Below are 72089 nucleotides of genomic sequence, written 5' to 3' on the forward strand. Positions count from 1 at the left end.
TTTGTGGCTTCACGAAATACTTATTTTATCTGTGGAAATAAAGGTTATCAGCGTCTCCCTATAGGATGGTTAGGAACATGCTCTATATCCTTTGTATTACCTCCTGTGTTTATCGCCCCGCCAATGTACCATAATGATTTTGTGCTGTATCATGATTTTATATTGAATAGAGTGAAGAGAACATTAGCCCTCAACGACATTGACCAGAATGATACCTCTTTGCAGCAGTATGTTGATTTTAATTTAGGTCTTTTCTCATTTGTTGGTGCTGCCCTAAATAGTAGAAAAATTAGACGACTGGCACGTGTTGTAGAAGCTGTTGCTAATGAGACAGTTTTTGCTTTAGGGAACTTGACTGAGGAGCTTCAAATTACTAGAATTGTAACGCTCCAGAATCTAATGGTTTTAGATGTAGTGTTAGCTGATCGTGGGGGTGCATGCCGCATTATCGGAAGTAGTTGCTGCGTGTACGTACCAGATAATTCACCCTCTGTATATGATGCTATTTCTAAATTACACAAAATAGCTGCTGAGATACATCCTGATAATGGTACTTGGACACTTTCGGGGTGGTTTTGGACACTGCTTAGCACTTGGGGCTGGAAACTGTTAACTATCCTATGTGTAATTATCGGAATACTATTCTTCCTATGTTTGTGTATTCAGTGTGGCCCTATGTTATGTTCCATGTGCCTTTCTGCTTGTATTCCCTCCAAACAAGCTATTGTTAAGAATGAACAAATGATTCATAGAGAAGTAGCAAACATTATGTCGATAAATATTGATGATGAATATCCTGATTATGTCCACTATGAGGTAGCTTCAGCTAAAAGGGTCGTCTGTCGTAATTTGACAGTGATCGGGTTAGCGTTAAGCTTTGCTACACAAATTTCCCCTTATCTTGACTATAGTGTTCGGAGGCCAGTTTGAGAACACTGGCGTCCATTTTAAATGAATGTGTTGCCTCGTGGTCAGCATGCCCTTTTGTCCTTTCTCTGTACCACTGACCACCTAACTTGCCCAGCAACAGGGTATTTTTAGTACTGGTCAAGCTCGCACATGCGCAGTCAAACCCTCTGTACTAGTGGACAGTCATCACTTAGGAATGTTCTTTCAAAACTGACCAGTGGTGTTGTAACTCCTCCCATGAGTTGGGTATGTTCCAAAAATGACCTTATATGTACCTAAACTGAGTAAATGTGTACCGCCTACTCTTTTTATTACTGTAAAACTGTATAAAAGAGGTCTCACATCGATGTTCAGTGTGATACTTCTTGCATTGCCGAAGGGTGCTGTAGGAATGTACCACCACCCCATGGGGTCTTAATAAACTTGTCTTTTGAATTTTCCAGTTTCCGTGCCAACGTCTGTTTTATGGTGTAGCGGGTTTTTGCGGAATATGTAGGCCTGGAGAACCCAATACCACAACTCGGATACTGTTCAGTCTGGCTCTTTCTTCCTGGTCCTCTAGTAGTGCGGTGATGTCTACAATTTTTCGTTAAGGTTTGCACTTGTTCCTCCGGGCGCTTAGTTGTGGTATGCAGTCCATTGATTTGTGTCTCTGCCACTGAGACCTACTCCGAGATTTTCTTGAAATCAGCCCGTAGTAGGTTGGCATCTACCATGACGGTAATTAGTTTGGCCTCAATAGTTGTTTTGAGCTCCTGGATTGTGGCCATATCTCACTCAGCAAAGTGTCTCCCGTTGGGCATGGCCTGCATTCAGAATGTTTCCCTACACTTCTGGCGACGGAACACCACTCGTCGTCATTTTTAAAGCCCGTCTGTCAAGTTTAAGTTGTGTAGTATTAGCCCACAACACCGGACCATGTCCCCGAACCATACAACTCAATTCACTGACCTTTGGTTAGTGAAGATGCAATGTCCGCTCCTGTGCAGTGGGCATAGGGGGCTGGCCCGTCACTGTAATGTGGGGCCACCAGACTCCATCCCAGGGCAGTCTAATATTCCAAGTTAAGATATCACAGGCATGATTGGCAATGCAGTGCCAAAGCCAAGGAGCCTCAGCAAAGGAAATGGACCCCAAGGCCTCCTCATCCAAATCCATTCGCTATTCCCCCCTGTGGTCTTAACTAGCGTCTGTCCACAACTTCACGGTGGAGGCCAAGGATCACTGGATTAGAAGAGCACACAACCAGAGATAATGGGAGAGGTGGGGAAAAAAAGGGGGGCAGGTGTGAAAGTTACTCTCCCAACCCTAGAGTTTCTCTGAGACAGAGACATTAAAGGGAAGCTTGGGAAGGTGGATGACCTCTACTTCAAGGAAAATCCAGGGGAAGGTGTCCTCAGCAGTGGTACTTTGGGAAGTAATTAAAACTGTTTAGAGGGGGCAGGCCTAGGTCCTGATTGCGGGTGGAAAAAGAAGGAAACCAAGATTGAACGAGAGGCTATAGAAAGGGATATTGCAACCCTAGAGACAAGTGCACTGACTAAAAGCACAGCAGAACTCCACCGCAGACTACACCTCCAACAACAGGATCTGTATGCTTTGGCTTAGAGCAAGGTGCAGAGCCATGCACTGTCGACCCAGCATAGATTTTCTGACAGGTACTAAAGCCACTGAACTGCTGGCTTGGTTGGACATGAGACAAAGAATGGTCCTGGGTTCTTGAGTTTGCAGACGAGACAGGGGTTATCCAAATTACCAATGCAGACAGAGAACACCTTTGCATCTTACTAGGAGGACCTGTATACTCCCACGACAACCATGACTGATGCAGACTTCCGAAAAGATATTTACTTACCATAGACAATTTTAACATGTACTTACAAATTTTATGTAGAAACTCTGGAATCTAGAGCGATCATTCAGCTCATTTACCACTTGTTTTCACTTGTGCAGTTTCTTCAAAACTCGGTTGATGTGTTAAAAAATTCCACAGCACCTTTATTAAATAAGTCACTTGTACATTTCACTAATGCAGTGCAATGTTGCGCCTGATTAAACGCCGTTCCACATGCTCGGTTTGTCTACAGATTTCCCTGCATTTGAGAGAGTTTTGAAGATTGAATACAATAACAAGAGGCTGGTAGGTTTCTACATAAAGTGTGAGAACATGTTAAAATGAACAGTTAGCAATTAAAGGTTAGAGATCTGAAAAGGTTTGGCGCGTCATTTTGAGGAAATATAAATTTTTGGTCATGTTATGTTCCCTAGCGCGTACCCCACCGACTCCATGTACCAGCTTAAAGTGCATGTAACTTCCCTCCTGTGCTAGCTATGAAGACGCAAATACATTTGCGTCCAACGTTAACTTGTCCTCTTTCAGATCCACCCTGAATGGATTATATAGTCCGTTCCTAAGTATGCTATGCCACCGTCTTTTTGTAGTACACTTTACATGTTTTTCCTGCTCTGACAGAGTAGGCCCTGAATTTCTGCCATCAAAGCCTCTTTCCTGGCTCCTGACGCCGACAGCCTCTGCTCAGGCTACCTCTGTACCCGTGAACTCTGACTTACTTTCAGCGCGGCCCCTCGCGCTCAGCTCAGCCTGCTTTCTGCCAAGACTGACTATAACCTTCGAGTTATCTGTTCCGCTCCTCGAGAATGCATTCCTGCCTACTAGCTCCAGTAAACATCCTCTCCAGCTGCAGAGCCAAAGGGCCGACCTGTCTCAATGCAAGTAATTCATAGCCTCTGTTACCATGCTTCCATGGAAGGCCCCGTGCCCCCCACGCTTCTCATGCAGACACTTAAGCGCTTATACACGCATCCACAGTTAGCATAGAATAGCTTCTGCCCTAGAGACCTTTCCGCCCAGATAGTATGGTTCCTAAACATCAGATATCAGATACGATAAAAGTACAAGTTGATCTGACATGCCAGACTTCTGTCTCTTTCCGTCAGTGTAAATGTCAAGTCCCCTGCACCCCGTCAATCACACGTCATGCAGCTGCGCGCGCATCCAAGCTTCCGATTTCTGCTGACATTGCAACAATTCTGGTAGCACCACCCCTTGGTGACACCCACTTGCGTCACCTATCAGTGACGTTTCTAGTACACACCTCTGGTTCACGCCTAGTTCACGCCTCTTGATTACGTACTAGTACCACGTGTATGCTGTTATCTTGTCTTCTCTCAGCTGTTACGCCTCTTACACCATTACTTATGATGTGAATTAAGTATATAAGCTATGTAATGTCAATAAAGTTTGCTCTATCCCTTCTGACACCCCTGTGGTGGTCAGAACATGATATCCTGGTCACGACCATTCCTTTATGAGGAATAAAACCCTTAGAAACTCTAACACCACGGACTCTGTCTTTTTTCATTCCGATTGAGTTATTATTGATTAAGTACTTACCTGCATAGAAATTAAGAGAGTAAATTAATTATTTACGTCATTTTGGCGCCCGAACAGGGACCCCTCCCCCACCTCACGCGCCGGTTGGCGCATTGCAAGCTCTGTCCCCTGCCATCAGTTAGAAGGAACCTACGCGTACTGGCAGGATTTCCTGCATCTCCCTCTGACCCACGGAGGTGACGAAGACTGCGATCAGTGCCCAGACGAGGCGGTGAGGAGTGCGGAGGATCCCGACCAGAGCCTAGTCGAAAGAAGCAAGGTCCGAGGTGTCAAGAGGCCCACCAGGTTTAAGTTTTCCGAGGTTTTCCGAAGTTCTCCGAAGTTTTCCGAAGTACCGAGTCCAGTCGAGTTTTCCGAGGCCTTCTGTTTCCGTGCTTCCCGGTGAGTACCATTGCTGGGTCGTATCTAGACGGGTTTGGGTACGCAAGTCCGGTCTGCACTGTTTTTAGGCAGTGTATCTGTACTGTTTAGCAGTACATCCAGTATAGGGGGGTAGTCATCTATGTTTTAAATGTCTTCTTATGTGATTAATGTCGTGGTATGAATGTGACCGTTTAATGTGCATTTTTGTGTTTCTCGTATAAACTAGCTGTCAGCAGTATTAAGGAATAAGGATTGAGCATTCAGTAATAAATAAGCAAAATGCCGTTTTTCAACAAGTTAAAGCAGATAGGAACTAGGAAAGGGATACTGGAGGAAGAAATTCCTATTCCCCCTAGGGACACTCCAGGTAACTTTATGTACCACAAGCATGGCATAGACGCCATATTATATCTAGATTTATGGGCCGATTACACCAAGCACCTAGACGAAAGACACAGATGGCCTGTTACCGGAACATGGGATGCCGAGTGCATCATGAAGGTAGAAGAAGCATTATGGAAAAAGAAAGCTAGACAATCCCAGAAAGACGCCATAGAATTCTGGCGTAAAGAATCACATAAGCGTGCTGAGAAAGCACTCCGTAGAGAGGACAGACTTAAAGAATCAGAAAAAGCCCAAGAAAATGAATTAGTTACTGAAGGAATCCGAGTAAAAACAGAACAAATAGACCGTGCCCGAAACAATCTTGTAAACGGAATGTATCTCGCGGCCGAGGGCACATCTGAAGGCCTATCAGAAATACCGAAAAACTTACCGCCACCATTAGTTCCAACTAAAGTAATGCATAAGACTACTAAAGACATATTCTTAAATTCTTATCTAGAGGATGTAGCACCAGCTTACACCAATCTGCCTGTTCGTGCCCTGCCTACTGACAGGGATGGGGGTGGCACCACGCCCCCAGATCATGTTCCGCCAGTACCACGACAGACCTCCCCTGTTCCGCCACTTCCCGCACCCAAGATTGACCTACCGAAACAAGTCCTACCTGATCCTACTAAACGACAAATTCAAGTTCAGATCCAGACTCCGCCGAGAGATAATGCCCAAGCATCCGCTTCAGGAGGTGCGACTGCGGGTCCTCGGACCCCGCCATTAACACACAGATTCAATTTAAGGGACACGCAGAATCCTTTCACGTTCCAGTCTCCCCGCCTTGACGCATTAAAGGAAAACATGTCAGTTTGCAGATATGACCCAGTACCCGGAAAAAACGATCTAATGATATTGGCATCACTACGGTTAAGATCTGCCACCGATATCTTGCTATGCTATGTAGGAATGAAGGAGCGTCTCGATAGAATATATGAGTTTATACAGACAGGGAAAGACCCTGACAGTATCAAGGATGCCATGGATAAACAGAAAGTTGACATTCAAGCACAGATATTACGATTTTTCATAAATTGTCTAATAAGAGAACGAGACAGGCCCGAGACAGATCAAAGTGAATTAGATGCACTAACAAAGTGGGGTCAAAATATAGCCGAAGGAAAACATGACAGGGGGGCTTGCATAGCCAGTATGTACCAGAAAATTAGAAGGGCAGTGATAACGGCACACCAGAAAGAGAATGAAAAAGCTTCCTCCGAAGAGGAAGAAGAACTTGCAGAATCAGGAAGGACTACAGATACTATAGCGTATGTAGGTAAGGGAAACTACCTTAGGAAAGGCATCCGTCCGGAAAACAAGAGAGTTTTTCTCTCTGCTTTAACAAACCCGAATTCTTCTGAACATCAGTTCCAGGAAACTGATAAAAGGCTTCGAGACCGAATGGGGTACCATGTACTCAATTCCATGGATGAACAGGAACTAGCCCGGTCAGCCGTGTTATGGGCCGAAAACCCAGACATATATAATGATGATACGTTAGCACAGACATTCTTGAACCTTTCCCCAGAGGAACAGAAATTAGCAGGCGTATACATGATTCAGCACCTCCTCATCAAGTTCAGAAACAACCATTCTGATCCAGGTCCCTTACACGAAACATTAGAAGCACTACTCATGGATAGATGGAGAGGTTTCAGTACCAAGTTAATACAAATAATTCTAGAACAACGACATAAATACAACACCTTCATAAGCTCTGAATATGTTCCCCCCCCGCCTCCAGAAAGAAAAACGTACCACATGCAATGCCTGAGTGGCATTGAAAGTCAGAACCCCTTACGAGAAGTACACCCAGTTATGGGTGCGGATCAAGTCTTGAAGCGTGTGTATGTTCACACACCACTGACTAAGTTAGAACTGTTAGAAATGAAGAAACTAGTTCCGTGTCACGATAAAGACCCTGCAGGTTTTCACAGAGAGCTCAAAGACATGTTACTCATGGGGGATTACACGTATGATGATATTATGAAAATGTTAAAAGTACTGTTGCCCACGGGCATTTACGAGAAATTAAAGGAAAAAGAATGGGAGGTGGGGGAGGCAAAGATAGCATGGGCAGAAATAGAAGACGAGGAAAGCAAACGAATCCCAGGGTTAGGCCTTGGGGACAGGACTAAAGCATTACCCGGATTAATAGTACAGGTTTTGCCAAGATTATTGACAACTAGAAAGGAAGATTGGGACGCAATTTCGTCCTGTAAACAGAAACAAGATGAAGATACTAGTGACTTCTATTCAAGATTCGAGAAATGTTTCATTATAAATAGTGGCCTACAACCAAGCAGCGAGTCATATCCACACCTTTTTGTATCAAAACTAGTCGAGAATTCCCTACCATTAGTTAAAAATAGAGTGTATAAAGTTGAAAGTACTTGGCAGGCAAATACGCCATCCCAGATGTTACAAATGTTACAATATCATCAAAACAGAATTAGGGAAGAACAAGATCAGGAACAGAAGCGTATGAAAGACACAAAGATGAAAATGTTAGTAGCTCAGACGGTCCCGGCCGACGGTCAGAGAAAGGGTGGGGCCCAGACAAATCACACTACAGCTCCCGTTAAAGGGACATGTAATTATTGTAAACAGCCAGGTCACTATGTACATGAATGTCCAGTCCTGAAACATAACATCTCGACAGGTAAAACTAAAGAAAGACCGCATCCGCCTAGACAAGATCAGGTTCAGCAACAGACCTCACAAAATGTACAGCCGATGCAGAATACACAGCCTATGCATGCTCCATCCCACACAGCACAGACAGTAGCAGTACCACAGCCACAGCCCATTGCCGCGACTCAGCAAGTTTCACAACAGATGTACCAGTATGCCCAATCTGCATATCCAGATTACCCCCGATATACATGAAACAGCCTAGAGAGGGAAGGTGGTTTGCCTCTTATTGAAATTCCTGTAGATCAAGAAGGTCCTTATGTACACAGTCACGTATTGGGAAAAGACAGAAAGTTTTTAATTGACACAGGGGCAAGTCGCACTACAATCAGTCACAATGAAGTCCCAGGGGCACCCCTCTCAGGCTCACAGAATGTTTCCCTTGGTTTTTCAGGACAGCCTATTGTAAATGAAGTATCGGAACCAGTACCATTGGCTGTGGGTCCATTATCACGAGTTACAGATTTGTTACTTACGAAATCATGTCCAGAAAATCTGTTAGGAATTAAAACACTGAAGGCTCTAGGAGCTATAATATGCTGTTCCCCGGAGGGAGTTAGACTCTTTCTACGGGACTTCAAGGGTCATTATGTTTTACGTGATTTTGATGTCAGATTGAAAAATGTACCAGATCACTTATGGGCAAAAGGCCCAGCTGATGTAGGTTGTATGCATATCACTCCATACCGTGTTACTCAAGACAGGAGTTGTCCTACCCAGAATCAGACAATACAAGTTACCACCTGATGCTGTAGTGGCTTTACTGAAAATCATTGAAGAGCTTATTGCCCAGGGAGTGGTCGTAGAGACCGACTCCATATCTGTAATTCACCCATCATTCCAATTCTTAAACGTACAGACCCCAATGCACCGCCAGTATATCGGCTGGTGATTGATCTTCGAGAGTTGAACAAATGCATTGTACCGCAGTACCCTGTGGTCCCCGATATCTCTTCCCTATTGACTGCTATTGATTCAGAAGCAACGTTCTTTACCGTAATTGACCTCAAGAACGCTTTCTTCAGTGTACCTATTGATCCGGAGAGCCAATATCTCTTCGGATTCAGTTTAAATGGACGAAGTTTCAAATTTTCCCGCGCACCTCAAGGATTCACAGAAAGCCCCAGCATCTATAGTCAAGCACTGAAAAGACAACTAGATTGTGTTCAAATGCCAGTTAACACCGCTTTACTGCAATACGTCGATGATCTACTGATCACCGCACGAAGTGAGCCCGAATGTGAACAAGCATCATTGACAGTTTTACATTTCCTGGCCGACAAGGGACACAAGGTGTCTCCTTCGAAGCTACAATTCTGTGTTCAGCAAGTTGTATACTTGGGTCACTTGCTGTCCAAAGTGGGGAGACAGCTCACTCCCGATCGCATTCAGTTAATTGTAAATATGCCACGACCCCAGACACAAAAGGAAGTGCGGGCCTTTATAGGCCTCACCTCGTACTGCAGACAATGGATTCCTCAATATGCATTTCTAGCTAAACCACTCATCCAGTTAACGACGCAGGAGGCAGCAACTTCGATTGCCCTCCCTTGGACTCAGGAACATACACAAGCCTTTGAGGAATTAAAGAAAGCATTATGCCAAGCACCAGTTTTAGCGACACCATGTTACAGCAAACCGTTTACACTTTTTGTTACAGAACGTGACGGTACAGCATTGTCTGTCCTCACTCAAGATCAAGCAGGTTCACATAAGCCTTGCGCTTATTTTTCAAGTACATTGGATTCAGTAGCCCAGGCACTCCCTGCGTGCTTAAAGTCAGTAGCAGCAACAGCGTTAGCAATCAGACAGAGCGATTCAATTGTTTTAGGTCATCAGTTAACAGTACAAGTTCCACATTCTGTAGAGGTTCTGTTAAACAGAACTCAAACTCAACACTTGACTATAGCACGACTGACAGGTTACGAATTGACACTATTCCAGCCACACATAGAAATCAGACGTTGCAGTATCTTGAACCCAGCAACACTGTTACCTACAGTTATGACAGATCCAGCTCCGCATGATTGCATAGAGATCATTAATGCAGTAACAAAGCCCCGACGAGATTTAACAGATGTTCCATTGACAAATGCAGACCTGACACTTTATGTGGATGGTTCATGTATGAGAACAAGTACAGGAGAATTAGTGGCCGCGTATGCCGTGACCACTGAAACTGAAGTTAAAGAAACACATCGTATTGATACACTGTCTGCTCAAGCGGCAGAGCTCATCGCTCTGACCCGAGCCTGTATTCTAGCCAAGAACAGAAATGTCAACATATACACTGATTCCCGTTATGCGTTCGGAGTCGTACACGACTTCGGCATGCTGTGGTCCTGTCCCATGGAGCCTGAACCCCAGCATCATCCACCCACCACACCGATAAAAAGTCATATCAAGGACAAACCTGCAGGACTGAACACGACACTCCTCATGTGAAGAGTTGTAATGATTACGATAAATGTAAATTTTCCTACACAATCATCTTACATAGCATGCAAAGATAATATTGGAAAAAGCAATAAAGTAATAAAATAAGAAAAGGATTAGGAGCAGCCATAGGTCACAATGGCACAAAAGACTGCAGTGACTGTTCTCACCACCTGTGCATCCCTGTCTACGCACCCAATAAGCAGCGTCAGAACAACGTTGAAAAATAACTTTCAGGGGCAGGAGGAGACAAATATGTTCCTAAACGGACACTGACCTTTGACAAAGTAAGTGGGATGAAAAGGAACATTTACCAATGGAAACCAGGAAGATTGAACTTTTACATGCTATTTTCAATCGCTCCACCCTTCAGTGGACGACAATAAGGTCTGCCCGCCTCCTTACGCCCATGAAGCATGAGAAAATGCGGATCTAAGTAAGAATACCATAACAGTCTGAGGATAAACAATACATGCTGTGTGCAAGCACTTTTTACTGGTTAATGAATTTACTGTGTTTATTTTAAGGTTCAATCAAATGAAGGTGCACAACCTTTAAACACGGAATAGTCCTGTTTGGTGTGCAGTGATCATGGTGTGACTGACCATAGTGAATTCCAGCTGCTCGTTCTGCTAATCAGGTCTCTCTTGTACCAACAGATATCCTATTAGGAATGAAAACAGCAGGTCAGTGTGTAGGACATGCTAGAAGGACTGTGTGGCAGTTACTAGAAGTATACCCACAAATAGTGGAAGAGTTTATAAAAACAAAGAAATTGTGGGATCGTCAAGAGGCCCCGATGAAAGCAAACTGAGGTTACATCTAATACAAAACTAGTATCATAGTTTGACTTAACAAGCTTAAAAACATTTTAGTAACACATTAGAAGTCGTCCAACAACGAGAGCCCTGAATGGCACCTCTTTTGTGCTGGGGTATCAAAGGGATACAAATTTGTAATATCACTAGAAACATCACCACGGACTGTCATAGTGTCTCCACCATCTTCCAAGTTTTACTCTCCACCCTCAATCACGGTTGTATACACTCCCAGGTCCTCTACCTTCCCTCATACCTGCATCTCATCTTCCTTTCCACCCACCCAACATCTATTTCCAGTTCTACTCCAGCTTCTACATTTGGTCCCGATCCCTCCTTCTGCTTTCAGTTCCAATGCTCATCCCAACATGTCCCTTGTCCAGCTATGTAGTTGTGGCGTTCTTGGTCAAACTCCGGCATTGCAGCACGGTTTCACCAGTACTGCTCCCCGCATAGTAAATCTACACCTAATTTTCCCACATGAAGCTTTTGAGACTATGGCTAGGAGCCCTGCATTTAACTGTGCCCCGTTGCCAGCGTTTCCACCCTGTGAAATCCCCTAAAGCTGCTATCTACAATTCATGTATTAGACACCATGGCCGCGTCATGAGTAAGAATGCAGCATTACAGCCCGCTCTCAGGACAGCTTAGGGGAGGCGATGGTCAGGGTAGATCTTAAATTCTACAGTGTCAGGCATGTTCTGTGGAGGTAACTGATTTGAGTTGGATTAAAACTTGCATTGCTATTTTCTAGAGATTCTATTTGTTGACAGGCCTTATCCCCATACGGACCTGAGATAGGGTGGAGCATGCTCAGTAACAATTCAATGGGAAGGGGGAATGCCTTGAACCTATTACCTCACCGCAAAGCTGCATATAGATAGGCACCCGTTCATCTTTATGCTAGCAGTTAGTAAAACGGTCTGTTTAAAACTTCTTAGATGCATCTGGGAATCCGAACCTTCTATGTGAAGGTTTGGGCAGTTTATCGTTCAGTACACATTAACTCTGGCTAATACCAAAGACTGACTGAGTTTTCTCAAATACTAAAAATTTCCTTTTTTTTATACAAATCATTTAAGAACAAGCCTGACAAACCTATACAACACTCCTCTCCCCCAAGGTTTTGGAGTACAGAATACTAGTCTTAAGTATGAAGTGTCAGGTTACATAGTATCAGAGAAATCGTGTCCCTTCAACTATGAGTTTCAGTCTGCAAAGTGAAGTCATACAGTTGGGTCTCAAACATCCCACTTCACTCTTTCGTACATTGCTATAATTGGACCCATCTTTTTACATTCTTTTGGGGGCATCCCCATGGCCAGTAGATGGGTTACTACACCACTCCATATTGGAGATCCATTACTGTACTATCAGATGTTCTTCCTTTCCACAGGGCTGCACAATGTCTCGCTACCACTAGGGCTGTGTTGCAGAGGGCTGATATATATATATATATATATATCCTGTTGAGGATCAGCTCTGCCCAGGGATATCAATTGGGGAGTTAGGGTGTCCCCACTACTGGGGGGGGGATATGGGGTCATCGTATCTGTATGCGTGACCAGAATCTGTGCAGTCTCGGGCATTCCCAGATTGTGTGCAAGAGGGTGCCCCTTAGTCCACACTCCACTTGGAAATTATCTGTCAGTTGCACTCATTGCATACAATAGTGTTTGCATGTGTTGGCCCTGCGTAGCAGCTTCAGCTGGAACAGTCAGAAGCCAGCCCGAACAGCTACTTTCCTGAGGTATTGACATGAAGCTCCCCATTAGTCGTCTTCTATTCTGCCCAGGTCCATTTCTGTCTCAACGTCTGCAGGGAGGGTCGACATTGTACCATGAGTGTAGAGGGGGCACCCCGTACCTTGTATTCCAATGGGGTTGCCTCCTACAATTCCTGGGCACTGTCAATTCGGCAGAGCAGGATCGCCCTTACCTGCATATTGCATAGGAACTGGCCCCTTGATAGGTCATATTGTCTTGAATTTCTCAAAAGTCAGCCTCCCCGCTCCTCTTTAGGGTAACCAGAGCTTTGAGTGCCCAGTATTCTGCTACCCCATGTAATGCCTCCAGGGCATCAAACTCCCACAATGGTGTCTCCAGGATCAACTTGTCTACCCAACCCATGCTACGTAGCACCAGTTTCCAGGTCCAGATCACCACATCGTTGGGCTATGGGACGTGCATCACCCTGTTGGCCCTCATAGCCTTATGGGCCCATTGCCCATCGGTCTGCCAAAAGGGAGGGCTTTACTGGTCCGCAAAGGACCAGTCATTAACCTCTAGCAGCTGCCCCACATAGTAGTAGAGGCGCAGGTTGGAAAGTGCAATTCCCATGTCAATCCGCCGCAGGTCAAGGTAGAGTGTCATAACGTGGGATGCCCCCACTCTAGAGCAGGTTTCTGATCTTGGCGGTCATCAACCTGAAGAAGTGGTTAGGGACCTCAAATGGCTCGTTTTGTAAGACAGAGGAACTTGGGGAGGTAGATCATTTTAAATGGTGATGCTCTGCCCAATAGTGAGAGGGGAAGGCAATGCCAATGCCTCACGTCCCTGTGGAAACCTGTCAGGATTCGGCCCAGGTTTCTCTCGGGGAATGAATTCTGGTCAGTGGTCACGTAGATACCCAGGTAAGTAAACCCTGTCATATCAGTGGACCAGACCACTCAATCCATGGCTGCCAGGGTGCGAGAAAGTATAATGACAGATAGGAGGGTCCAAACTCCACCTTCTCCAGGAGGTTGGTGTTGAGCATGGTGATCACTGTCGGCTCCCTCCCTGTCTGCGGGTCAGGCAGCCAAATTGGCGTTAAGAGATTGTGTTTTGTGGACCTATAGGAATAAAGCTGGACTGGTCAGGGGCCACTGTGTGGCTGATTATCTGCCTTAGGTGGTTTGCAAGAACTTTAGCCAGTATTTTGGTTTCCAGGTTTAAAAGGGATATTGGCTAGTAGGAACCCAAATTCTCCAGTTACTTTTAACAGATTAAAAAATTCAGAGGGAAAAATAGTTTGGTCCCAATGATTTCCTACTTTTTAGTTGAGACAGGCCACTACCTGCCCTTCTAGAATATTCTCTAGGGACCAGACCTCTTTAGATGCAGGACCGGTATTGTCTGTCACAAATATATGCATGTACTCCTTGGCCTTCGGGGAGAGGAGCAGAGTGTATAGGTCCAGGAAAATTGAGCAAAGGTATGTGCTATACCCTCATCTAGTCTGTCAATGTGCTGTACGATGTACGGATCTTAGAGCTCCATCTGCGGACCTCCTCCTTTTTGGCTAACCAAGCTAGTGGTTTTCCTACCTTGTACCCCTGCTCGTGAGTCCTATTCGGTTTTAGGCTGTAGAGCATTCTGGCTTCCATGGGCAGCATCTGTCTGTAGTTTTAAGTTGGGACAGACAATCTGCCAGGACTGGATAAGGTGTCCTCACATACGTTGCAGCTCTCCTATCTCCTCTTCCAATTCTAGTACTTTCGCAAGCCTACTGCGTTTCTTCCCCGTAACATGGGAGATCATGTGAATTCCTTAGCACAGAATTCTAGGTATCCCAGATTACCATATATGTTGCACCTGATCCCATTTATCTAAAAGTTACTAGCCCTTGCGTCTTGTACATATCTCCGGGTGACCCGGTCAGTCAGCTCTCAGGGGTCCAGGCGCCAGTCAGCATGCCTGGGTGCAAAATTCGGTATACAACGGGAAGTGGCCCGAAATACACCCCTCCCCCAGGATATTAGTGGGGGTTAAAAATCTGCACTGATGTGGTACTGGTACTAAGAGGTAGTCTAGTCATGTCAAAGATCGGGCATCGTTAGATTAGTGGGAGTACTGCTTAATGCCCGGGTGGGCTGTCCGCCATTGTCAGGGCTATTATGAACCTAGGCAGTTGTGCGACGTCTCTGGGTGTCCTTCCTGAGTGAAGTATCCTGTCCAGAAACCCCTGGAGGGAGGGGTTGAGATTTCCCGTTCTATGTACCCTCCACTGCCGCCCACCACAGTGGTGAGTGAGACCGGGGTCCACCTATGTTTTGATCACTAGGAACAGCAAGGACCTCCTAACTAGGATCCCCATTCCTCTAGACAATGTTGAATAGCCTTCATGGACCAGGGTCTTGTTAAGACTTCTGCCCAGGAACCCACAATTATTCTTAGCAAGGTGTGCCTCTTACAGCAGTACAAGGTCCGGGGAGTATTGTGTATCTGTCCCTTTTCAGCTCATTACCTAGACTGTTACCTCCCATGGAATTTTGTATGGAAATGTTATCGCCTCTCAGAGCTGGAAGCTCAGTCTGCGACTTCTCTGGAATTGATGAAAATGCCCTCTAGCAAACAGCCCGCGTCTCGTCAACTAGTCATAAATATTATACATTTGTAATCCAGATGTCTGGCAGTTTCCGTCCATTGTAAAGACATATCATAAGCAAAGGTAGCTTTCTTTATGATCTTTTGACCCATTCTTTGCCACATCTTGCCTACCTGTTTCAGGACTTAAGGATATTACCTGGGTATAAAACTGCCCATCGTAATCAATTCTCTGAAGTCAAGTACCCATGGGTGCCCCTGGAGCAGTCGCTTGTCTCAATTTAGGGTAATTTGCCACCCACCAAGTGAAGAGACCAAGTAACGTAACTTGAGATCTAGCAGGCCCTTATAAAGGCAGCATCAATGTTTCCAACTTAACTCTGCCCCATTTTAAAGATTGATGTTCAATCGATCTTTTTATTTTAATCTAATCATTCTTAAGTGCTCCGGTAGTGCTGGGGCTAGGGCTACACTATACAAGTCTTAAAAAGAAATAAAATACAGTACTCTCAATCACTACCCAACCAAGGGGTCAGGGACACACTCACAAGCCAAAGGGGAGGCTCGAGCTCAAACCCACAGCCTTTTTAAAAAAAGTTGATCAACAACCAAATTAAGTTCCAAAACACTGGTTAACTAACGCACCAAGGTAAGAAGTCGTTTTCTTTTGAAATTGAGCTCAATATTGCCTATAACTCGAAAATGATAATTTCAATAAAAGACAACACTTATCTTGAATTAAGAATTTATTTAACTTGACATATATTATGGTTAGCACAGAAATAGTTTACAATTCAGTTTCCGGTCGTCTTCAGACAAGCAACCTAAAAAATAAAAAGCAAGCGTTGAGAAATATTCTCTTTAACATTTTACATGCAATCATTTAAATCTTGCAACATGTTCATATATCACTATACGAAACCTGTATCATATTTCAAATATAGTTTGAGAACAATAACTTCTGTGCTGCAACAAATACAATGGTACTTTTAGCAAAGTGTCTATTTGCCTCCGAGTGCAAATGCATACCAATGCAGATCAAAATATCACCATTTACTACAATCTAAATATTCCGATTGTTAAACATTACATGTTGCAAAACGAGCCTTATTGAGGAGTAAATCTGGATAAACATCTCATTTATATTAAGTGACTCTTCCTCTACAGTCCATTATTCTGTGAGTAATCACCTTGTGTGCTTCGTAATCCCCTATTTTGGTAGGCCACTAGTGAGCGTAATGAGACTAAGCCATGCAAGAGGCCGATGACAGTCTTGAACCTGCACTTGCAATTCTATTTTTGAACCAGAAAACCTATTCCTGGTGGTAGAAATGCTCCCAATAGCGCCCTCTTTACAGGAAACCAGGATTAACATAAGCCTTTCTCCAGCTAGTTTTTAAATCGTAAACAAAGCTAGCAGCTGAGAAACAATTCCTACCTTTAGAAACTGAACGCTGATAATAGCAAAGTAATTTCAAGTGTTACATTTCCATCCCTTACAAAGGTTGTAGAGGGGCAGGTGCTACTAGGACATGATAAAGTCAAGCATAAAAAAAATGCCAAGGGGACAACTACAGGCTGTTTGTGAAGCCAGTAAGTAGATTTATGCTTCTAACCACCACAAAGAGCAGTGCAGCTGCAATTGTTAAGGGCATCCGGTGGCCCCCAAACTCCTCTTCACTTACTTGGGTTCGGGGAGCCGAAGAGGCAGACTGGTGCGCTCGACGACCCTCATTGCACAATTTGGTACATTAGACGTTCCTACTGCCATTATTATTTGACCAGACAGTCTGAGTTAAGTATTGGTTTGAGCACCCCGTTTTTCAGGTATGTTGGTAAAGAAAATGCACCTGTTAACACCTGATCTGGTTGCACTTGGGGTCATCGTAGCATCAAACTGGAAGCCACGATGTCATCCGGCTGGTGACAGAAAATGGCAGGAGAAAATCCAGAAGCCAAACCTGCTCAATCTTTGTAAATTTCCATCAGTCCAAACTCCTCTGCAATTCAACACGGATGGCCATCCCTGTGGAGAACACTGCATCTCACCATGTTAGCACTCAACACCCACTAAAACATGGTCGCATAGTAAAAGATTCTGAACAGGATCTCTTAGCGCCTGCCCCAATGCTCCATTGCTCACCAAGTTGGTTCACCGACATGGATCCAGCTCGTTCCACCCTCAGAGGATCACTTAGTTATGGATAACATCCAAAGACCGGATGTCTCCAAGTATAATCACTTCCCCCCAGTCTACTACATTCAGTATCTACGATTGCTTCCTTCAGGAGGTTATCCTGACCAGAGCTGTTGTGGGTACAGGTTTCAAACTTTTACACTGTATTGCTATTACTTGAGTTAGTGATTGGCCGTTCATCACTATCTGTATTATCTCACCTCTGAAGCTTTGTGCAATAAGAATTGCTACTCACCCCGTCTTAGTCAATCTAGAAGCAGAGAACGGTCTCTGGAACCACTTCGATATAAGCCAAATCCAATATTTTTAAAGATGTATTTCCCGTGTCAGGCATATGTCTCTGCAAGTCTCCTTAAGCATATTTAGCACTGGCAATCATTGGACCAGTACACTTACACCTTTATCGTTAAAACGAATGATCTTCAACATCATTCAGTATCAATCAGTTGCTATTAAGTGCAAGAGGCAAAGCATGAATTTGTTCTAGAACTATTTGCACAGCTAATGATTGTCAAGGACAGTAGCTTCCTCCCTGGCCACTGTATATTTGCTACCATCTTAACTGACAACAGTAACATACAATATATAAAACCAAAAACCCTAAGGACGGAGTGCCCACTGGGAAAAATCAAAAAGGGATGTTTAACCACTTGGAAAGAGCAAACAAATACAAGGTGCCTGATGCAAAAAGAACAATTAATAAATGGAACGCTGAACAATATCAAACATTCACCCCCAGTACAGAGATCTAGGCTTAAATCCATAGCTTTTTTGCTCACCACGCCATTCAAGTTTGAACCCAGCCATATTGAAATCAGTCTTGACCCTGCTCCCCATGGGAAGTCCAGCCCGAACTACCAGGCCAGGCCCTCTGCAGACCAGAAATAAGCATCCTTGAACTGTTTTTTGGAGCACCACCCCTCATCAGGCATGGCAAGCAAGGGACCAGTGTCTGGGCATATCTGTCCTACTTAGGGCTTTGTTCAGCATTCCATCCATCATCTGTTCTATTTGCTTTTGTCATCGTAAGTGGTAAAGGTATACCCAGATGTGGGTTACTATGCATACGAGGTGCCAGCCCTCCGATCCTTCCTTTCCAAAGCTCAATAGCCACCCAAAGTATATCAGCATCTGAATGACTGTTCTGTCGTTCATAGTCACTGAAGGTTTATCAACCTTTATCTGGGTTCTCCCAGGCCACTTATGGCCTCACAATCTTTAGAGTTCCCACTGATGGTCTTGGTGATCCCAGATTTGCTTTTTGGAACAAGTCACCATGCCCCATGTGTGGAAATCACTTCCAAGGCCTTCAGTGCAGCTTGTTTTTTTTTTGTTCAGTCCCATACTAGATTCTAATACACTCTCCTCCTCTGATGAATACTCAGAACTGCCTGGGTGAGAGGGGTTTAAGATGCCTCCTTCTCAAAGGTCCTCTGCTCAATTGTCTTACGGGCAATTTTACTCTTGTATAGACCTTGTGTTCCTGGGTTTAAGGAGCGAAGAGCACGCAACTGGCAATTCGAGGGTTACATTCACACCGTTGATCTTCTGCCTTCTTACTAGTCATGTATTGGTCCGTCTGGGCACAGTCCCAGATCGACATTAGGGCCTATTGGCTAACAAAATGTTAGTGTGCCACCTTTTAACTGTTAACTATACTGTCAGGCTTGAAATAGTCTTGCCATTTTGACCCTAGTTTTATATAAGCATTTGTTTTCATGGCAACCTCATTTCACATTGTGATTACTGGAGCACCAGTAGCTTAAAACATTTTGTTGATTCATTCTCCTTCAATCTTACATAAACTTGTATTTATTTTGAATGCATGGCAAGAAGTGCTTTTGAGTCATTTTTTAGTTGATTTCACATTTTGAACTAATTTGTTTCTTAAAATTATACCACTCTTGGCTTTGTGTTATGTATATCATCAGTCAGCCTCACAACAGCATCACAATTCTGAAATGCTCTTCTAATTTTTATATAATAAACATCTTCCCTGATCTTGTAAATAGCTGAAAACGGTTCTTTGAGTGATGTTCTTAATTAGTATGGCCTTGTTTCGTTTATATTTTCTTCTTTATAAGCCCTTAGATTTACGGATTATCGGGCGTTGCTTAATTAGGCATTTGCTAGGATGATCTTTTACTTATTTTTCCCCACGTGATGTGTGTACCAGTTAGGAAATAGGATTCAAAACATGTAATTAACCCCTTCCACGCTGATGACGAGCTGGGCTCGTCATGGCGTAGCCTCCTCGCACGCTGATGACGAGCCCAGCTCGTCACGTAACATGCGTTTTTTAAAATCTCAGCGTGCGAGCGGAATTCCGCTAGCGCGCATGAGGTTAATGAAAAATTTATTTTTCTGTATTTTACTACTGTGTACCATTAAAATAGCCATTTATTGAATAGGTGTGTGCAACATTAAATACTTTAATACATTGCACTTTTGCTTCCTCTACCCCAACATAAGTAGAACTTTCAATTGATTTTTTCAAGGCATTACCCAATAAAGCAGGAAAATAGGGGGTATTGGCTTCCCATAGAAAGAACACCAAACTACCCAAGTTACTTAACAGATACCCCCATCTCTGTTTTACAAAATACTTTTGTCAATATCACTAAACTGCAGGCTACAATACTAAACTTTGCAATGTTGTGTTGATGGTATGGAACTTTTTTTATTTCAGTAAACGGTTTTCCCATGCATCATATCAACCAGCTATACCTGGATCTTGGTCGTATATTGCTCGTTTAGACACATTCTAGGTTACTCTACTAATTTTAGTGACTTAGGAACGTTTTCGATTTTTCCAGACTTAGATTTAGATATATGCAGAAAATCTTAAATGCAGAGGGGAGCAAGCGTACCCAATATAAGGATATTGAGAGAGTTACTTGCCAAACATTTAAATTACTAGCGCCACTTTAAATATCTTTGTATAAAGTCTACCAAATATTTTGCCTTACGAAGTGCAATCACATTTTTGGCATTTTATGTCTGCAACCACATGGGACATTCTCTCAAGTCAGAGATAAGCCAGACCACAAATTTTGGCTCTGTGTACATTTTCTTTTTTTTTTCACATGTAGATTTAAATCCATGTAATGTGTCCCTTGTTGACAGCAGAGTTTGACTTTCTACGCAAGTCTCTCAAAAATGCAGCTGAGTCGCTCCAGAAATATCATTTCTATTCTTTCTATCTGGCAGGACAATTGGAAGGAAACTTCCAAATGTGGGGTTCCTCAGTACTTTCCTTGGGTGGTTCCTTGTGTCCCCAGCTCTTCTGAGTCTCCTGGTCCAAGTCCCAACTTCGGTCGTAGTGTGCATTTAACTTTTAATATATGGTTTTGTCTACCCCGCAGACCACTGTGTATTGTGCTTACTTACCTCTTGCTATTTAAGTATTATTGTGTATTTGTGTGGATATCTCCTAGGAGATATACCAATGTGTTAGTGAGTGTCGTGTAATAAAACATTTTTATAACTACGCTGAGTGGTTCTTTTTGATTTAATCTACATTTCATTATTAGATCTGGTAAAACAAGCTGCTTAACACTCCTTCTGAACTAAGCCTGAATGCTGTACTCCAAAGCTACCACTTAGAGAGCTTTCTATGGTTGTCTTAAGACCACTAAAATGACCATATGGGTTGTCTTGATTCGTGCAAGGTGCTTCACTTAAATAAGTGTGCACCATATACTATGCCAGCCTCCTACAATAATTTTTTTTCTTGTCTTCTTGAGGTGCCCTTTGGAAATTCACAGCCATTGTGATTGCTCTAATATTGTAAATTCCAAAAATGTGTTCACAGACAAGCGCTTCCTGCCATTACAGGAGGAGATCAAACCGGTCTCCTGCCGGCGTTTATGGCCCTCATACCCAGTTCTGGCTAGAAAGGCAGCCTGTCATAAAACTGCAGTCAGCCTTCATCTCTGGAGATGGGGGTGAAGGGGGTGTAAAGCTATCAGCTGATTCATCTGACTGTACCAGAAACAAGGGCAGAAGTGAACAATTTCATTTATGGCCAGGGTGCAGCCAGCCCCAAATCAAAAAGAAACCGCAGACATATTTCAGAGCAGTTGAACAGTATTTCCATGCAACAACTTCAAGTCGCACAAACCAAAACATGCCTGGGGTTAGCACCATAAAAATGAGAAACATATTGTATTCTCTAAATTAGTGGCTAGTTATATTTCTTGGTTAGTGGATTTGGAACTTTATTGAAGTTAAAAAACAAAACAAAAAAAAAGTTAAGTACCGATTCTGAGCAAAAGCAATAAAAGAACAAGTGCAAAGGTAAAATCGCTTGTCCGAAAAAAAAAAAAACCGTAATGCCTCAAACACCCGTGTTTAAGCTTTTTCTGTTGAGCAAAGAGAAAATAAAATGTGACTCTGAACCCACAGCATGGTCACATTGAGGGATGATTGGCTTCTACGCTTCAGGGACTGAGCTCCAAGCAAGATACGTTATTTGTACAATCAAGTAAACTCCGTGGAGAAAAGGCAATTCACAGAAAACACTGGTGGTTTGGTGTTTTTAAACTACTGTTGTGCTCGGAAGCTGTCTACTTGGATTATAGTTTAGCCTTTCAGAGCCCCTGTCCATTTTAGTCATCTACACTAATGCAGTAAAGACACATCGATACCAATTTTTTGGCTGATTTGTACAAAGAGTAATCAAATCACAACTGAATGCAGGTACCCTGAGAAGCACGTGGCTTTGAGAATAGTAGCACTCACTCACCCAAAAGTGACATGCTTCATCGTTGGGGTGTACTCCTTGCCGGGTCAACAATGCCTGGCGGGCCCCACGAGACTTTACTGGAGATCTTTTAACCTCATCGATGCTGCAGATATTCTTCTCCGGTGCAGGCCATAATAGAACTGGGTGTGGTTATGACGAGCACCGTGCCTCATGACGAGCTGAGCTCATCAAGAGCATCGAAGGGGTTAATAAATTCGCCGGATGAGCACAGTAGGACAGAGAATGTTGTGTTCAACAACTTGAGAAGATGGGTGAAAGCATGGAAATAAAAATCAACTGTCAACAAGATGTTACAAAATATTTTAATGTGATCTTTCTGGTTGGTGTTGAGCTTAAAAAGGTGGCAGAGAAACTGGGGAAATAATGGCCCCCGTCTGTAACAGAGTGTGTCGGTGACCTACAGGGCCTGCCTTAGGTAGTTGCAGTGCGATCTTGTGACATTTTGTAAGGACCAAAAAAATTGGGAAAACGGGTATATGCAACATACTCATCCCAGCAAATTTTTAAAACGTTCTCCGGTAAAGTGCCCTCTCGTGGGGCCAGCCAGGCTTCAGGCTTTGTGTCGCCGGCTTGATAAGGAGCACAACCCAATGATGAAGAATGGCACCTTCATGGGGGGGGGCAACTATTTTTTAAGGCAAATGCTTCTCAGGGCACCTGCATTCAGTTAGGGATAATATCTCAGCAGCGGAATCTTTTCGGAGTATACTGTGATTCGATTTTGGTTCATTTGGGGGAGGTGTACACTGGACCGCCAATCTCCTCCTTTGTGACATGTATATTTTGTACAAAGTGCAATCAGAAAACCTGAACAAATTGTAGCTTCCTTGCTTAAATTGTGTTATCAAGCAAAATATTTCACTAAAACTTTTTTCTTCATTATTGCGTATGAAAGCACTTTCCAGATATAGGAGCTCAGACTACAGTTTTACATAAATAACACTGGAAATAAGTACTAATCAATGCAGTGCTATAATGTACCTATTAAAGACCAAGCTTGCACGTTAAAGAACAGAAGATTTAGCACCCAGGATAATGTGCTGTAATTAGGCCCTAAAGGCGAGACCTATTGGCTATGACAATGTTTGTTCCACTTTGTGGAGCAAGAATCCTCTATCGTAGCTGTGCAGTTTAAAGGTTGCTTTTCATACTGGACCTCACCTGCAAAGACAAACTCTTCCCATGAGGGCCCCTCTATACACCTACATTCTAACAACCAACCACAACTAAAAAGTAGCATTTTACTGGACCACCTAATAACAATTAAGAGTTTCGTCAAGGGTATCACATACTATATAAGTACTACAATTCACTATAGACCAAAATGTGAAATGGTTCTCAAATAGGGCTGTGCTAACTCATACACTATGCAAAGGGTTTCTCTAATCTGGACATCAGTTTTGAGTTGGCTATAAAACAAATTTTATTATTGAAGTCAGGCAATACATGCGGCCCTAAAGAACATACAAACACCACTTATAAAAGTGCAGATACATTGTGTGTTACCTGTTAATCTATTCGCCCTTTGGTCGCGCACTTTGAAACACGCCAGCTTCCCTCATGAGTTCGAATTCTTTCATTGCATCAAAATTCTTGTAGTAGTCCGCATACGCTTTTTTCCTGGGCTCTGCAACCCCAAACTAAAACGAAAATATAACACTTCACAAACCAATTCACTCAATGTTGGTGAACTTCATTTTGCCATACAAATGCTTCTAAAGAAATGAAAACTTCTATTCAAGTAGGCCTGTTACGGTAAATACAAGAAAGCCAATATACGATAAGACAGTTTAAAGTTTTAATTTTTTATTTTCAACCGACTATTGTTTCTTTGCCCTGTGGAAGGTATACACTGAAAGCAACTTCTCAGGACCTGGTCAATGAACCGCACCCATTACTGAGGTTTTCGTTTCCAAGGAGCGCTAATCTGCAAGCACCCAAATACAAGTCAATGGACAGTGCGGGTCATTAATTTCGGAGCTCAAAAAAGATTGAACATGGGAAGAAGGGTAAGAACTCAGTTTAACTCAGCGGCTAATAATTTACATGTCTCGTTAAACCTAATTTCCATAGTAAATGAGGACGCCAAAGCCCGGAGTTAATTATGTCAGAAAGTAACGATTAAATAAACTCATTGTTTGCCTTCTGCATGCAGATAATCAAATATATCCAGGGGGCATTAACCCTCCTCATATTTGGTGGAATGGCCAGCATATGAAGATAAATGTGTTCTGCTATCCACAGTATTTGGCTAGTAAAAAGCGGAGTGCCTTGAAGGGTCTTTTCGTGGATGTCTTTATTTAGCTTACTGGTTAAAGTTTGGAATCCCACCAGTTCTGTTTCAGCACTAAATCCATTTAAAGTCTAGAAACTGAATACTATGTATATATGCAACTAAGATGTTTACAGTGCTACACCACAGCAAAACAGATTCAGGACACTAGATGTTGGATAACACTGCTGCTTGTCGAATTGTCAGTTAAAGATTAACTAACCCTGTTCAAGTGAGGCTGTTAACTGCAGGGCTGCCAAAAAAACAGGACAAAAAGAACCATATTGGTCAGAAAGCTCAATATCTTTATTCGGCCCAAGCCATAAAAGTCAGAGATAAGTTATACAGTACAAGTGCTTTTCATACGAATTAAAACAATTATTAAAAATCAACATTGTTTATAAAAGCATAAAGTAAGCTATAGCTACAAAAATGCATTTCCGCAGAGTCTTGGAAAGGAGTATTACACGGAGGGCCATGCTTCAATCTCTAGGGCACTTTGTAAATTAAAAAGATAAAAAGGCGTTAGAAGTAGTATAGGAGCAAAACAGAATCCAATTCCTTTATCAAAGCGGGATCATCTCATTCCTTTCTGAAATTCAGTACAGCAGAGTAGGCAACTACAATGGAAAGATTTTGTAAAAAAAAAAAAAAGTCAAACCCTGTTTGTAAGTTCTCAGATTGGTTTACTGTCATGTCTGGGATAAACATATAATGAGCAGAAAAAAATTAAGTGACCAACGCTTTGTTTCGTGGTTTGGTCACACCGGCAAGATGGCGACTGCTGAGAACTGACACACTGAACGGGGAAGGCTACCTTAAAATGAATCATTAAATTGTATCTAAAACTCAAAAAAAAAAAAAAAAAAAAAAAAGAAGGAGATAGCAGTAAAAGACAGGGTTTGTGATCCAAACAGGGTATGGTGCTACATTATCTGTCCTAGAAATCATTACATATCTTGTAATTGCTAACATAGACTGTGCTTTCTGGAGCTTTAAATTTGAACCAAGGGGTTCGTGCCACCACATTTAAGTCAAGACAGTCCAAGATGCAGGATCATACTAGCACTGCTGCTGGGTCTATTCAGGACTTGCTCACAATAATAGTGGTCCAAGACCCAGGGTGTCTTCCAAACAGGTATGGCCTAGTTCTTCATGGCAAATCAAAGTAGCATTTCCTTTGGGTGGGGGAGGTCTATTAATAATATTTGTAAACTTTTTTTTTCAAAATCGGTTCTCTGGCCATTGGAGGATTTCCTAATGTGCAGTACCGGAAAAACCCACTCCATATTACCCTGCAGTAATAAATGTGGTTTTGTATAAATGGATCATCTCTTTGATTGGTTTCTGGCCTAACCAGAGAGAGAATATAACAAGCATTTGCAATGCAATAGGTCTCGCAGTAATTAAGTTTGAGCTATTAGCATTGCTAAATATTGCAACACCAATTGCAACAAAAGTCTATAAATTGTAGGCCCAAAAAATGTGCATTTATTTTTGTAGCAATGATGGCAAGCTGTGCTTTAGATGAATATGTTTATAAGTAAAGTACGCCATACTTTGATTGCTAAAATAGTTCATTGTGGATGCGTTAACAATTGATGTGGTGTGTGGTTGTGGGTGTTGTGTGTATGTGTGGTTGTGTGTGTGTATGCGTGTGGTTGGGGGGTGTGTATGCGTGTGGTTGGGGGTGTGTATGCGTGTGGTTGGGGGTGTGTATGCGTGTGGTTGGGGGTGTGTATGCGTGTGGTTGGGGGCGTGTATGCGTGTGGTTGGGGGCGTGTATGCGTGTGGTTGGGGGCGTGTATGCGTGTGGTTGGGGGCGTGTATGCGTGTGGTTGGGGGTGTAGGTGTGGTTGGGGGTGTAGGTGTGGTTGGGGGTGTATGTGTGGTTGGGGGTGTATGTGTGGTTGGGGGTGTGTGGTTTATTTTTATTTTATTTTGAAAGTTTTATATAGCGCGGACAAGATCCTTGCAGATATCAGAGCGCTTTACAAAGAGAAGTACATGGGCATGGTTAAACAGATAAATCAATAGGTCAATTAGTACAAGTAGGTGGCAACTAAGCCAAACATGAGTGCAAAGTAGTACAAATAGGTGGCTACAAAGCCAAACATGTGAGTAATAGAACAGTTAATACAAAATCAAAAGGGTCAAACATGTAGTATAGATCGGTGCAGAGTACTAACAGTGATCAAGATAATAGTTCAGGTGTATTTAGCCATGAGGATAGCTTTTATTTCATTTTTAAAGAGTGTGGTGGAAGAGATAAGTCTGGTTTCGGGCGGGAGAGTGTTCCAGATCCTAGGCGCCATTCCCGAGAAGGAGCGCTTATATGTTTTTTCCTTCCGGAATCTTCGAGGTTTCAACAGAAGATTGTTTGTGCCTCTGGTGTTTCTAGCTCCTCCAGAGATTGTCAGTTTCTGAGCGAGGTATCTGGGTGAGTTTAGATGTACCGCCTTGTGTGTCAGGCAGGCGATTTTCAGATGTATTCTAGCTTCAAATGGCAGCCAGTTCAGGGATTTCAAGTCCGGGGTAATATGGGAGTGTTTTTTTGACCCAGTGATGAGTCTCGCTGCAGCGTTTAGAGAAGCTCTTAGGGGTGCGGTTGTAGTTAGGGGGAGTCCACAGAGGGCGATGCTGCCGTATTCAATTCGAGGGATGACTAGTGCTTGTACTGCGGTTTGGAAGTCTTTGGCTGGGAGGAAGGGTTTAAGTTTCCTCAGAGTGTTGATCTGGAAGTTTGCTCCCTTTGTTGCCTTGCTGATATGTTGCTGCATGCTCAGATTGGTGTCGAGTGTTATGCCTAGGGATTTTGCTGAGTCCACGATGGTGGGTTGGACATTGAGTGCAGTTAGGTCTTTAAGCCAAATTTGATTGGTGGAGGCCTTCGCTGGAGGTGAGATCAGAAGGAATTCTGTTTTCAGGGCATTGAGTTTGAGATGATTATCGGCCAGCCAGGATTGGGTGCATCTGATAGTTGAGTTCAGGAGCAAGATGTCCTTGGGGGGACTGTAATTTGAGATAAAGTTGGGTGTCATCTGCGTACATGTGAAAGTGTACATTGGATGCTTGTAGCAATGTGGTGAGCGGTTCCATGACTAGGTTGAATAGAGTTGGGGATAGAGAGGATCCTTGGAGGACACCTAGCGTTACGGGTATTGGCGAGGACATCCTGTTTCTCTTGAATTTCTGCGACCTGTTGTGAAGAAAGGAGGTGAACCACTTGAGAACAGTTCCAGATAAGCCCATTCTTGTGTTTAGAAGCTCTAGTAGATTCTCATGTTTAACAGTATCAAATGCTGAAGAGAGATCAAGGAGGATGAGGAGGCAGGTGTCGTTCCGGTCTAGCATTTGAAGTGCGTCGTCAATTATGTGAGTCATAGCCGTTTCTGTACTGTGCCCTGCTCGGAAGCCTGACTGGTGCGGGTTGAGGAGATCAAATTGTTCAATGTGTTTAGCCAATTGTAGTTGTGCGCATTTTTCCAGCAGTTTGGCGAGGGTGGGAATATTGGTAATGGGACGGTAATTGTTGAGATCAGAGGGGTCGGCTGTAGGTTTCTTTAGGAGAGGTGTGACCTGACCAACTTTTAGTGAGTCAGGTATGCTTCCCTGTTGGAGAGAGCTGTTGATAATTTTAGTCCAGAGAGGGATAAGCAAGGGGGTAAAGTCTTTTACTGCTGCAGCAGGAAGGGGGTCCGTGAGGTGATTGGATGGTTTCAGGGTGCTGAGCAGTTTGCCAATTTCTTCTTTGGAGTATGTGCCAAAGGTTGACCATGTAGCATTGTTTTTTGGTTCAGTGGCTGCTAGGCACTGTGGTTTGGAGTAGAGGCTTGCGTCAATGAGGAGATCGCTCTTTATGTTGTCAGTTTTTTGGGAAAAGAAAGCAGCGAAGTCTTCACAGGATGGCGCCTCACGCGCAGTGATGAGTGGTTGGGGTTGATCCTCGGATTGTGATCTGACTAGCTCAAACAGTTTTCTCGGACGGTTTTTTGCTTGGTCGAGCTGGAGGCTGAAGAAGTCTGATTTTGAGCGTTTTATTTTCCTGAAGTAGGCGTTTCTCTTTTTCTTCAGGTCTTTTAGGTGCATTGCCGAGGGAGCTGATCTCCAGGTACGCTCTGCCATTCGCATGTCTCATCTATTTTCATTGAGTCTCCCGTCGTACCATGGATTGGAGATTTTAGTAGAGGCTCTTTTTAGCTGCAAAGGTGCAGCCTCATTAATTATAGAGGTCATAGCGTTGAGATACTGGGTGTATGGGGTGGGTGGCGAGTATTTCCTTGATGTTGTGTATGTCTTCTTTGATCTGAGTGAGGGTGGCCATGATGATGTCCATCGTGGGGTAGGTGGTGGAGGTGGGGGCGGCAGTCAGAGGTGAATGGCTGACCAGGGAATTTGTGTGCAGGTGGGAGCGTGGGCTGGTGTTCAAGGAGGTATGCGTTGTGTTGGTGTACGGGAAGGTGTTAGGGAGGAGAGATGTTTTGGGCGGGAGGGGTGTGGATGAGGTAGGGAGGAGGTTGGTGGTAAGAGTGAGGGCATTGGTGGTAGGCGGGGGGGGTCAGGGTGTATGCCGGGAGACAAAGTCGTGGTTGGGGAGCAGGAAGGGTAATGGGGGCTGAGAGTAGGAGGGGAAATGGGATAGGGGATGGTCCTGTTGTGGGGAGGGGGAGTTAAATTAAGAGAGGAGGTGTGTTCTGCGTGATTGGTTAGAGGGTAATGGGGACTGAGAATGGGGGGGATTTGTCGCTGTGCGTGTTGGCCTGGTGCTGGACTAGGTTAGGTGTGTTGTGTGTGAGAGCTGTGCTGTTAGGGGTGAGCGGAGGTATGATGCCCGCTGTAGGTGTGAGAGGAGTGTTGATGGTAGGTGTAGAGGTCTGGGGGTTGGTAAAAGGGGTGGGGGTGTGAGTGGAGTATGAGGGGGAGCGCTCTGTGTCTGTGTTTGAGGCGTGTGTTACAACTGCATGGTGCTGAACTGGGATAGAGGGGTTGTGGGTGAGAGATGGGCGATCAGGGGTGGTAGGTGTGACCCTGATTGAGGAGTATGTGGCTGTGAGGTCATGGTCGGTGTGACTGGAGGGGATATGAGTGTTGGACCGCGGATGGGAGAGGTGATCTTTGAAGGTGGGGGAACAGGTTGTCTAGCAGTTCCAGGTTCCTGTCTGTGGATTGAGCTAGGATAATCCCGTTATTGTAAATGGTGATGGTGGCTCTGCCTGGAAAGAGTTGGGATGATGTGATGGAGAGAGTTAGGCTGTGAGCGGATTTCCTGGTGGAGGAGACGGCGAGTAGGGTGAGGAACGCTTTTCTCCATTGAGCTCTGCGTGTGGTATGGAATAGGATATCAGTGTTCAGGGATCCATTGACCGGTGAAAAGTAGGTGTCAGCAAAGGGCGTTTCAGGGTTTGACCTAAGGAAGTTGTGTTTAAAGCGTTTAGCGGCTTTTTTGGTGAGTGACGGTGGGTAGTTGATTTTATATGTGTGATTGCCGATAGGATCCATGTTGCGAAGATGGTTTAGGAGGGAATGGGGGAATGTAGTATAGTGGTACACATGTGCAGGAAAACAAATACATACAGTAGGTTACACAGTGCAAGAGTAGTACTAGTGATCAATCAGCATAGCCCACATGTAAGAGTGTGCAGAGAAACATATACATACAGTAAGTTATAGAGTGCAAGAGTGGCACTAGTGATCAATCAACATAACCAGGATATACGAGTGTGCAGTATAGCAAATACATACGATATTACAGTATAGCAAATACATACGATATTACACAGTAGAGCAAATATATAAGGCATTACAAAGTAAAAAAGTGAAGTAAAATACTGGGAAAGGGTACAGATGCACGTATAAAGTTACATGGCTCAAAACTGACCCTAAGGGGCAGAAGTGACACTAGTGATCAACAAGAGATGTATGGCTCAAGAGTGGCCCTAGGGGGCAGAGGTGACACTCGTGTGCAACCAGAGATATATGGGATAGTAGTCGGTGCCTTAGAGAGAAGATTGAAAATGGATGCAGGTTGTGTAACTGTGCAATAGTGCAGGATAGATGATAGATAGCGAGATAGAGTGATAGATAGCGAGTGTCTGCACTGTTCACCAGATCCGCTGCTATTTAAGTGTGTTTTCTCACTTGTCAGACTGCGTCAGGAATCGAGATCCTGCACTTCTCACCAGAGAGAAGATTTCAGACTACGAATCGTGTCAGACACCAACTTCCTGCATGTCTTTCCAGAGAATATATACTGTTAGATAGTGGGTGCCTGCACTTTCACCAGACCCCAATGCCCTGTCAGTGTGTTCCTGCACTCATCATCAGACTAAAGGTGGCGTCAGACAGAGTTCCTGTATGTCTTCCCAGAGAACAGACTTTGTTAGATAGAGGGTGGCTGCACTATTCACCACCACAAGCACCGTCGGTGTGTTCCTGCACTCCTCAGTAGACTACAGGTGGTGTCTGACACAGACATCGGGTTACTGCACATCTCTCCAGAGAACAGACAACGTCAGATAATGGGTGCCTGCACTATTCACCAGGACACAAGCACCGTCGGTGTGTTCCCTGCACTCTTTACACTACAGGTGATGTCAGACATCGATATTCTGCACGTGTCGTCAGAGAACAGACACAGCTAGATAGTTAGTGCCTGCACTATTCACCAGACCCCCATGTGCTGTCAGTGTGTGCCTGCACTCCTCAGTAGACACCCAGTTGTGTCAGACTCAGACATCAGGTTACTGCTCATCTCCCCAGAGAACAGACCTTTTCCACGGGCAGAAAGTGTGATGCCCTAGGAAACCTGTTCTTTTCGACTTAACTGCTCAAGCTGTCTTTCGGCATGCACTGGTTGCCATTGCACCCAACTGCAGAAGCTCCTACTTGAGAGCAGGGCGGTGAGCGGCGTCCCAGCATCTCCTGAGCCCTGCGGAGGTCGGTCCAGCGCGGGGGAGGGGGCGATGGAGGAAGTCCTACGGCACAGCGGCAGAGAGGAGGGGGGAGAGGGGAGGGGACCAAAGGAGAGTGGGGAGGGAGGAGAAAGGCGATCTTGAAACCGAAAGCAATCGCTTTTGGAAAAAGGCAACAACATAAGTGGCAAACCATTTTAAACTAGAAAAAAAAAAAAAACACGAGACGTGTTGCATTGCAAATGTACTGAAGCGGCCAGACGTTACCTTCAAAGCTCACCCATGCTGGTAAGGATTTCACCCGTGTTTTCATCTCGGTTTCTTTTTGCGATACACAAGTCACCAGTTTAAATTTGTCACGAATTGGATTATTTTTGTTTCATTCCTCGGTAAAACGACGCAGTACTTTGCGCCCTGCATTGCTGGGTGGGTGACAGTGCGCATGTGCAAGAGAAACTGTCTCCGCTAAGCCGTGCTCGTGATGGGTCCAGTGGGCATGTGCAAATGGTATCTCTTCCAGTGCTGTGATTGGCTCTTAGTCGCTCGTCCTCTGTGATGAGTATCTTCAGCCTGGTCGGGGGTGGGGGAATAGGCTCGGGGTGCCTGGAGGAGCAGTGGTGACGCGAGGCTCCCATGCCCGAGGGAGAGCCCCGCGGAGGCTGCAGATGTCCGGAGTGGCGGTAAGTGGGCCTTAGTTGTAGGGGGGCGGGGGCGGCTGGGGGGCTTGGTGCGCTAGTGTGTGTGTGTGTGCGCACTTGCGTGTGTGTGCGCGTCTGTCTGTGTACGTGTGTGTGTGTGTGTACCGGTCTGTTTGTGCACGTCCATATCCATTGTGTGTATGTCTGAACAGCCTGCCGGAATCGGAGCGCGTGTTCACTCGCACGACCTGATCCGATTCCGGTAGGCTGCATGCCAGTCTCTTGTCCTCCCCTCTAGTCCTTGAAAGCAGAAACGATCACTATAGGCTCGCTTTGTGACAGCAGGGCTTTGCCCTGCAATCGCGAGACCTAAAAACTGCTTCAACATTTCTCTGAAAATAATGTGCTCTGGCGATTAGAAGTGACTTCCAGTTCATAGAAAAGCTAAACACGATCCCTAATTAGTTAAAAATCATTTTCGTTCTCCAAAACGGAGTTCCCCATAGTAAAAGTTTTTGATGTCATGCTACGAGGCAATGAAGGAGATGAAGGATTTGGTGCGGTTGATCCTAATATCCAAGTTTCCATCTAAGAGAAAAAGGCATCCAACAGCGTTTGGAGCCCATTTGCCATGCAGACAATTAGCACATCATCATCTTCCACATAAAGCAATATGGAAATTAATTGACCACCCATTCGAGGAATGTCCCTAACTCTGACAGATGTTTAGAAATTCCATCAATGTATAGCATGAATAGGAAGGGAGCAAGGATGCAACCCTGTCTCACCTGTGTAGATTTTATCTGGGGGCTAATTTCTCTGCAGACCATAGCAAGCCTTCACCATCAAATCATGGTATAGAAGTTTGATAAGTAATAGGAGTTCACCTTCTATCCACATGGGTTCAACTTCTACCCACATGGGTTCCCATCAGTGTCCAGAGTTTAACAAGGTTTACTAAATCGAAGGTGCTAGATAGCTCTATAAACGCCTTTTTTGCCCGTACATACTTCTCTTATTAGATAAAAGTTTAGGCACCGGTCTGTGCACACCCCGGATTTAAAACCAGACTGGACATTTGACAGGATTGTGTTCAGTGGCCCAAGATTCCAGACGTGCCAGAAGTACCTTCAGAGAATTTTCTTGCTGGAATCAATCAATGATATGGGTCTATAACAAGATGATGATTGCTAGTCCCCACTTTTCAATGCGGGTATAATTATAGCAGTCTTCCAGGAATCCGGAATTGTGCACCTAAATACATTTGTTTAAAGAGGTCCCCATAGTTTTGAATTGGATTTAAATATGTCTGCTGGTACCCCATAAGGGCTCGGCGCTTTCCCTAAGGGGCTTTTAATTGCATTTAAGAGGTCACATACTTCTATATTTACTGAAGAATCCTGTATACTTGTGCCAGACGGATTTGAATCTGAAGGAAAGGGATAGTAAAAGAAGTGTGACAGGGGTTAAAACTTCAACCCATAACTCTACAGGTATCACAACTTCAGGTTTTAATACGTCATTATCTGTTAAAAAAAAAAGGGGGCGATTAATTATATCCCAGAAAAGCTCATCTCCTAACGTGGCTGCTTTTGAAGGTCTTCCCATGCTAGAGCCTGGATTTCTCTTCATCTGCTCTACTATTCTCTAGTACCAGTTTCTTACAGTTTTGACCTCTGCTACAGAACGAGGATCTATATATATATTTTTTTTTTAAGATTGCCTTTAGGGAGCAGGTCAAGGCTGATTTGCATATTGCTGGGTCCAAACTGGTGTGGCTTCAGCAAAGAAACGATGGATTAAACCCAGATCTGTGACTTGAGGTGAATGTTTGGTTTGTTCAGCATTCCCTCCATCATCGGTTTGTTTTTTGATTTTGTCGCTCTAAGTGGGAAGGGTATGCCCAGACATGTGTCCCTTGCTCACTGTGCCACTGGATTCAAGCAAGCCTGGCTCATGAAGGGTGATATCCTGAAACCAGTCCCAGCATGCTTGTTTCCTCTCCCGGAAGGATCTGGCCTGGCTGTTCGGGCTGGATTGTTCCCATGAGGAGCAGGGTTAAGATTGATTTGTATATGGCTGGGTCCAAAGTGGGGGGCATTGCGAGCAAAAAACGATGGATTAAACCCAGATCTGTGACTGGGCATGAATGTTTGAATTCCATCCACCATTTGTTCTTTTTGCTTTAGGTTCCTGTGAGCTGAGGAGCTTTCAGAGTAGAACCATCCATGGAGGGGTTTTTCACTCCAGGATAAATTGGAGGTTAGATTATCTGAGAGTGCTTTACTTAAACTCTCATAATCTTCTAGTATGTACCGGGTATATGTATTGACAGAAAGACAGATAGCCAACTAAGGCTGAATGCCGGGAGATAATCTGCTTGATAAAATGTTCAGGGTTTAGCTCCCCCCCCCCCCCCCCCCCCCCATTTGATTTGATGCCGTTTTTGTTTGTGTGAACACATTTGCTGTACTGCTGTTTTGGGATTCATTAGATGGTGGTTATGATCACTCATACATTTAGTAACAACCTAAAAATCAAGAATGAAGAGTGCAAGTACAGCGGTCATAAAAAATACAATTAACTGAGCTCCCCTAGTACTGCCTGTAAAAGTCAGGAGTTTGCTTTTCTCCCCATCAACCAAATAATTAGCTAGGACTAGGTAATGTTTTAAAGATAAGGCTATTTAGAGCTTCCCCATATGTTAACTGTATTAAATGGGTAAGATTTTTTTGTTTGGATCCATGAAACCACACACCCGTTCGGGCTGTACCCACAAAGTGTAATATTGAAAATTGCTTGCCCAGAGGAACGCATTCCTACGTTTAACTTTCGAGGGGGAAGGAAACCACAAAATCGCCATGAGGGTCAAGGACCTCTGCTGCCATGAGCAGAGAATAATTATCGTAAATGTTAACCAGCATAACGTTATACTCCTTCACACAGGTTAGTAAGATAACCAGGAAGAAAGCCGAAGACCAAATCTTAAACATTTTGGTTGAGGAGATTTGAACAGTTATGAAAGTGGCCAAGGACCCTGTAGCCCTTCCTGCAGGGTAGGCACCGGCTACCTCCAAAAAGGTGCGATATCCATTTAGGTTGAAGTACTCCATCATCCACGTTTCCAGGAAACAGACAACATCTGTATGGTATACAAAGTCAATCCAGTCCAGGTTGTTGATCTTTGGAAGTACCCCTGCCGTGTTCCAGAATATAAAGTTCCAACCATGCTTTAATTGGAGCAGCACTAGGCCCATCGTCCTTTTGTTCTACATGGGAAGACTGGAGGATAATGCTTCAGTAGGGAGTCAATCCGTTTGCTCCCGTTCTGAGATAGGATCAAATCTACTTGCTATGGGCACTGTACAAGGAGGACTAAGAGGGGGTTGGAAAGTTGGTGGCAGACTTCCGGGCCCATAGGAAGGGCTTCTATTTCACTTTAGATTGTGGCCTGGTTGATTTAGCCCCATTAGGGTGTGTTTTGCCACCAGCTTGCATATAAAGCTGACAACGAGAGTCGTTATCCCTTTTTAGGTTTCGCTGGGGGACGGAGCTGGAAGCTCCGCCTCCAGAGAAATCTCTTGATTTCAGTATAGTGACTCTGGAATACGCCTCCCTGTCCCATTGGCTAGCTCCATAAATGGAGGCTAGCCATTGGAACAGAGAGGCGTCCGTCATGGCTGGACCAGATTCGGGGGCGTTCCCGAGAATCTTTGGCTTTTGGCTACGTCATGATACGTCAGCCAAAAGCCGGGAACGCCCCCGAATCTGGTCCGGCCGGGCCGTGCTTGCTGCTGTCCTGTTATAGGCAGGGGAAACCCAATTTACCCTTGTAGGCTTGGGCGCAAAGTAGTTGAGGTCAAGGGGTGCTACAAGGGACTTGTTTGAGACAAATTACAATTCATTTATGAGTTGTACACATGTAACGAACTCTCATGCATCCACTGGATAACCGTCTTGTTTTAACTATGACAAATAAATTGATGGAAGGCGGACAAAACATATAGAGCAAGAATCTTATTAAGTGTTCAAAAAGGTTCTCTTTATATTATAACCAAAGTAGGGAGACAAGTACAAATCAAATAAAGCAAAAAAGTCATGAACAGAGGTCAATCAAATTATAACTACAATTCATAACTCAATACATCAACTCCAGATAATTAAAGACACAACCAAGATTAATTAATAAAGATGGATTGTGAATTGGTGATAGGACAACCAAACGGGAGATGATGGAGTGTCGACGTTTCGGTCTAGGTAGCAGTCGTCTGTTAGACCATCATCAGGACTGTGTTTTTTATGCAGGAAAACTCCCTTGAATCCTCAAATGGTTTCTTGGGGGCACGGAAAATGCCGTAGCATATGGCAGAGGTCGCATATGGGTACGTGAGCAGCAATGGCATATGGAAGCTGGCAGGAGGCGTCGTCATCAGTTGTTTGCAAACAACTGATGACGACGCCTCCTGCCAGCTCACACAGCTTTTTTCAAAAATTGGTGACGGCAAGAAATTTGACAAGCAGCCTCCACGCGTTTTCATTTAAATTGAAGCCAAAGATCCGCGTTGGACACCACTTCCATATGCCATTGCTGCTCACGTACCCATATGCGACCTCTGCCATATGCTACGGCATTTTCCGTGCCCCCAAGAAACCATTTGAGGATTCAAGGGAGTTTTCCTGCATAAAAAACACCGTCCTGATGATGGTCTAACAGACGACTGCTACCTAGACCGAAACGTCGACACTCCATCATCTCCCGTTTGGTTGTCCTATCACCAATTCACAATCCATCTTTATTAATTAATCTTGGTTGTGTCTTTAATTATCTGGAGTTGATGTATTGAGTTATGAATTGTAGTTATAATTTGATTGACCTCTGTTCATGACTTTTTTGCTTTATTTGATTTGTACTTGTCTCCCTACTTTGGTTATAATATAAAGAGAACCTTTTTGAACACTTAATAAGATTCTTGCTCTATATGTTTTGTCCGCCTTCCATACATTTATTTGTCATAGTTAAAACAAGACGGTTATCCAGTGGATGCATGAGAGTTCGTTACATGTGTACAACTCATAAATGAATTGTAATTTGTCTCAAACAAGTCCCTTGCTGCTGTCCTGGGCATCGTGAGTGTTTTTCCCCGGCACGTTTCCCGCCTCCCTCCCGCCGTTCGTGTTCTCTCCCGCCCCCCTCACGCCCCCTGTGTTCTCTCCCGCCCCCTCCCGCCGTCCGTGTCCTCCCCCCCCCCCCCAACCCCCCTGTCCTCGTAGGTGCTTGTCTTAAACAGATTGCTACATAAAAATTCGGCAAAAGTGTTTTTCCCCGGCACGTTTCCCGCCTCCCTCCCGCCGTTCGTGTTCTCTCCCGCCCCCCTCACGCCCCCTGTGTCCTCTCCCGCCCCCTCCCGCCGTCCGTGTTTCCCCCCCCCCCCCCCCCCCCCCCAAACCCCCTGTCCTCGTAGGTGCTTGTCCGGTGCCCCGGCAGGCGAGAAGACAGGAACGGGCCCAAGACTGTCCCTGTGTGCTGAGCAGCTGGTCTGAGAGGCTTGGGAGCGAGGGCGGGCGTGTAGGGCCTCGATGGCACGCAAGGCTTGGGCTGTTGGACTGATAAAGGAGGCTGGAGGGTAGAGTCAGGCACTACTCCCGAGAATCCTCGTGCGACACGCCGGTAGAGGGGCTCGAGCCCGCCTGGTCAGTGCTGAGGTGAAGAGGAAGCCGTCCTACCTTCGTACAGGCGGGCAAAACGTGTATGTATAATACAGTAATATGCTACAAAATATTAGTACATTTGTGATTTTGAGTGATGGTCTTATTACTATTACTTTTTGTGAACTTTAATTGTTTACAGGTATTGTTATTGCTGAAATTGAAATTATTTTAAGAACACATTAATTATTTACAGATATTGTGGTTGTTGAAATGGTAAGGATCTTGAGATACAACGATGCCAATGACAACCAGTTTTTAAATAAAATATTGTATACCCTGCTTATTATAGGAGTAAGGGTTACGCTTGTTTTTTTTTCCAAGAGAGGTTCATTCCTCTCTGCAGCATGACACCTTTTAGCAAACAGATGTAGTATTCCGGTGGGATTTTGATGCGTTTGTCACTTGTTTAGTTCCCACCTTCATCCCACTCAGTAGCAGTAGACACTCTCCAGTAGATGTAAAATTCCTGTAGGATTTTGATACTCTTGTCTCTTATTTGGTGGGTGCCTCCTTTCCTACTAGGAGCAATACACTCCTCAGCAGAGGTAGTATTCCTATTGGAATGTCGGTTTTACAGATACACATCCAAGATGTTGGTGAAATGTGTTAAGCTTACATATAATTCAACATGTTCCAGCCAGATCCATGTCATCTGGATCTCTGATGTCTTGTTGGGTATCTCAGTACCATCAGGAAGACCGAGGCGGAAGATCTTGAGAGTTCTGGGTTTGGCTCAATGGAATTACTTGCCTCTAAAACTATCCAAGTGCGTGTGCAGTTGCTCATCTTGCCTTCCCGCCCCCTCCTCCCCCTCCCCGTGTGTCCGTTCCGCCCCCCTCCCCGTGTGAAAGGGATTTGTTAAGTACGATCGTCACACAGATCAGTTGTGTGCACTGCAGCGAAGGGATGTCTCCCCCTGGATCGATCGAAATTTTGTCTTTAGCTATAACAGCATTCATTCATCCGCTGCCACAATCTAGCACCTTCTCTTAACTTTATGCTGTGCGCCACGATGGGAGCTACCACTGAACAACGGGGGGGAGGGGGTGAAAACAAACGCATCCGGTTACTCACAGTTCAAGTTTGTGTGCATGATATTAAAATATGGAGGTCCATACCCCTGCAGTGTGGGTGCCACCCCTCCCCCTTATCGCAGGACCAGCCGCGGCATAAATGGGGGCGTGAGTGTCGCGACACAAGATAGGATTATTTTGCGTGTGAATTCCCGCCCCGTTTGTGTATTACAGATGGTCCCATTAAAACCTCTTCACACCATGTGAAGCGTTTTTTCTTGTTCCGTGAATCCATTCAGCCCTTTATGCAAATGAGACAAAGGTAAAAAACATCTGCTGCTCAGGATTACACGGAGTACTGAAGTGGGACTCTGAGAACTTGCATTGAGATGGCTGCACGCGGCCACTACATCACCGCAGCTGACTCAGTGCCGTGCCATCTTGAAATGCCACCATAGTGGTGAAATCACACTGGACACGCAGGGTTTGGGAATATGGGTTCTATTTTATTGTCTCGTTTACCACCTTCTCCTTAAAGGCAGACACTCTGGGACTGCTCACTTTTCAGGACTCATTTTGAGTTTGTAGCATCTGCGCTCGTGTGATTTCTCGTGATCATTAAAGACCTGCAGAATTTTGCTGAAAGTTAGTGTATTGAATTGCAGCAATTATATAGCGCTTACTACATGTTTGTGGGGCACAGAAGCACTTGACTACTTTGTCAGCAAGCTACACTGTGTAAGGTGAAAGTGAGCTTGGCGACTGATCTTGCAAGTTTACTTTTCACGGTCTGCGTACTCCTTCGCCGGTCTGGACTGAAGCAGCACGACTGACATGACTCTCGAGGCTGCAACTTATTAACTTTTATTCTTTTTGGTTTGTTTATTTGTACGAGCTAAGATTCACGGGCTTTGATCTGTGTTGCTTCCCCCAAACCCCCGTCTCTCTCGGCTTTTCTTCATTCTCCGTGTTGCTTCTCCTGCCCCTACTCCAGCTCGTCCTTTGCTTCCTATGTCACATCCCTCTTTTTTTAAACATATCCAGCCCTCACCCGGCTCTTTCCTTGTTCCTATTATTTTATTTTAAAACACCCCCCTCGGCCCCCACCTCCGCGCGATTCCAGGGGTAGAACTAATCTGACTGGGCAGAGACTGGTGCAACTTCGTGATGGCGGAGGGCAGGGGATAGCAGTCTCACTCTCGACGTTTCACAACATCCTGTGAATCTGCGCAAATCACTTAATGCTGGAGCCTAGCGATCAGGTAAGGTTTCCTCATAGTAAGAATGTGTTTTTACCTATTTGTGCATTTTTTATGTAGCGGGAACTCCACTAGAAGGCATCGGAGCGCTTTTCACGAGCACCGGTTACATTTCGGAAGTGTTATTGTTCACAAGCACGGGGAGATTGAGTGATCTGCCCAAGATTACAGGTGTAGAGCGGACGCCGGGACTTGAAATTGCGCAGTCGGCAGTTCTGACGTAACAGAAGCCACATGAAAGCTCGGCTCCTGGTGGGTTCCAACAGCACCTCGAGCCGAGCCAAAGCCAGGCTTCGGGCTGCCCCAGCGCTCACAGGCAGCGCCTAGATTCCCGCCTCTGGGGCAGTGGTTCTGTGCCAGTCCCTGGTCTGTGCTCTCTGCCCCTGTGGTGAGCACACACCCTCTCCCTGGGGTCTTTCGTTCGACCAGGGCCTGTCGGCGGTCTGTCGGTCCGTCCATGGGCGCTTTGAGGTTTTAACCACAGTGGTAATATTTTACAAGTTGGCGGAAGCGATGTCCTTGGATGTTAAATTGCCCTGGAGTTGTGCCTAGGACCATCATCCTGGGTGAGTGTAACGACCCTCCGTGGTCGTTGCCGCCCCCCTCCTCCCTGTGTTGGTGGATTCCTGGGTGTGGGTGGGGTCCTGTGGTCCTGGGATCTTAAGACATGGCTGCAGCACTTCTTTCATGATTTCGGTATTTCATCTTTCAACGCCCCTGTGTCTTGTTGAACCCACGGGGTCCCCCCCCCCCCCCTATGCTGCCCCCTCTGTGGTGGCGGCTGCTCTCCCATTTACACTGAATTTGTCTCTACAGAGGGGGGGGGGGGGGGGGGGGTGTTTTCTGCTCCCCATTGACCTCTTGGAAGGCCAGCACGATAGCTCAGCTAAGCTCCGCCGGCATCAATCTGTGCCTAGCGCCCTGAAGCCCCCATACTGCTGGCAGTCTGGGTGCTGGGCAGTGGGGTAGTGAAACTTGAATCCCCCCCTCGCACCCCTGCAAAGTACATGGAGCCCTCCCCCCACCTTCCGGCCCACCTCCTACCAGTATTGCTGAGGGACCCCCCTGGGGCTAATCCCCTCCCCCCCCCCTCCCCCCCACTGCGGGGTGGGGGATGGGGCGCATTGTTACACCTCTGGTGCTCAGATGTTGATAAAATGGGGTGTTTTCAAGCGAGCCCCCCCTCCTCCAGATTAGACCCCGTCTGCATTCAGTGCCCTCCCTGCTGAAAAAGGTACAAATCGTTTATTTTACCAGAAGAACCTTAACCCTCCTCCCTGGCTGTCCCTTCTTTGTCTTCCTCCTTGGCTGTCCCTTCTTTGTCTTCTTACGCGGCTGTCCCTTCTGTGTCTTCCTACCCGGCTGTCCCTTCTGTGTCTTCCTACCCGGCTGTCCCTTCTGTGTCTTCCTACCCGGCTGTCCCTTCTGTGTCTTCCTACCCGGCTGTCCCTTCTTTGTCTTCCTCCCTGGCTGTCCCTTCTTTGTCTTCTTACGCGGCTGTCCCTTCTTTGTCTTCTTACGCGGCTGTCCCTTCTGTGTCTTCCTACCCGGCTGTCCCTTCTGTGTCTTCCTACCCGGCTGTCCCTTCTGTGTCTTCCTACCCGGCTGTCCCTTCTGTGTGTTCCTACCCGGCTGTCCCTTCTGTGTGTTCCTACCCGGCTGTCCCTTCTGTGTCTTCCTACCCGGCTGTCCCTTCTTTGTCTTCCTACCCGGCTGTCCCTTCTTTGTCTTCCTACCCGGCTGTCCCTTCTGTGTCTTCCTACCCGGCTGTCCCTTCTGTGTCTTCCTACCCGGCTGTCCCTTCTGTGTCTTCCTACCCGGCTGTCCCTTCTGTGTCTTCCTACCCGGCTGTCCCTTCTGTGTCTTCCTACCCGGCTGTCCCTTCTGTGTCTTCCTACCCGGCTGTCCCTTCTGTGTCTTCCTACCCGGCTGTCCCTTCTGTGTCTTCCTACCCGGCTGTCCCTTCTTTGTCTTCCTACCCGGCTGTCCCTTCTGTGTCTTCCTACCTGACTGTCTCTTCTTTGTTTTCCTTCCCGGCTGTCCCTTCTTTGTCTTCCTACTCGGCTGTCAGAGTATATATGCAACCATTATAAGTGCACAGAAAGTGCCTGCTGCTTTTCAGGCTGGGGTCGCATCACGCTTCAACAAGGAGCTTATCCGCATGCAGTGCCTACTGCCTTCCGTGTTCTGGGTGGAAACACTGACTCTCATTCACATCTAAAGCCTGATGCAAGTAGTAACGTTTATTGAGACCCCCCCTCTCCCTGTACTTGGCACAGGCCTGCCTGTTTTTATGCGTTATCTTCTTTTTTTTTCCTCAAGTTGTTGTATCTGTTTTTTCCAAAACACTCCTACTCTGTTACAACCCGCTGCTCCCCCTGTCCCATGTCCCTGTGTTTCTATGCCCCTTGTTTTCCTGCCCAACCGGTGTTATTCTCTCTAAGGTTACCTTTCCTCAAGGCTACTTGCCCCCTGGGTCTAGGTGCCTGGAGATCCTCTTTCCTCCATCCTGTCCTTCCCAGGCTCCGCGGATAGATATTGATAAATGTGTAGACAGGTCGCTGAATCAGAGGCATAGGTAGGTAGATGGACAGACAGGTATGTCAGTAATGAAGGATAAACCCTAGGATAAAGGCAAAGCTCGACTATCTGTGACCAGTGGAAGAGGACAGTGAAAGAATAAACATCTACAGAGGATAAGATACTCTGATGGGCCAGACATGTGTATATATGGCATTGGAAGGCCTGGGCCAAGAGCCGTAATCTGTCTGAGTTTTTCTCAATTTTGGTCTCAATGTAACATTGTGTGGGATATTGGTCATAGGACAAAAAGTGCATGCGATATCTTTCCCTAATGAAAATATAGAGAGTAAGACTTTTTGTTACGAGGGACAAATAAGTAAAATATTATTGTTGTATTTTATTACAAAATGACTACTTGTTGGCCGCACTATTATAAAGCATTGCCCAAGAGAGGCCAATCCGAGCCGCAACGTAGGACCGAATGCCATGGGCTGAGGTGCAAGTAACGAAAATGCAAGAGGCTCACACACAACCACACACACTACCACACACACAACCACAATCACACACACACAAACTAACAATTCCAATCCAACCCACATAATTCCACTACACACCACATGCATACACTCCAAAACACATGACTAAAAGACATTGCCATTTACAATGCCATTAGCTCTAACTCAAATAAATCCGAGACCTATTGCATTTCCAATGCTTGTTTCTCTCTGTCTCTCGATAAACCTGTTTGCCAGGGTCCTCCCCTGGGCATCGCACTCAGGGCGTATGAGGCTTCCTTACTATGTTAAGTTTCATTTCCGGTTGTACTGCACAACGCTTTGTTGCCCATGTGATTAAGTTGGCAAAGAAGTTGCTCAACTCTTGCAAGCTTTTTACAAGCCTTGGGGTGCTTTCTTTTATCAAATCCTCGTCTCGGGACGATGTTTACAAAGCTGGAGGCCATCCATCTCTACAAAGAAAGTGATAATCTGTCTGGGGAGTCGGTTTCTAAGCACTAGAATGCCAGAGTGTGTAGGCATACACTTCCAAGAAGGGGCCTTGGGTTATGAAATAAAATAGTAGTGGAGAAAATATTGAGAGGAAGAATGGATAAAGATCTGTTATCAGATAGTGCTCACTCTCTATTATAAGTAGGTGTTACTGCCTGCTTCTTAGGGCATTAACAGCTGTTAAAATCCTCTGAGGAATAGGGTAATTAACTGTTGGTAACACCTTGCCACCATTTGGTAATAAGGCTATTACAACTCATGCCCCAATTCACACCTGCCTAACGCAGCCAGAAAAAACATACCTACCCCCGCTGTCTACCTAATGTTTCTGAAACTATAAGATGCTAGGAAACAACAGTGATAGTTCATTAAGCGTTCTGATTGGCTGACCCAATCTCAGTATCCAATACAGTTTCATCTGTCGAATCTCTTCACTCAGTAGTTTGCACCTCTGGTTTTTAGATGGATGTCACAGGAGTAATACAATTCACAAGACTTGTCACGATAAGATTCTGGTCAAACATGTTAGAATTGTGTATATTACTGTATGCAACTGTTAATTTGAGCTTGCCTCCACCGCACGATTATACCACCCCCACTGCTCCCGTCCTTCCCCAAAACTCTGGCGATCAAGAGGGTCATGCAAGTCTGCGCTGGATTCAGCAAATAAAACTAAATAACTCTTTAAACTAAAAAAAGTGAAAAAATGCTTATTTTTGACGTTCATTTTTGCGGACTGGTGAGGTGGAATGCGTCTGTATTCAGTCAGCAGGGAGAGCACACCGTTGCATATAGGGTGGCTGGTTTTGTGTGTGTGGGTGCAAATGCAATAGGTGTCGCATTTGCGAGAGATTAGGCTATTGGCTTTGTAAATGACAATGCCATTTATTTATGTTGTCAATGCCAACACATAAATAAAAATGTTGTCATTTACAATGCCAATAGCTCTAACTTTTCCAAAGGCGAAACCGTTGCATTGTAAATGCTAGTTTGGGGTGGTGCCTACCCAGGCAACTCTTCAGACACAATTTATTTGCTGATGCAAGAGCCTTGGGCCTCCTAAAAACTTGTTTACCCAGTCCACTACTTTGTTCCCGAGTTATTATGGTCCTCTTTCAAAACTTTCCTTGGCGGTGGGACAACTTTCAGAAACTTTACAAGAGGGGTAGCTTGAGGGGGTAAATGTAATGCTGTATGGTTTGTGTTTCCCTGTGAGTGCTCCAGGATATTTCTTGCATTGGTCAAAAGATTTTTGCTGTCCAATTCTAATGCCTTTTATCACCACTTCGCCAAACAGGGACTACTCAACCACAGGCAAACTCTGTAGGAAATCTTGATGGGTTGAAAGATTTAAACCAGCCACCGGGGCCTTCTTCTATTTCCTGATACACCACCTACCTTTTATGCAGCAAACACAAAGAAAGGGAGCTTTTCCTCACGTCAATAATTGGGCAGCTTTCATTGGTTAGCCAAAGGTGTTTTCAAGACGTGCTTTGTGCACTTACTGTGGCAGCATACCAAACATGACATGGAATGCATTTAATGAATGGCTAAGTAGAAGATTAGAATAAACACACTACTTTCAAAATTCAGGACTGTCAGCATTGGAACTTGATGGCTTGGTCTTCAGCATGAAAGCAAGTACATTTTCATCTGAAACCTTTCAGTGCAGCCGTTTATTTCTTTACAGCTAGATTTTAAACATGCAACTGGTCCTTTATTGACATTAAATAGCATGAATTTGTATCAATGTTATCAATAAAATAGTCATTGAGTTTAGCACTGTGACACATTGATGCAATAGCTGTATTATACGTAGTCCAGGGGAATGTTGGGCTTGTGTAGGCCCCATCAAAGATAAAATAAATTGTTGCATAGCTTGTTTACTAGTCACAAAGTATAAAATCTCAAATTCATTAAATGCCATTAATCTAATGTGCTTTGTTTCTCATCCTCGCCCTTTTTCTTCAGACTTCCTTTTATGGAGAGTTGAATTTTCTGAAAACCAAATCCAGTTTTGCGGGCAAATTGCACTGCAGTTCCAAAATGACAGTTTATCAAGTTGTAAGTTTTGAAACTATATAAGTAACTGCGGAATTAAAAATTCTGGAAAATCCCAGACCACAACAAGAGTGATAAGCTACATAAAATTAACATGACTATTTTTTAAAAAGGAAAAAAATACTAAGTAGTACCTTGTACAACGCAACTACACCAATAGAAACAGCAAATGCGCCAATGATGTGGATTCGGAGACGTTTGGCCAGAAGGCCCCTCATCTGAGGTTTGGCTAGAAGTCCTGCAGACATGGTGAGGTATTTTAGATCTAAAAAAAACACAAACATGTTAAAAGATGAAAAACATGCCCAGCTGTCCATAAAAACATGGTTTTAAAATTGATGTTGACAAAACAAGGAGCATATGAAATCATAGCACGGTACATTTTGAACAATAAAAGACTCTTTAAGTTCCAATGATAAATGGTACATTACTTGGGATACATTAGTTTAAGTCAGTGGTTCCCAAACGTATTCAACCTGTGGCTCCCTTGACCTAATTGGCAGTTGGCCGTGGCTCCCCATCATGTCACATAGTGTTGCCCCTATAATCATCTGATGAAGATACTAGTGTTCTTGAAAATTAGTGAACCAGTAGTGCTAAATGCATTGGATTCACTTGACTAAAAGATGCGATATTAACACGTTCAACCATAAGATATGCAACAGGTATGGTACAAGTGTGGACTGACTCCATCATGAGCATTTCATAGTCATTATAAAAACAATCTATTTTTGTAAACAGATTACTTCACGTCTAAGTGTCTATGTGGCATCCTGATGCCACTTATGCTGCCACAACACTTGCTTTTTTAGAGGGTACACAATAGAACATTTTACAGACCTTTTAAGGTTACCAAACCCTACTGCATGGAAAGAATGATGTCAGTGGAGTGGGGATAATACCATGGTATGGCTTGGACATGCAGGTGATAAAGCAAATTAACATGAAAATAAACTAATTTAGGAGTTTAACGTACAATGATAAAGGTAAACCTTATTGCTAAAGTGATACACATTTGAAATGTGCTGATTTGCAACAGGTAATAGTTATCCCATAAAAAAGCTATCTTTTCTTTAAGTAGAACCAAACTATACCTAATATTACTGAAATGTCCACAAAGTGAATTAGAAGCTCTATCTTAAATGTAGATGCTTAGAAAATGTTTGTAATAACTGCAGGATCTTCCAGTTTAACAAATTGCATTACTTTATAAGCAACATATATATATATATTTTTTTTAAGTTCAACCGAGTCACTTTTTAGGTCTCGTGACCTATCAATGCGCATGCGCATTGAGGTCATGAGACTATAGGGCTTTAAACAGACTTTATCTAACTGGCGATTTGGTGCTGTGCCCGTGGCTTTTAGGTCAATGCGCAAGCGCACTGACCTAAAATGCGCGTGCACAGCATCAAATGGCCAGCCATTTGTTGCCCAGCTTGGTGCCGCTCCACCCCCTGCCGGATCAAAGGCTTTCACGCCGAGCGGCCGTGCTTTCAGTTTCACGGCCGCTCGGCCGGCCGTGTCTCCTTATTTGACTTCTTTTGCTTGTCTCAATAGTATTTGGCTTTTTGTAAACTGAAATTACAACACAGTGTTACACGTTTTCCCTTTCAATCTACAGTACCAGTTACCATTTTTATAGCGCGAGATAAGGGTAGCTACATTTAAGATAGTATATCAGCAGTGTTTATTTGGAGCGAATTAATGTAAGCACCAGGAAATTAGCCACGTATAGAGGTATATAGCGCAACTGCACTTTTGGTTTTCCAACTAATTAGTTTCCTGCTTGTGAAAGAGCTATTTTAACGTTTGGCTACTGCATTGGTCTTGCTAGTCAAAAATAGAATGTATGTGAATCTCCACACATTTCCTTTCTTGGTACAAAACAATGTACATTTTTATTCAATTAAAACTTGGCCATTTAAAACAAACTATTTTATCGGTTTGTTTCAGCACTGTGAACATTTTCATTATTTTCCACTGAGACCCATTTAACTTTTTCACAACAGGTTTGCAACTAAATTCACATGGATTGTTTGCAAATATTGTTCTGGGGGTGGGCATAATCCGACTAATTCGCTGTTGCGTATTTACGAGAAATAACATCAAAATTATACAATATTACATGGCATTACTCAAAGAGCGTAACCCGGCATTTAGCACTATTTCTTAGTCCAAACTGGACCCGAAGATGCTATTTGTGATAAGAAAATAGTGCTAAATGCAACAAACAAAACCATCAGCAGCCGCTCATGCTCTTTTCCTGTATTCTTTAGTAGACGTTTTTGCCTGAAATTACACAGAACTATGCAAACGGGTGTAAGCACATCAATTTTGTTAATACAAATTCACAGAAACGTCTTTGATTACAACCACTGTAATTAAATGTTTTCCAGGGCTAGTGTTTACACAATTTTGCATGCTCAGGTAATCTGATATTATTAACAATTATTTGATGTAGATGTTGCTGTCATAATATGAGCTAACAAAATAATACATCACCAGTGTCTCAAAATAATGTGCCTAATTAATATTTATTAGGTGGATCAAATATTGTAACACACAGCCCTCCCCAGCCGACAGCACCTCCCCTCTCTCTCTCCCTGCAGTTTCACGGCCGCCAGGCCATGTCTCCCTTTATTTTACTTTTCATGAATTAATTCCGCCCTAAAAACACGCAGATATCAGCGTAGGCCTGACAGGGAATTAAATCATAAGCATTGGAAATACAATAGGTCTCGCATTTGAAAAGTTGGAGCTTCACACACCCTCACACACCTACACCCTCACACCCCCCAACTCACCCTCACTCACACGCCCTCACACCCCCTCAACATCACACACCCTCGCTCCCCTCACACCCCTCACAACACTCTCACCCTCACTACACCTCACACACTAAACATCACACACCCTCGCTCCCCTCACAACACTCTCACCCTCACTACACCTCACACACTAAACATCACACACCCTCACACACACTCACCCACTCTCACCATCAACACCCCTCACTCTCACACACCCTTACCCTCATCCCCTCACCCTCACACACCCTCAGTCACCCTAACTCTCACACTCACCCACTCACACACCCTCACACTCCGTAACTCACCCTCACACACCCTCACCCACCGTCACACCCCTCACCCTCACACCCCCTCACTCACCCTCACACACCGTCACACACCCCCTCACTCACCCTCACACACCTCACCCTCACACCACTCAGTGCTACAACACATATTGTGTTACAATAGGTGTCACATTTGCGAAACATAAAACTATTGGCATTGTAAATAACAAAGCTATTACTTTCGCTACTTTCAAAACAAGCACATAAAGAAAAAATGTGTCCTTTACAATACCAATAGCTCAAAATTTCATAATGCGAAACCTATTGCATTGCTGTGCTTCTCTCCCCTGCTGCACTCTCCTGCTCTCTGGAGATGTGGCCTAACGACCAGAGCTGCCATCTAAGTAACGAAAATACAAAAAATGTTGCATTCCAAATGCTATAGGTGTCACATTCGCGAAAGTTATAACTATTGGTGTTGTAAATGACAAAGCTATCAATTTAGCTATTTTAAAAACCAACAAATAAATAAAATATTTGTCCTTTACAAGACCAATAGCTCCAACTTTTCTAATGCGAGACCTATTGCATTTCCAATGCTTGTTATTTGATGCAAAAGCATTACAGCAAAAAAAGGTGAATATTGATCACAAATTCTCTAAAAAAACGACAAAAAAAATCATGCACTCAACACAGGGAAAGATAGGAAAGAAACTTCGAGTCAGGAATGGGTCCCAAACTGAGCCTAGGTGGACTCTTCACCAAGTGTGTGCTTATCGAACAGGTACTCTGCCATTCCATTGCTAGGAGTACCCATTCTGCACAGGTTTGTCACGTAGTCACCCAGCTCCTCAATGGACTTCACTTGCTCCTCCAGATAATGGGTCTCCAAAAAGTGGCAAAAATGAGGATCATTGCGATCGGTGGACACCTTGTACAGATCCAGAAGTGACTGGTTCACACTCTTTTCCAGCTGCAGGGCACCCTCCATGGCCTCCAGACCACTGCCCCACTCGTTCCGTTACGGCTTCTGGACATCCTGAAGGAAGATACGGCCACCCCGCTGGTTCTGCAGCTTCATCAGTTTCTCGGCATGCTCACGCTCCTCGTGAGACTGGTGCATCAGGGCAACGTCATCGCGATCAAAGTATTAAGACATAGACAAATAAACATCGGAGGCGTAAAGCTCGAGTTGATCTGGCGGTTGATGGCTGCTTCACAGTCCTGGTGGTAGTTTTGCTCACCTGTCGCGCAGACCGAGTGCTCCTGCTCCAACCGTGCTTGGACGGAGCTCCCTGCCTGCAACAGCACCAGGTGCATCTGTTCAGACCAGGGAAAGAAGCTACATTTCCAAGGTCAAGGACGCAGCCGAGGAAGTCCGCAACGACACCCTCACCGAGGCCCAGTTCTCGCCTGACTTCGCCCATCTCCTTGTTATCGGTACAGTCCCCAGCTCCCTCCAGGAGAATATTTCGTAAAGGTTCTTTTAATAGCCCAGCTTCTCCTAGACTCGTCTAATCACTCTTGTAAGCAACATTTTTATTCTTGAATGTCATAAAATTCCAATTCTCTTATGTTTCATATAATGTTTGAATAGAATAACTTGTGCAGTATTAAATAATTCGTGTTCATATTAAATGGAATGCCTTACCTAATGGTGGTCCTTTTGGTGAGTAATTTAGAACTGTTCATGAATTTTATAGATCTAAAACCGAATCCTGATTTTTAGAATAGGGAATCATTTCCTTACTGGAAGGCGCTTAATGCAATATATTTTATGCTTTACTCTTATCTCCTTTTTGATAAGATTTCTGTAAACTTATTTGATTTATGGACTAATCAAAATAAAAACAAAAAATAAAATAACTTACTAATCTCTTAATGAGAAAAAAGATTTTGAAAACGTATCCCAAATGTCATCACTGACTGAACTTAAAATGTATGCTATTTAAATTTGAAATATCTACTCTGTTCCTTAAATCCCATTACATCATTCAAATAATCACAGGAAGAAAGAAGAATTCAGAGCGGAAACTGGCTTAACCCTGTATATGATCGTAAATTTGTGATTAGTGACAAATTAATACCCAAGGCCCAATCCATGCTATTACAGGGATTATAATTAGTGAACTCAGACCGTGTGAGCTTAAGTCCAGGAAGATGATGATCTAGGTTTACTTTTTCAGGTAGGATCAGAAAATGACTAGTCCATTACTCGGAGTAGAAGACTGAAGCAGAAGTAATAAGGTTTCAGAAAGTAAAATGGCAGGATAGAGCCCACTTTGCGGAGATAGGGCAGACAGTGCTCATTAGTGAAAGGGTTAGCGTAGTTGCCTCTTTTTTCTGAAATATTATGGGTCTCCTCTCATTCACAGATTTCATTTTGAGCTGGTTCATAGGTGAAAGTGCGAGGTCCATTTCCATCGTTAGAAAGACTGCTGGCAGCAATCTCAAGATAAGAGGTTCCTGTACTACTAGTTCATGGCTTCACTAGGAATTTTCTAACTTTGAAAGTAGCTTCCTGAAGTGATTTTATATATATATATATATATATATATATATATATATATATATATATATATATATATATATATATATTACTGTTAGAGTTTTAAGTGGGCCGGGTCACACCGTTACCGATCACCGGCAGTTTTTTTAAAGGGGGCTTTGAAACGGGTCTATCGAGCTCTGTTTTGTGCCCTGACACAGGTGGTCCGCTTTTTTCCCGAACTGCAGTGACAGCAGGCACATCGATGTGCATGTGCTTACACTGCTCACTTCTCTCTAGTGGAGAAGTTATGGCATGATGTCATGCTAGGTGAGCGTTGTAGGGGGAAGGAAAGCCTTTAAAGTGTCATTTTCTCTCTGGATTTCCCTTGTCTTTCTGAAACTCAGGGGCAGCAAAATTGCTGTGTGTCACCAGGTCTTTAAGTGTTCACTTTTTCAGTATTATATACGAGCCATTGTTGCTGCTTATTTATCTTATGCAACTAACAACTATTGACAAAGCCAATAGTCCTGACTTCTTGTAGGTATGATGTTGCTTGTTGTATCATATCTGGATGCAATGACAGACACAGCAAAATACAAGTCAGGCGGCACACTATGCTAAGCACAGATTTTTAGCTTGCCCGTTTTTAAACCACGCTCTTAATTACATTGACCACGCCCCTTTGAAAGACCCACCTAGTTTCCACATCCCACTTAAAGCCCCGATTACTGTAGTGCTGAAAAAACGGCAGCTTCGGGTTCTCTTCACTTTACGATTCCCTTATTACTGAAGCACACATCTAAGGTGCCACTAACGGAAACTGGTTTAGTTGGAAACATTACAAGGAAAAAAAAATACACATCTACTCCTATTACGCGAGTGTCGTGGTACACTTGTTGAGCTGGATAATGGACTATCACTCATATACAGCACACAGCAGCTGAAATTTCAGCATAATAAAGAAATCTTGCCAAGAGCAACCTGGCATCAGGTTACCTGTTAAACCGTTGAAATGTGCTTGGACTATTTCAGCACTGGATTTCACGACGTATTTAAAAGGACCCCTGATTGATATTTCCAATTCTAAATACCGATATGCGGAAAGAGAAAGCATGATTGCATGGCTGCACCGGCACTCGCACACACTAGTTCCAGATGCCGAAATAACGCTGCTCTGTGGAATAGGGCCGCACAACAGAATCCCGACACAACACTAAGGTCATTATGCGTCTGAAACACTCAAGCACCACAGCTGCCCCGCAGCACACGTTCTCTCGCCCACCCAATCACACAAATCTCACTGGGCAAGTGGAGCTCGGCAACCTGCCTCGGAACTCCGCCGGTGGAATACTCACTCACTTCAAGGATCCGTGCCCTTCCTCAATGAGACCAAAAAGGAAGTTCGCTCAGCAGCAGAACTAAAGGACGAGTGCCACTGAGGGACAAAATACCTCCCGCTCGGCAAAGAGCAATCAAGAAAAAAGATCGTCATGGAAATGAAAAGCAAGTCTAGTCTGACCACAGCCGCCATATTGAAATGGAAAGGAGCCCTTCGATAAGTACAAGAAACATACATAACCTACAGTTTTTTTAACAAGTCCTCACCATATTATGAATAATTCGTAAATTGTTAATAGGGTATTCAGAACTAAATACCATTCAAGTAAATTAATATGCACTTTTATAGATTTGTGCAACAAAACGTTCAGTTTTAACAGAAAAACCACGGAATTATCTCTCAGCGCTTTTTCTTTAATACCTTCCAATTATGAGAGAGAATTAGTGAGATATCACACTCAAGATCTGCTTCCACCTTTATGGCCAGAATAATGCCCTGCAGAAGGTGTGACTCTAATACCTCTTTCTTGCCGTGCGTCACATCAGGACACGAGGCGAAGTGGCTTGACAAACAGAACTGAGTCATGGAAAAAGAAGAAGGCTACGATAACTACCTCTCATTGCAAAGAGGTCCTTGTCAGGAGGGTTAACGAGAAGTACATGCTCATAGTAGTTTGTTTTGCTGTTTATCATAGTTTGTCTTCTAGAACAAATATTTTACAGCTTCATATATAAGCAGATTACATTATTGCTGTAACGTATTTTGGATGCTGCAAGCTATTATTAACTTCCAAACGTTTTTTGATGGTACAGTATCACAAGTATATGGTTACATTAGATAAGCTTATTTTATTAGAATATATGTATATCTCAATGTATAGATGTTAATATGTTATGTTAATAAAAAATGTATTGAGCGCACTAGCACCAATTGGTTTCCTGGCGCTGACGAGAAACAGAGGACGTAACCAGAGATTTTCCTTTCCTTTTTTGTGTGGGCAGAGTTTATTGATATGCATGGTTATAGAGCCAAGTCTTTAGTGCTTTCCTAAATGACATAAGGTCCGGACAAGTCTGGATCTCCAAACTTGTCCGGCTGTCGGGACCAATTCCCTTAGCTGTTCCAGGATATTGCCATACCATATACTCCTAAATGCATTATAATCCTCACAGTTATTTGCTAACTCTGGTTTGGCTTTATCAAAACATGTTGTGTAAGGTGTCATACGCTTTGGAAAACTACCCCCTCGCCAGTCCTGGCGACGGGGGTAGCATTCCACCCTTCTAGAGGGAGAGGACATGTTACTTTACCTAAACGTGGTTAAATCTAACCAAAGCCCCAGCATCACAAAATGGACGCTGCTGCCACAGACACGAGTCTGGCCTCCTGCTGCTGACCGAAAATCCAGCAGGGGAGGCCCGGACAATAGATATCCTGTCACAGGGAGGTGTTACACCACCCCAAACAGGAGATAGTGGATTGTAGCAGGGAGGGTTGAATGAAACTAGACACTGCCTGGGGAGCACAAGGCTTCCCATGCATAGTCCAGTTCAAACCGGTGCTGGGACACTCCAGTCCCAGCTCTGGTGCTTAACTGGACAAAGGGAAAGGGGTGTAACCACCCCCTTCCTGGGTTCCACCCATAGGAGGGACCTAGCAGGTAATCCAGCCCCTTGATTTGGAATAAAGGTAGGAGCTGTGCCCAGGAGCATTAGATTATCCTGAACAAAACTTTGATACAGAACTCTGGACCCTTCGACATCCCACTCGACGTGGAAGACTGAAGAATCTCCCTTGTGGTCAAGAAGTGACCACCCTGTGCAAACAGGCACCATCCAGCGCCCAACGGGTTGCTTTGTTGCAGTTCCCGCCGGAACTCGAGCAACAGACCCAGCTTCCCTGACTTCTAACAGCCCGATCCACAGTCCCAGCGAATCTGAGACCCGTGGAGGCGACGTGAAGCGTGGAGCCGGCCATCTTGGAAAGACTATGAAGTGCTGACCGTGCAGCTCCCGAGGCACCCTCGAAGCTGTGCATTGGGGTTTGAGAAGCCCCAGCCCAGAGCAGCTCGTGCACCGAATGTAGGAGAGTAGGGTCTGCAATCCTATGATCACTCCAGATTTTTGCTTTTTGCTTCACTGGTTTACGACTTCTCTGGCTGTGGACCTGCTAATCAGATCCACAGCCTTGCTGTTCTCTCACTAAATTGACAAGTGTACCTTAGGTGCATTATCCAATTGGTACTGGGCCACCTTATCAGACCCTGTAACTCAGGGCATAGGTGTACCCAGGGCCTACCAGGGGCTGCAGCATGTATTATGCCACCCCTGGCTGGCCATCTAAATCTGACACAACTGGCTGCACGACAGCTGGGGCAAGGCGGTGTAATCACCCTTTGCTTTAGATATAGTATACCTATATCTAACCCTAAAATGGACACACAGATTCCTATCAGTCACTCCTATGGCAGGCCTTGACAATCCTGAAGGCAGAGTGCTTGGAATCGTGTGAGATGGTGCTCTGGCATGAGCTGAGCCCGTTTGCAGCTTGCGGAACCAAGTCCTAATAGCTGTTCCATAATAACGCATACCATATACTCTTAAGTGCATTATAATCCTCGCGGTTATATGCTATCTCTGGTATCGCTTTATCAAAACATGTCGAGTAAGGTGTCATACGAATTGGAATACTAACCCCTCGCCAACTCTGGCGACTGGGTTAGCATTCCACCCTTCTAGAGGGACACGACATGTATGTAACTGTGAACCCCGGTTAAAGTTAACTCAAGCCTCAGCATCACAAAATGGATGCTGCCACCACAGACACAAGTCTGACCCCCTGCAGCTGGGAGTCCTTCCAGCGAGGGGAGCCTGGACAAAGGGTTTCCTGTCAGGGGCGGTGCTAGCACGATCCCAGACAGGGTTTTGTGTATCCTGGGTAGGCAGGGCTTTAGAGGAAGGTGACTGCAAGTGGCACCCCGGTGCTCACTATGCATAGGCCGGCTAGAACCAGTTCCAGGGGCACACCAGCCCCTGGCCTGGGGAAAGTCCGGCATGGGAGAGGGGTGTAACTACCCCCTTCCTGGTCCCACCCATGGGCAGGACCTAGTCGCGTGCCAGCCCCTTTTACTAGTATAAAGATAGGAGCGGGCCCCCTTCCAAATTAGATCATCTTTGAATCCTGAAACTACTTTCTACGAAAGGAACTCTCGACTTCTTCTCAAGATTTCTCCCTTGTGACTAAGGAGTAGTCACCCTGCACCCGCAGGCACCATCCAAGAACACTGCGGTTTGCTGCACGTCCTTCCTCCGGAATCCGACTGACCAGCACGACGAGACCTGGCTTCCCTGGCACCTCTGACCTCTACCCACATCGTCAACTCAGCTGAGATCCGTGGGTGCGACGAGACCTCGAGGGACCGGCCTTCTTCAAGACTGCACAACTCTCGCCCAGCACGACCGCAGAGGGATCCTCGAGTGAGTGCTTTGGGGTCCGAGAAGCCCCAACCCTGAGCAGCTCCAGCACCGAAGTTCAGCCCTCCAGCATCCACCAGATCTGCGTGGGGCCCTTCTGCTCTTTGCTGCTCACCGCGTTGTCTGGCTACTAGCCATCTGGCCTTCCCGACAACGAACGACGACATCAACACTGCTGGTCTGGTTGCTCCAGACTGGCCCTTGATCCCCTCCAAAAGAGGAGCACCCCGGACGCTCCTGGTCCACTCCAGACGCCATTTTAAGTCCACCGCGTGGGCTTGCATTTGCCAAGACTTGTTGCCCCAATCCTGGGTCCAGCGACGTCGACAGCAGATACCATCGTGGGACAGCTCGCACCTCCATCCTGGTCGCCGACAACGCCTCCTGGTCGTGAGACTGCAGAGCCCAGCGTCGCCCACTCACCTGGTCGAGGTGACTCCATCCGGTGCCATCCTGGTGCCCATCTAATCACTGGCTAGTGATTCAGAACTTGGTCCCTCTGCTTACAGGTGTCTTCAATCTCCGATCCAGGCTTGGATCCATCCGAATCTCTTCACTGGTCGCCTGCCAGCAACTTCTTCTTTCAGGCTCCATAGACTGCAACGAGGATTCCCGTCGTCTTTCCAGACCTATGCATCCGCAGCCCCTGGGCTAGGTAACTTCAGCATTTCGGTGCCCCAGCATAGCCTCACTATCCAAGGGTCCAGATCCTTTTTCGTTTCAGCTCTACCTAGTCGGATTCGTCCGATATCACTAACTTTGTAATTCCTAGCATCCATAGACTTTGTCCCGCATCCCGCGTGAGAGTGCACACTCTGTACCCGAGTCCCCTAGGCCTCCTGCTAGTAATCTGAAGGTTCAGTAGTCCAGTCCTAGCGATTCCAAACCCTATGAGATTAGTACTTAGCTGCTAGTAATTTCGCATTTCACTTTTAGAGTATATGGTTTTTCGTGCCCCTCGGGCATTTGTGTAAATTGTGCAACTTAAAGTATTTTCGTAAGAGTTTTGTTGTGTGCTTAGTACCCTGTCCTCATAAAGAGTACAGGGCTGTTGTGATCTAAATAAATACACTGTTTATTTTCATAACACTTGTGTGGTGTCCTTTCACTTGGTGTTCAAGGGGTATATGTGATGGTATAACAGCTGGCTTAACACGCCCTCTAGAGTTTAGCCCGAAGACTGCTCGTATCCATGCTACTAGGATAGCTGGTCTATAAGGTTGACTTACAACCAATCATCAATAAGGGTTGTTTAGACTGATACTAAGTGCTCACTAGAATAGTGAACATTATATATCAGGCCAACTTCTCACACCGAAGATCTCCCCTCCACACTCATCGAGTGCTGCGGGGGGCCCTTTTGCATTTTCCTGCTCGACGCGTTGGTCCGGTCGCTTGCCCGTTGGCTAGTGGCCCCAGAACCGACAAACCTTGAAATCTACACTGCTAGTCTGGTTGCTCCAGACTTGCCCTCGCTCCCCTGAAAAGGAGCCACCGCTCTGACCTTGCTGGTCCGAGTAAGAAGCGATCTTCAAATCCTGCGTGGGTTGGTCTTGCCAAGGCTTGTTACCTCCGATCCGGAAGCTGACACCGCCGACAGCGAGAGCCTTCGTGGGACAGCTCGTGCTCCACTCCTGGTAATCGTCGATGCCCCAGAGTCCACGTGGCAGCGGAGACATGCTTCACGACAACCACCTGATTGCGCCCGACATTGCCTGGTTCCTTCCTGGTTCCATCCTGGTCACTGGCTTGTGACCCAGACTCTGTCCCCTCTGCTTTCAGGTACTCTACATCTTCGATCCACCCTTGTATCCAACCGGACTCTTCCCTCCTGGCCGCCTGCAGCATCTTCATCTCCAGGCTCCATAGATCTACACGACGAAACCCGACACACTTTGGCACCTATGCACCCGCTTCCTGTGGGTGAGGTAACGATCTAACACCGGTGCTCCCGTAGTGGTTTAAACCTCTAGTGTCCTAGTTTAAAGTGTGGTAATTCTATTTCAGTTGGAAGACTTCCAAAACAGTAACTCTTTAACTTTTACGCGCCATTTACTTTGCATTGGTGCATGAGTGTGCTTTAGGCACTGCACCCATGTCCCGGTGGGCCTCTCCCGACTTTATAACTGCTAGTCCCGAGTAGTCCCAGCGATTCACAACACCCTAGGCCTTACCATTGTTCAAGAGGTGGTACTTATACCACTATTTTAGTATATGGTTTGAGTGGCCACCGGGCCTATCCAAAATTGTGCAACTTTTGAATGTTTAACTGTGCTTTTGTTTAAACGCTTGTGCCTCTGCACTCATAAAGAATACAGAGGATTATTCTAGTAATAAATAAATATATTTTTATAATATATAACTTGTGTGGTTCCTTTCATTTGATATTACAGGATTGCATATGGTAAAACAGCTGGCTTCACATGCCCTCTTGAGTTTAGCCTAAGACTGCTTAGTCCATGCTACCCCTAGGATAGCTTGTCTATAAGGTTCACTCTACAACCACCACCATAAGGGATTTTTGGACTGATACAAGGTCCCCACAGAATTGTGGACATCATACATCAGGCCAACTTCTCAAATTGCGTTTTCGATGTGGAATTTAATTTCCTCATGAAGTTGAATGTCCTGCCACTGGGCAAGGCAAATATGTAAAGGCTGTGTTACAGAGAACCCTTTTGCAACTGTTTGCATAGCAAATAGAAAAAGTGAACGCGCTACGTTGTGAAGACAAAATAGCTGCCAGTGCGTCATGCCATGAAAACAAAATGGCTGCCAGAAAGTTCCAGAAGCATTCCAGTTACATCCACTGAAGAAAATGATAACATCAGTTGAGGCAAGTAGAAACTGAAAGAGGCTGAGTGTCATCTAATTCCTCGTCGTAAGATCCTTGGACGTCATTGTCAAGTGAAGAAGATGAGTGTGCAGTTAATACAGACTATTAAAAGATGTGTGGATGTAGGTTTGATTTCTTGCTAGACAGAATACAAGTCGTAAAAGAATTGACGTGAAGTCACAACATTCATTTGGACGTATTCCCAAAATAAAATTGAAGATTAATGGCTGGTATATACTGTTTATCATAGACAGTGGTGTGTCGATAATTTATTATGCCAGTCAAAAAGTACCATACACTGTCTCCGGTGTCCTGTCTCACACCATTATAAACCAACGTCTACACATGGGCAGCCTCAACACCATTTTAAAGTCAAGGTTCATTTATGGCGACTATGAAACATAAAAAGACAGAGGTACAAGCCACAATCCATGTCCTTCAGGGCACTTTGTTGAGTGCATGTTTGCTCAGCTTCAGCACTGCTGCTGACATGGAACTAATTTCTGTGAATTACATCAGTGCTCATCACGACATAGTGAATCAGTTTCCCTCAATGTTCCCTGGATTAGGAAAGCTTAAGACAATGAAAGCACAGCTCCACATTAATGAGGACATTCGTCCCGTTGCTCAATGTCATAGTCGAATTGCATTTTATCTACAAGATCTACGTGTCAGTTCCCCTGATAGGGACATGTGTATGAGAAATTCTCCAAGGGGAAAGCCATCTCCTTCCACCAGCAACTCATAAGAAAGGAGCGCGCCGTGTCTGTAGAGATTGCCCACTGATTTAATTCCAGCATAGATCCAGACAAATAGTTCTGCCGTTGTGGTAAAGTGCTGCTCAAGTGGCATTCTCAACAGTGCTACAGCCGGCTCACAAGGGACGGTCTGTCTCGTGAGATAGAGTCTGCACCGAAAGCAGTGATGTGCAACCAGCAGAAGCGTGGGTTTTGGCAGCAGTGGCTGGGCACAAGGGTGGAATAGTTGGCAGATACTGGTTAAACTCCAGACCGGCAGTAGTGTGGCAGTTTCAGTTAAGTGCAAAGTGACAAGCCAACCCACTGAAGTTGGGACGCCAAATAATGTTGCTCCAATTTGGGCACTGCTAGTCCCCCATGGTCCGTTGGTTGAATAAGCTTGGTTAGTGGCATCTGGAGGTGTGCCATATGAAGTTCCTGATTACACCTTCAAATGAACGGGAAAAAAGAGACATGGATGTATAGGGGCAGATTAACAAAATAGTATAGAAGGCGAGGGAGTACAACCATCTTGAGCAGAGCCACTCTGCCCACCACTGGCAGGCGTTATGTCTTCCAGAAGGTCTTCCGAGCACACAGCGAAATGACGGCACATGTCATGTTTCCATTAACCAAATCTGTAGGTGAGTGATAGATTTGGATTCTCAGGTATCTAAACATATTTAGCTGCCAGATAAGAGGGATTGCAAATAGGTTGATGTACGGGTTAGGTGTGGTCGATTATAATGGGAAGAGGCAAAATTTAGCCCAACTGACTTTCAGGCCAGTGAGATCAGCACATTTTTTGAGTGGGTAGGGAATCCCAACGGGAATAAAAGTAACATCCCTCAGGTAGATAAGTAAGCCTCCTGCATAAAGGGAGACTGAGTGGTCCCCAATACTGAGAGGTATGCTCCATTCATTGCCCCATGCTCATAGGTCAGCTGTCAGACGTTCCCCCACCAGAGAAAAAGGGTAATGGGGAGAGTGGGCATCCTTGGCGTGTGCCCCTTCTTTTAGGGATGGGATCGAAGATAAGTGAGCCTGTCTTGACTCTGGCCGATGGCTGCGTGTACAGTAAGAGTACGAATCTCAAGAATCTGTGTCTGAAGCCATAATCAGGTATCACTGCGAACAGTAAGGGCCATTCCAAAGAACCAAAGGCCCTTTCCAAATCGACAAACAAGCAGCCTGCTTGAGGACATGTAAGTGGGTTCAGTTCAGAATATAAAAAAATCACTGCAGCTTAAGCAAGGTTGCACAGGCCGAAACAAACACGTTTTGATCTGGGTGTACTAACCTCGGAACTAACAGTGCCAGGCAATTCTCCAGGATTTTTGACAGTATTTTATATTCTATATGAGGTACTTGGTTGTTGGCCATTTGTGCCGGTGAGTGTTTGATTAGTGGCCAGTAGTCTCTCTGCACGCTGACAGTCCTTTTTTTTAACCTTTTTTTCTTTCTTTTGGTATTTTCCTTTACAATTACACTTGGATGTCTCACAGGGTGATTCACACTTTTTGGGTGATTTGAATACTTCGCTTGCAACACTGGTATAGTTGCATGTACATTGAATGGAACATTTTCATACACAGAACTGTGGTTTTTGGACTAAGTTGCGCTCTAAACAGTTGAAATTATTTGGAACTGATGGCATTTTGTTTATATCATGAAAATCAGAAACATGTGTAATATTTGTACATTTTTACAGTATCCCCTGATGAAGGGGCTTCGCACCGAAATGCATTGGGAGTTGTGAACCTTGAAACGTTCGTTCTGAAGCTTTAAGGATCGAATATTCAACAAAGAAAATGAATCAAGTTGCAGTGTTTTGAGCTGTGAAGATGGTTGCAGCATCTTTAATTTTGAGTGTTAAACTTTACATGCAATAATGCGTTGTTTCTACTGATGTGCGCTACCAACAGTTTGTGATTTTTAGCACACTGTATATGGAGGCCATATGTATTGTTGGAATTCTTTTCACTTATACTGGTAGGCATATAATTGACAAACTTAGTTAAATAAGCTGCATACCTTATAGGATTGGTGAATAGTGCGTCCTGAAGTTCAAGCAGGTTCTGTTTGAAATAATTGGTATATTTGTGTCCTGGGAGTGCTAACCAGGCTGTTTGAGGGCTGCACCTTGTTTACTTTTTGAATACTATTGTAAATTCTGTTGATTGTTTACAATTGGTCAAATTCGGAGTGCAGGTTACTCACACTTGAAATTTTTATAGTCTGTATTTAGCAATGCTAATGGCCTGAACAAACCTAGGACCTCGGGGTCTTTGGGAAGGAGACAAGGAGGGCCTCTTGAAGAAAGACTGGAAGACAGGAGGTTTCTAAAGCCTCCCCTTATAGTGATTGCAAGTGGAGTACCAACTGTGAGGCCTATGCTCGACCTCTTGATAACAACAGTGAATCTCAGAAATTTAAAGAATGTGTGTGATGAACTGTCCATTACACAAGAAGGCATTATCTTGCGAAGGTCGAGAATTGTCATTACTGAGAGTCTATGGCAAAAATCCATTCAAGTGGCACACGAGGGACATCGTAGAATTGTCGCCAGAAAGCAAGCTCTCAGAGACCCTGTTTGGTTCCCTCATCTTGATGAGCGAGTTTAGAGAGAGCTCCTGGCTTGTTATTTGTATAACGGTTTATCACCCAAAACAACACAGCATCCTTTGAACATGTTGGATATTCCAAGACACGTCTGGGAGAAAATTGTAGTTGACTTCTTTGGACCTCTTGAAATGACCATTACCTTGTGGTAATTACAGATGAGTTTCCTCTGGTGGAAGACCTTTCTTCAATCACTCATGATCGAATAATTGAAAGATTAGAAGGTATATTTGCAACTTGCGGTGTTCCGTCCTTTCTAAAATTTGATAATGGCCCACCATTCAATGGTAAGGAATTTAAAGACTTACTTAGTCATTTGAATATCAAGCATCAGAAAGCACACTTGCATGGCCATAGGCTACTGGTGTTGTTTAATATTTTATGAGCATGCTTAAGAAGGCTGTTCAGACCGCTGTGCTAGAGGAACTTGAGCTCAAGTCCATTCTTCATTCTACCCGTTCTTCATTCTACTAGCTGTTGTCGGTTCAATCTATGTCAGTGCTTCAGGTCAAAGAAATCCTAATGGGGATTAGGTTCTTCCAATGACCCTTGCCCATTGAAAGTTCTGCAGTTGATTCCCGATCCTGTGGCTGAGTTTTTGGAGAAAAAGTTTGATCATGTTTTGAGACGTGGCTTTTTAGCCCAGACGGATGGAAGGAGGCTATTGTTATCCCACTCCTAAAAAGCCAAACATAGATTCTTATTTTATTTTATTTTATGCGATTTGTATACCGCGCAAATACCCTGGGGTGTCTCGGCGCTGAAGGTAACTCAAGAGTCGCTTAGGTGGGAGGCTACTGATTGAAAAGCCAAGTCTTTACTTGTTTCCGGAATGTCAGTAAGGAGGGGCTGTTTTTAATGTGGAGGGGGAGGGTGTTCCACAATCTGGAAACAGCCACTATGAATCGTCTGTCTCCCCAGGACACTTTTTTAGTACGGGGGATTGTGAGCAGATAGGTCGAGGATGAGCGTAGAGATCTTTTAGGAGTGTAAGTGCGCAATGCTTTTTTTAGGAACTCTGGCCCTGTATTGTTGATAGCTTTGTATGCAATGCACACAGCCTTGAATTTAGTACGGCTTCTGACCGGCAGCCAGTGCAATTGACGAATGATGGGGGATATTGAAGAATTGAAGAATTGCATCCAATCTCGCTTCTTCCCACCCCAGTGAAAATACTTGAGAAACACCTGAACAATGTGCTAGTGAAGTTCATTACTGACCATGACCTCCAGGACCCTTCTCAAAATGGCTTCAGAAGTGGTCATAGTATGTATTCGGCTCTTATCGCCACCACTGATGCGATGAGAAGGCAGGTGGGCCAAGGGAGGAGGGGGGACTGCCGTCCTAGTCCTATGGGACTTGTCAGCAGCTTTTGACACTATCTCCCCATCTCGTATGGTCAGGCAGCTACAGCAAGTAGGAGTAGGCAACAAGACGTGGGAATTGCTTCACCCCTTTCTGGTCGAGAGATGTCAGATTGTTAGCTACGGTCACTTAAGGGCGAAGGCCTTCAGCTTAACATGTGGAGTATCGCAGTGCTCCACGCCTACACTCACTCTTTTTAACATGTATGTCGCACTATTGGCAGCCCTGGTGAGATGTTGTGGCTTCCAGGTTTTATCATGCGCTGCCGATACTCAAATTATTGTGTTTTTTACTGATAATCTTTCGAGTACAGCTTAGAGTTTTAAATGCTATATTACTCGGATGCGTGGTGAGATTCCATAAGCTTAATGCTGATAAGACCGAAGTGATGGTCTTTAGAGTACAGCATTCTGTCTGGTCAAAATGTTGGTGTCTGGAGTCATATGGGCACCTCCCTGCCCCATGGTTTCTGTTAAAAAGCTTGCTGTACTATTTAATACCTTTCTTAATTTCATTCTGCAGGTAAATTGCACCACCAGCAGCTGCTTTCTTATGTGGTCCGGGATGCCCGCCACCCCTTCCACCACCAATCCCAATGGGAGGAGACAGACACAGTTTGAACTTTTGGAAGGCAGGGGGGCCTCACGACCCCCCCGGCCGTAGTTATTAAAATATTAAACAAAATTTAAAACTTTAAATTAAAACGTTTCATGTATCATGTACAAATTCAACTTTCATTACATTTGATGAAGACAGGTATTCAGGCTAACCTTAACAAATCTCTAATACAAAGATTTCCTAACCGAGTCTAACATCATGACATAATGCATTGCATATGAATTTGTACATCCTAACGTTAGGGGCCAACGGCAAGGCCTTAACCGGTGTCAGGTCCCTATCACCAAATTCGCGCCCTCACGTGTGAGTGGCGCATGCGCAGAGGACTTTACCCTCGTAGCCAACTGTAACTTCCCTTGTCGTGGGGGCCCCCTTTCACTCGACGCCATCTTAAGGTCGTCCGAGTTCCCGTGCAGGGTATCCGTAAGAAGGACAGCGTGGACTCCCCCCCTTTCCCCGCACTCTCTTCCGCCGGAGTAGATATCCGGCCCCTGGGAAATTCTGGGGAGGGGCATATAGCCGTCTCCCCCTGGGAGGGGCTTATGGCCGACTCCCCCCGGGCGCTCCCATCCGTAATGAGTGGCGCCCCCCCTAGGGACCTTGAAATCACTGCTCACCGATCATGACCTTACCGCCACAAGCCAGATAGTTGACCGACTATCTGGCCCCCCCACACCTCCTATAGGTCATGTCTCTTCAACCCCACTAGCCAAGCTATCATGTCTCCCATCAATAAGTCATTCCCCACCCTGGACAGGTGTACCCAATCATCAGAATAACAGTGATCGCCCCAGATACACCCACGAGATATGCTTTGAAGATGAGCAGAGCAAAACAATTTCTCCATTTTATTGTTGACCCTCTTTATCGAATGGTTCAACGCTGTTGTGGACAAACCACCCCGCCATACCCTCCGCGGAATCATGTGAGACCAAGCTAATGTACATCCCGGGAGCGTCTTTGCTAACCAACTAACTGCAGAAAGTATGTGCTCAATTAAAGCTCGTCTGCCCAACCTTACCAAGTCATTGCCCCCAATGTGCACTATGACTACAGATGGCGGTGATCTGTGCCGCCCTAGTAATTCTTCTACAAAACTTTGCAGTTGGTCAATACACAGGCCGCCCTTCCCATGGAAGGACACCCTGAAACCATATTCCTCAGATGTGTGGATCGCATCACCTGTCTTGAATATGTCCCCGGCACGCCTCACGTATGAGTGGCCCACGACCCAGACCACTCGTCTTCCATTCCTTGTTCCTGAATTGGTGGTTAGCTGACACTGGGCCGGGCCCAATTTCCACCCTGCCTCACAGGCTCGTGAAACTGTAATCCAAACAAAAGACAACAAGCGTGAGTGCACTTCATCAGTAAGTTACAACATGTGCAGCCGCACGTACCGTTTGAAACAAGTCGAAGACCAGCGGCCTAACTGTTTAACATTGTCTGCCTGCAGACCTTGAGCCGTTGCTTCTGTAGCGGCCCCTATCCTGAATGAATGGGTCCCAAAATCAATCGGGTTCAAGCCCGCTGCTGCAATCGTGATTGCCAGCACCCTCTGAAACTGAAACTTTGTTAACGGGGTGCCGTCCGCATGTCGCAGCAAGGCCCCCCCATGTTGTCAACCTCTGTTTTAGGTAGGCCTCAACATGCCTCACTGGACAACAGGGACTACCTGGAGCACGCTGCAACACAATGCTATTCCCCTGGGCCTCCTGATCTGTCTTTGACCTGGCTATCATGATCAGCAGAGAATCCCCCCTCACTTGCGTGTGATCCCTGCACAGACCCCCCTCCGTATCTCTTTTGTTGGCAGCCACTAATTCGCTCACCCGCAGGGCCCCATAGAAAGCCAACGCGAACGCTGCCTGGAATAATACAACCTCGCTAGGTGAGGAGCATGTCTCCTCCAGTTTAGCCAACAAGGAGGTCAATCTGTCAAATCCTATTGGGTGCCTGGTATCCCTTTTGCGCCCCTCTAAGCGCTGCCAGCCGCGCAGCGCCTTCCTGACTACGAAGGAGTCCGTCGGGTCCCTGATGCCATGTAGCTGAGCCATAAATGATATGGCGGCCTTATACCGACTGGCGGTTGCCGCCGACCGGCCCTCCTCATGAAGTGCCACTAAAAATTGGGTAAAGGACCCCTCCTGACCCCATCTATGCTCCCATGCCGGGCCCAAAAAGGCGCAGTACGAGCGGAACGCCCCTCCATAAGCTTTCCTTGTCCTGGGCGCTAAACTGACTGCCACGAGGTTTTGTAGTCCGGGGCGCTGATTTGCCATAATGCTTCGGGAAATGGCGCTGCCACTAGCTCCGCTGAGGGTAAACAATCCCTGAAAGCCTGCATTTTGAAACGAGAGAGCGCATCAGCTGCATTATTCAGTACACCCGGCACATGTTTTGCCCTGAATTGTACGTTTAATCTCAAGCATTTCAACACAATTTCTTTCAACAATCGCAATATCCATTTGCAGCGTGCTGCCTGCTGATTAATGCACTCAACCACAGTCATGTTATCGGACCAAAATACCACAGAGCGGTCTCTGAACTCCTCCGGCCATGCCGACAGGGCCACCCAGATGGGGAAAGCTCTAGAAAGCCAATGTTGCTCGTCAAACCACTCGTTTCCCACCATGCTGGCCATCTTTGGGCCGACCAACGGTTTCCAAGGATCGCGCCAAACCCCACGCTGCCCGCAGAGTCGGTCCATAAGCCCAGTTCAGCCGACGAGGCCGGGGCTTTGCTTCAGACTACTCGGCCATTGAAATCCACCAGGAATGCCATCCAAATGAGCATGTCCTGGCGAACCTCTGCCGACAGTCTCGTGCGATGGTGCCTTTCCTTGAGGCCAACCATGGCCTGGGCAATGGATCATGAGAAAGGGCGAGCCATCAGTATAACCCTCAATGCAAAGTTAAGCTGACCTACTGTTTGCTGTAATTGGTGCAGTGTCACTTTCTCGTTCCGAAGACACTGCAACAAGGAGGCCCTGAATTTGGCGATCTTCTCGGCCGGCAAGCGGAAGCAACCCTCCACGGAGTCTAGTTCGATACCCAGAAACTCCAGGGAGGTAGTCGGCCCCGCCGTCTTACCTGGCGCCAACGGTACCCCTAAACCCCGCATGAGCACGCAGAAATCCCGCAATGCCCGTGCACAGTCCCGAGAGCCCGCTGGGCCGAGAAACAGAAAATCATCAAGATAATGCATCACATGTTGGTGCCCTGTGGCCTTCGAGAATACCCACTCCAGAAAAGAGCTAAACATTTCAAAATAGGCACACGAAATTGAACAACCCATCGGCATACACATATCCATGTAGTATTTCCCCTGAAATGTAAAACCCAGCAAGTGCTGATCACGGGGTTGCACCGGAAGTACCCTAAATGCAGATTCAATATCTGATTTTGCTAACAATGCACCAGTGCCTAAGCGATTCAACATTACCACTGCGTCATCGAAAGATGCATATCTTACACTGCAAATGTCTGGATCGATCGCCTCATTCACAGAAGCCCCTTTTGGTGCCGACAAATTATGGATGAGCCTGTATTCCCCCGGCTCCTTTTTCGGCACTACCCCTAATGGGGAACACACAAAGTCGGCCGTTGGTGGGTCACTAAAAGGTCCTGCAACCCGCCCCAAGCCAACCTCTTTGGCGATCTTTGTGGCGGCCACCGCCGGGTTGTGCTGAACGGATAGTTGGTTCTTACATGAGGGGGCCCCCCGAAAATCACCAACCGGGATCCTGAAGCCATACGAGAAGCCATCTCGCAGGATCCCAGCGGACACATGATCAGGGTATTTGTTCAGCCAAGGGGTCAAAGCCAGAATATCCACTGGCGATTGTTTGGACCTCCACGGCACCGTATCAATCCTGCTTGGTACCCCCTTTTCCTCCGGTACCATTGGCTCTGGATCGGCAGCTAGTTTCGGGGTGGGAGGTGTTACCACAACCAGAGCACGCATGCCTGAACCTACACATTCCTTGCGGCCTGTTACACGCTCCCTTATTGAAACCCCAACATACTCCTCGCCTATTTCCGTTCCCGCCCGATCTCGGCTGAGACTCCCCCCCGTAGGTTTGTCGAAAGGGCTGAGGATGTTTCTGTTGATAGGCCCTGGAGCCGTTTGTGCTTGACCCTGATCCACCCGCCGATCCCGTCAAGAACTGTGCATGCCAAGATACAGTATCCAAACAATCCCAAGTCAGTGTTTCATTAAACTCTTTCGCTTTTCTAAAAGCCATGTCATACCCTTTCCATTCTTCTCCTCCATACTTCTCATGGAAGCCCGTGATCCTGCTCTGGTAGCAAGCCAGGTCACTCAACAGGTCTGGTGTTCGCTCAGCGATTATTGCCACAAAAATAGAAGAAGCCCTAATCCAGTTCATCATAGACTCTTCCACCCTGAATTCTGCCATTTTTGCCCGCCATACGCTGGGGTGCCATAAATCTTTCTGAGTCTTGGCATATTCTAACTCTCGATTATCAGTCAACAATGAAAACATGTTTATGTATTTATTAGCCCACACCATTTCCTTAGTTGCTAAAGGAATATGTTGCGCCAAGCTTTCCCGCCTTGAGGGTACCGCGCCCTCCCCCATCATTGGGAGCGATCTCTTACCGGCTTCTGCCGCACCACCAGCCGTGTCCGTCGACTTATTCCGATTTTCAACCGCGACTTGATTCGCCACCTGTGGAGAAATAGAAGGCACGTTCTCTGTCCCAGCACCCCGTGACTGCCTGAGCTGCTCAACAATCTGCCTAGCTTCCTCGGCCGGGTCTTCCACAGCCGCGGATCCCCCTGCTCCCTTCTTCAACGAGGGTAAAACAGCCGCCAACTGAAGCGCTAGTTCGGGAGGCATTTGGTCGTTATCCAGCGGTGTGATAACTACAGGGATTGGCAATCCCCCATCCGGTGTGGGTACCGGGCTGGACGCTGGTGCTACTGGGACCTCCATCGGGACTGGGGCCTCGCTAGGACCCGCTTTCCCCTTCCTCTTTTTTCCCCCATTCCCCCCTGGGGTAATGTTTGGCAAAGCAGGCCCCACGATCCTCTTAGGTCGCCCTGAGGGCCCTGCTTGGGCCTCCACTTGTTTCCGGAGGGCCGCTAAGCCGCGACCTAGCTGGTCTACTTTACCGAATTTTCTGTCCAACACCGACACTTGGTTCACCAGTGTGCGCAGCATTCGTTCCATCTCGGAGCTCTTTCCACTCTTCTTGCCAGGCATATCTGCGTTCTGCTTTATCTCTGCCTGTTTTCAGCAGCGACTTGGACTCCAGCTACGCCTTGACGACTGAAACAGAAAAAACAACGATTACACGTTCAAAAACTGCAGCTTGTTCCCTTGAGGGCTCATGAGCGACGAGTGGTGCAGCCTTCAGAGCGCAGGAACAAGAGGACGCTTTCCTGGAGTCCCATGCCTTTTATCCAGCAGCGGGAAGGCGGGGCCGCGACCCCATCCCGCCCATCGGTGCACGGACTTCCGGGCGGGTGTTTAGGACAACCCTTTTAGGCGGCGGGGGCGTGCTCCGACCACGCCGCTATGGGCATACCGGCCGGGACACGCCCCCCGCCCGCAACGGTTTCCCGGGGGATCGGGGCACCTATCCATACGTTCGGGGTGACCGAGTGGTCTCCCCTTTCCATTCTTTGTGTCCTCGAGAAGGTCATTCCCTTTATTAGTGAGGAACTTTGCAAAGCAGTGGCTATTACGTTGATCACCTGACATCTTGACTATTGTAACACTTTTTATCTGAATATCAATAGTTATTCTTTCTAACGTCAGACGGTGCAAAATGCGGCTGCACAGCTCATCCTCAACATCACAAAACATCTTTCCACGAAAGAAGGTCTTCGGAATCTCCACTGGCTGGCAATTAGGAAGCACGTGATCTTCAACGCTTAGTATGGTGCATCTTATGCTTCATGATAAAGGTGCATTGGCAATCAGGTCTGCCTTTCATTGGTACAGGCCGACCAGGAATTTGAGATCAGCCTCTGGCAGTAAAGTTGTAATTCCTAACTTTTAAAAGGCAAGATGGGGCACTCGTTCTTTCTCTGTGGCAGCTGCTAAATTATGGAATACCTTTCCCAACTACATCGCTGAGACTGATCCCTTCATCTCCTTTCAAAAACATTTTAAAACCTGGCTTTTCACGTCCTAGGATTATACTTTCTGGATTTATTAGATTAGTTTTCCATCCTTTTCACTTTTTTTTACTATTTTTTGTAGTTTATGGCTGTTTTCTTTTTCGTTCTTCCCTCTCTCTTGGTGGGATCCTGAATAGCGTTTTGGAATTCTTTAGTTACAGCACCTTGATATCTGTGGGATAAGAGTGCTTTACAAATCCCTTTTCATTTAATTTCATTGCTGTTTGTGCATAAAGATCTACCCCCATTTTACAACTGGCAAAAGACCAGCAACCTTGACTGAGAATGATAAAGTCTCAGAACAGCCAGGTTTTGAGAAACTTGCAAAACTTTCTGTGGTCTGTCTTAGTTCAAAGATGAAGAGGGAGAGCGTTCCACAATGTTGGGACAAGGCACAAGAAGGATCTCCCACCATTCCTGGCGGTGCAAATCTTGGGAAGGCTGAGAAGATGTTTATTAGCGGATGGGAGAGTTCTGGAGAGGAAATACCTTTTCAGTTTATTAGCAAGGTAGTGAGGACCATGACCATTGAGTGTTTTATGAACTTAATAGTTGATTTTGAATATTATATGTTTTCTTACAGGGAGCCAGTGCAGAGCTCTCAAACTGTGAGCCGAGGAAGATCGAGGTGGCAAATGTAATACTAGTCTGGCCGCCGTGTTTTGAAGGACCTGGAGTTTTGTTAGGTACTCTTCGTTAATGGAGGCCAGAAGTGCATTGCCATAATCCAGCCGGCTTATAATTAGTCCTTGCACCAGTGGCATGCGAGATGACAGTGGGACCCACTTAAAGATCTAACGAAGGCTGCGTATTAGTCCGTAACAGATGCTGGCTATATGCTTGACATGGTTAGACATGGAGAGCTGATTATCAATCTGCACTCCTAGGTTACAAACTGCTGACTTGGGAGAGGGACGAATGCCTAGATTGGGAGGCCACCAGTCACTTGACCACAGAGTTTGTGCTTTACTTAAAATAATAATTTTGGTTTTGCTGGCATTAAGTTACAAGTGGTTGTTTAACATCCATTGGTGTATGTCCAACATACACTGCCTGAACCGGAGTTTAGTGTCGGTGGGGTCAGGACCGAGCGTGATTAGTAACTGCGTATCGTTGGCGTATGATACTGTATCAAAGTCGTATGTTTTTATCACACTGGCTAACAGAGCCACGTACAGATTGACGAGTGTGGGCTCAAAATGGAGCCCTGGGGGACACCCCTGTCTAAGACTTGGCTGCTGGAGACATAATTCTGCCAAAGAAGTAGTAACATCTTACCCTTACTTTGGAAGAATTATGGCAGCAAATATATTGCACATATATCAAATAAGGCACTAGCCCATGGAAATGCACTAAAGGCTTTTTATGGATTAACAGGTCATAGGCACTTTAATAATCACTTAACAGTATATAAAATGAAGATTCCACGGACACTTCTATATACTATAGAGATAATAAATACCAACCAATGGCACTTTATGAATAAGGTTGAGGCAAAAATTCTTCACACTATTTGCACTTTAAATTCTATAGTCTCAATAGAAGTCCTAAGGTTGGAATTAGGATTGGTGAGCACTTTCATTTACTGACAGACAATGATATCATCATAAAATACAAGTCAGTCACATGCTCACATGCTAAAGAAAAGTCTTAAAGGAGTATTATGGCTTTGGTATGTCT

The 72089-nt window shown here is 45.3% G+C and overlaps 1 protein-coding gene across 3 annotated transcripts; it reads right to left on the reverse strand.

The window, feature by feature from the left end:
• Positions 1-16063: 16063 nt before the first annotated feature.
• On the reverse strand, positions 16064-52749 carry COX6C (cytochrome c oxidase subunit 6C). 3 transcript variants are annotated; one of them, XM_086966053.1, is made up of 4 exons: positions 52626-52749; positions 45831-45961; positions 23807-23940; positions 16064-16159 (listed from the first exon to the last, which is right to left on the reverse strand). In XM_086966053.1, exons 2-3 carry the CDS (start codon positions 45942-45944, stop codon positions 23815-23817), a joined length of 240 nt encoding a protein of 79 aa, XP_086822179.1. In that variant the 5' UTR covers positions 45945-45961; positions 52626-52749; the 3' UTR covers positions 16064-16159; positions 23807-23814. The 3 variants fall into 3 exon arrangements, with proteins under 3 accessions (XP_086822179.1, XP_086822178.1, XP_086822180.1); XM_086966052.1 differs by having other exon boundaries at positions 52622-52734; XM_086966054.1 differs by having other exon boundaries at positions 52568-52632.
• Positions 52750-72089: the final 19340 nt, after the last annotated feature.

Source organism: Lissotriton vulgaris, chromosome 4_1, assembly GCF_964263255.1.
Source record: "Lissotriton vulgaris chromosome 4_1, aLisVul1.2, whole genome shotgun sequence".
Lineage (NCBI taxonomy): Eukaryota > Metazoa > Chordata > Amphibia > Caudata > Salamandridae > Lissotriton > Lissotriton vulgaris.

What these genes read in the sequence shown, in the direction of transcription:
- COX6C (XM_086966053.1), bottom strand. Translation starts at nt 45,944, where the DNA reads ATGTCTGCAGGACTTCTAGCCAAACCTCAGATGAGGGGCCTTCTGGCC. An exon ending in GTGTAGTTGCGTTGTACAAG is followed by an intron (nt 23,941 to 45,830) that starts GTACTACTTAGT and finishes TTTTCGTTTTAG; the next exon opens with TTTGGGGTTGCAGAGCCCAG.